This window comes from Sylvia atricapilla, chromosome 2, assembly GCF_009819655.1.
Source record: "Sylvia atricapilla isolate bSylAtr1 chromosome 2, bSylAtr1.pri, whole genome shotgun sequence".
Taxonomy (NCBI): domain Eukaryota; kingdom Metazoa; phylum Chordata; class Aves; order Passeriformes; family Sylviidae; genus Sylvia; species Sylvia atricapilla.
In genome coordinates, this window is record NC_089141.1 from 16,466,196 (window position 1) to 16,538,284 (window position 72,089).

Here is a 72,089-nt window from a genome sequence, read left to right on the forward strand (position 1 = left end):
AAGTGGCAGATAAGAACAAGACAGGGTCCAAATTAATGTGGAGGTGTAAACACATAAATGAGCATTCCACAATTCCTGTCTGGTGCAGCATAATGTCTAGCTCCAAATATTTACTTGTGTTTTCCTACTTGTGAATTTTTTGGTGCTCATTGGGTGACAGTGTGGAACAGGCGCCCCTCAGAAATATGAAAATGACTATAAACATTTGAAATCTGAAAAAAAGGAAGTGTAAAATATTCGCTTCAAAGACTTCACACTACTATTGAAATTAATGCTAAGGTTTATTCAGTTCTCAGTCATTATATTTGTCTTGTGTTGAGTAGTGATGATTATACGACACTGATGCATGAACTAATATTCTAATAGGTTTTTAATTGAACTCAGAAAAATACTTGTGGGGTCAAATTTTTTAATGAATGAACAGATTAAATGTCCCATGAAAGGTACCATATGTTTTTTTTTAAATCTGAAAATTAGTTGCAAAGTCAGAGTTAATTTAATTATATGGCCTCTCTGTCTTGGGATAATAAAGAAGACTGAGAATTATAATAGAGAATGAAACCTTTGATATTGAGAGACCTTTTAAAAAATAAATGTTTGGACAGCTGCTTTTCAATTACTCTACTCATATTTATGAGGATATTATTTTAAAGATAATGTATTTAGGTAATAACACAATAGTGACTGGTGGTGTGTCATCTTCTTTGCTGTATCTTCAGTATCACTCATGCACACATATTTTGCTCACAGTAAAGCAAAGATGCTCCTGTAAACACATTAGAAGCAAATATTTTGGGCCACTTACGTGGTTTCCTAGTTTTAAGAATACTGAACAGTTCTGACTGACTTTTACAGAACAACCTTGTAAGGAAACTTCTCCTTTTAACACACCTGCAGCTGTCGAAAAAATGGTTAAAGAAAAAATTATACTAAACTCTTGAATTTTACAGTCTTTCTTGGCCAACAATGTATTCTGGTAGTCCTTCTGGATCTCTATTTGATATATGGTCATAATTTTTGAAATTTTTAGATGTCTATTTTTTCCAATGCAGTGGTCACATATAATGTGATCACTACCAACATATCTCTTCTTTTTTTAGATCTAAATTCTTGACCTGCATCAGTTTTCTTCTTCTTCCTAGGTGAATGATAAATAAAGTCAAGTCTTTGATTCATTACATTTTTAAGCAAGGAAAACGCATAATCACGGATGATTGTGAGGTGCTTTATTGAGAGCTCTGGGAGTCGAGGTACAGACACAAATCCAACTCCGAGGAGGGTCCAAAAGGGGCCCCGTATTAGACCATTTCTTTACATAATTCTATGTTAAACATTAAACCTCCATTGTTCTATTGTATACACCCAAGCATGAATTTTGGTAAATATCTTCCTTTATGATTCTCACAATTCTAGTTTAAGATAATAATCATGTTCAGCTACCAACAATCATTACAATTATATCATCTATCTTATGATGATTAGGTATAGTTTTACCTGACCTAGTAGAAGATAGCTTTATTTCTAAAATACATAGCAAATCCTTCCTCCCCCTCCGATTACCCAGGCAAAGTCATACTTGATTTGGTTGGAACAATGAAAGCACATCCTGGTTGCAGTAGAGCTGAGGTTCTATTCCCCAGCTTTGTGGCCACAGAAGTTCTTAACCCTATCTTAACAATTTGAATACCTATGAATATCATGGACCAAAGTTTATCTTGTGGTTAGAAGACAAGATAGAACTTGTATAAGGAATTAAATGAGATTATCCACAGAGAGTTTTCTACACCAGTGAATATTCTGTTTTTAATGAAGCAGAGAAATTAGGAGTTTATTCAGTAGCGAAGTCAGTCACTGGTCAGAAATAAGGCTGGTTCTGATTGCATTTTTTCAGATGTAGTGTAGAAAACTTCCTTTAAGTGTAGATTTCTCTTAATTCTGGTCAAGTAACTTTCTTGAAGACGTACACTTAAGACGCTACGAAGTGACATCAACTTTCACGTTCTTCTGAAAGTGGTTAATTTATTTAACATGTCTGGAGAAAAGTAGCCTAAGAAATCTTCTTAATAATTGTTAAAGAAGTAAACATATGTGCTGGTGTTGCACATAAACCACTACAATATATAATGGTACAAAATGAATTGGTTAGACTTATTTAATGAGAAATCTATTTCAAAAATTTTTCATAAAAGTAGATGGAGAAAATGTAAAGTAAAATTTCACTGGTGAGCGAGATTAAGTTATTTTCTTTATTAACAACTTGATGAAATGTGTATCTTTTCAAATAGATTGGTCAGAATATTTAAGTATCCATTCTGACTTCTTATACCAAAATGAAACAATAGGAAGAGGCCAGAAGTTGTCATGCTTCAACACTTCCTGAATAGCAAGAAACCCTGGTTTGAAATAGTGAATACCCAGAGGAAACTGGAATAGATAACCTGAGTCATTAAACTCCATTGTTAAAAGTGATTTAATTATTTTCTTTCCTTATCGCCTCTATTTTCAGGGGCAGAGGTGTTTCTATAGACCTGTGATATTGTCTTGTACTAGACAATTTCCTCCTCAAACCTATTAGCTTTTCTTTTTCAAATGAGCAATTTTGAATACTTTCATTCACAAGTGTGCATAGTAGGGCGATAAAGTCAATCTTACTGATTATATTTGTGGTGAAATATTTCTTATTACTTGTCATATTATTAAATTATGCAGCACAAGGCTTTTATGACATAAAGGGAACCACATATACAAACAATTTTTGCTGGTCTGAATGACTGTGCTACTGAGCACTAAAAGTGTATTTTATGGGAGATAAAGTAATTGGAGTGCTCCTCTGTGCAAAATACTTTTGTTAGATAGGAAGCTCTTCTTTTTTTGCCTCCAAAAATTTCACTCTGAAGACAAGATTTGCAGACAGATTGATTAGCAGAGGAAAATGGTTTGGTTTTTATTTATGTGACCTAGGATGTAAATCATTCTCAACTACCGTTTGCCTGAATCTCAGTTCCTTGAAACCTACACTTGAAAAAACATTTAATACTATGCACATGAGAAGGTGAGGCTAAAAATTTCAAAACTTTTTTACATGGAGCTGGTTGGATGGAAACACATAGAAAATACTTTAAAAAGTAATAGCTTAAAAATGCGAATTTTGGCATGATTTATTGCCGGCAGAGTTAAGGAGAACGGAATAGTAGTAGGCTTGTGCCCTGAAGCAGAGGTGTGTCCAGCCAAGTTATGCCATGTGAGTGGAAAGCCTGGATCTCCTCTGGCCTGCAAAGGCAGGAGAAGATAAAAATCTGACCTCACTTCTTTGACCTTAGTCTTCTGTTGGGGGACTTGTCTTCAAGACTGCAGTGCTTGGTCTCACTCAGAGTGCCCAGTACCTCTGATGGACATTTGCTCTGTAAACACCTTTAACTTCTAAGATGTTTTTCTTTTTAAACCATAAGACTGGAATAAAAGTAATTTTTAGACAGTGGCTCTTTAATTCTGCCAGCCTTATAATGCTGTGAGTAATAACTGTGACCATTCTTACACTAAATGCAATCTTTAGTTCGATGTATGCCATTTGCAGCAGCTAGAAAGCAGAAAGTAGATTTAAATTGACCAAAAATAGCCAATTGAGGGTTTTACCTGTGAAAACTGTTTTTTGTTTTGGTTTTGTTTAGTTTTCTTTGTAATAGCTGAAATTTGAGAGAACTCTGGGCATATGTTTCTACCCCTGGGGGGGGCTCTGACATGCAATAAGAATGGAAGAATATTTAAATCTGGGTTAGAAGCAGGTAAAATGTGAGGAAGACATGAAAGAGTCAGTGGAGGAGAAGTGGAAAAAAGTTACTTTTATATTGACATACCTTGTGTCAATAATATCAAAGTGTTTGATATTGATATTATGTTACTATGAGAAACAAATGTTTGGGCTACTTATGATCTATTAATTTTATGCTAAATCTAATGTAAATAATCTTTAAATTCTAGTTTAAAAATTGAAAAAAAAAAAACCAAAAACAACCAAAATGTAATACTTAAGCATTTTTTTAACAAAAATTTTCATTCTCTTTTAATTTTGTCATTTATTACATCTGACTGTATCTGTTGATAACCATAAGGAGGATCATCCTTTATGATTAGTTATTCTAGTTGTACCTTCTTTATACTATTTGTTTTTGCTTTGCTTAAATTAGACTTTGTAATTCTTCAGATTATAGATCTCTGCAATTAAATCTGATAGATTCTGATAGGTTTTGTGTGGTTTTCTGTGTGTTTTTTAAGGATTCTACATAACACCAAGTGCTCTGCCTGTTACCGATCCTACTTGGAATAATGCATCCAATAAGAAAATCCCCAAACCATACTGTAACAATTAAAAAAAAAATAGACAAGTGATATTTTACATAATTGCTGAAGAAGGTGTCCTGGTGAAATTGTCAGGGTTGGAACAGTTTTGTTGCAGCCAATAATGAGGAAAGATGAGGGAAACTTATTCAAGTGGAACTTTCTTAGCTGAAAAACAAAATAAAACAAGCTGAGAGAGAACAAGGGGGAAAATTGTTATTCCTTGATAAGGGCATGTAATCTTGACTGAAGGACAAATAATGTTGAAAAAAAAAAACGACTTAGCACAGAAGTTGGGTTCTGATTTCTGGATTTTTGCCTGTAGAGAAGGTAAAGGAACTGATCTCTAACCAGTTACATGTATGAAGGCAGCTTGGCAGTAAATGGCTGATGGGGACAGTGCTGTTGTCATCTACTCTCTCACCCACTCCAAACTATAAGGAGACTATTGGACTGCTCATGCAGCAGCTCTCTTTGCCACCTTGGGCTCTTCTGGTATTATAGTGAGAATTTATTCAGAAGCTCCTCCATTTTTAGTGCCTGTTCCTGAAAATATGAACGTGCAAAAATTTCTACACAAGGCCTGTCCCACTGGAATGCTGTGCTTAAAGTGAATTACGTGCCTAGAGTTGTTCTTGTGAACAAAAATTCGTGAGTAGAAGGGATGTGGTGTTTTCCAAAGGGATATTCTGTACCCGAGGACATCACGCTCAGTATACAGAGCAGGGAAGAGAAGGAGGGAAGGGGAAGGATGTTGGGAGTGATGTTCTTTGTACTCCCAAATCACAGTTGTGTGGTTGAGCCCTGCTTTCCTATGGATGGCTGAACTGCTGCCTGCCCATGGGAAGTGGTGAATGAATTCCTTGTTTCACTTTGCTTGCTTGCCTTGCTTTTGTTTGACCCATTAAGCTGTCTTTATCTCAGCCTGTGGTTCTCACTTTTATTCTTCCAAGTCTTTCCCCCATCCCAACACGGAGGGAGCGAGTGAGTACCTGGCTGGTGCTGGGTTGCCAGCTGGGGTCAAACCACAACACTTCTTTTTTTCTTATTAAAAACCCCAAGCAGTTATGTTTTACGGAGGCGTTTCAGTTTCATGAGTCTATTAAAAAAAGCCAATGAAAACCGAGAAGTGACATTTCATAGGTCACCTGCATGACTGGAACATGGAAAAGCCATTGTGTGGATGTTTGCTGCCAGACCTAACAGGGGAACTAATAAGAGGAGCAGCTTTACCCTTTCTGTGTACAAACTGTTACTGGACTTACTCAGCTGGTGCATTTCATAAATATTTGCTGATAGCTTTAGGCAAATGCTACAGTAAGCATCACTTGCAAGCATTTTAAGTGGATGTTCTGGTGTCTGCACATCTCAAATCCTGTAATAAAGCCAAAATGTAGTGCATAGAAAATTGCTGTGTTCATAACTTTTATGCACCCCTTCCCTTTTATGTAACTTTGCTTCTGCAGCTCCAGGTTCACAAAGAACACATCAGAAGGTGCCTTTTTTGTGCTCTTCAGTTTGTACACATCTCTTTCAGGTTCTTAATCTCAGTCCTTGTTCAAGATTTTTGCAAAGCCTCCTTGTCTTCATATTACATTTTTTACTTCCTTTTGTTTCCTGCCCTATGGCCTTGTTCAATTATTGTTTCAAACTTCAGACATCAGCCTAATCTTATGCATACTCAGTTACTACTTCCTCCCCCTCAATTCTTTTATTTACCAGATCCATAGATCTCTTCTGAGTTAGCTTCTACTTTTCACACCAGCTACCAATCCTATTTTTCTTCTGATAGCTCCCACACAAATCCCCTTTTTATTTATTTACAACAGCCACTTTTGTCTCTTTATCACCCAAAGGACTGTGGGACATTTTGCAAAATTCAGCTTTTCCAAGTGAGGCTGTTATTCTCCCCTACATTAGGATATTAATTTCTCAAACGCCTTGGAGATGCAGATGATTTAATAAAATCCTCAGTAAGCAGAATACTGTTTTCTTTTTAATCCCATTTGTTGTGTTACTCCCAGGTAAAGTCATGTTGCATGTGAAGAAAGTAACAGCTTGACAGGTTTGAAGCAACTGGTATAAATACATTGCTTGTTTCTGCTATTCTGTATCATAACATACTGTATCGGCATTCAAATGGTATATTTTTATTATTTATTTTTTCTTTTGCTAACTGTGGAGGATTGCCAGTAGCAGCTCCATGTTTGCTGGCATTAGAAGGGACAGCTCTGCGGTGCTGGTAGGCTGAGGTAGCTTTCCTATGCATTTCCAATTAATCCCAGCAGGTTGTCTCTCTGTGGCAGGATGACACACAAAGCACACCGTGGAATTGTGATGCTTCCTCTTCTACAGATGGAAAAAAGGATCCTTGTGTCTGTACTTCAGATGCAGAGCCAGACAGAGCTTTCCTGCAGGCTTTTATCCATGTATATCTTGTGAACAATCTCAAGTGTAGGACACAATCTAGCAGGTGCTCTCTCCCAGCTGAAGATCCCATGACTTACATTGAAAATCAAAAAGAAAACTGTGCACACACTGGCAAAAGACTGAGATCCTAAGAGTTAAAGCAGATGAAATGACTACTTCTGAAGTTACCATAGCAGACTGGATTCTGTTCTGCTTGACACATCTATTATTGATATGCTTGCTGTGCAGATGTTATTCATATAAATACACAAATGAACTGTACTGAGGTAGCAGAATTGCTGGTACCTGTTTTACTTTGATGATGAATAAATGAAAGCACCGATTCCTGTTACTGCTAAAGAAGAGTTAAATGATGTACTCGTATTTGCAATTTCTTATAATTTCTGTAAATTATAAACTACCACAAAATGATTTTGGTCTTTTTTCAGACAGAGGGCTTATTAATCAACACTCCTAAACTATCAAAGTCACTAATGAATATTTTCCTACAACAGATTGTATTTCTTAGAGAGTGATAGTGTTATACAGGCATTTTGAATTTCAAATGAATAGCTGCACATCTTTGGGATCTGTTAATGCACACCAGCTCGGAGCCAAATAGCCACCAGCTATTCAGCTAGGGTGTGACATGTCTGAGTTCTCTTGTTTTCTCCTACAATCATATTTGCTGAAGTGAAAGCAGTTAACACAGCAAACATATTTTTATTAACGATTTTGTCATCTGTACTGAAACCTTTTGTATTGAAAGACATTAATGGTTTTCCTAGTCTTCATATGATGTTTAGAAAAATGTATATATTGCAGCTGTATAATTAAGAGAGCTTTATGTATTTATATTCTCCTGTATAAGAGTTAACCCTTTTCTTAGTATTTATTTGCCTGTGCTTTAGAAAAAGCTCATGTTTCCTCCCTAAATCTGCTAGTTTGCATAGAACATGTAATTGCCTCCTGGAAAAGAAAAAAAAAAAGCTACTTAATGTTTAACATATTGGCGTTCTGACAGATTTTTTTAAAAAATTTGTTAATTAAAAATGTTATTTCAGACATAATTAAAAATAACTTAAACCTTTCTCTACTATTAAAATATATGTACCTACTGTCCATGGCTAGAAAACAGTTATTGCTATGAATCACTGCACATTCATTACTGAAATGTGAGCCTGAGGTCTCATTTTGCAGTGAAGGTATAATAGGTGAGTGAGCTTGAGAGGTGAGAGCAGGATATTCCATTCCATAGGTGAACTCGAGGTGATAAGATAAATATTCTTGCTGGTAACAGCAGGAAATGCTCTTTGATGTGTTCTCTGGCAGCTCAGTACAAATGGGCCTAGCATGAATGTTGATGGAATTGAAAACTAACTAGAGGAGTCAGCCTCAAGAACAGAGCCTCTTACAATCCTGTTTTGGCAATAGAAGTATAGTGTTTTATAAATAAGGAAATACTTATATTACCAGTGTATACAATGAATAATTTTCAGAAAATGCTATTAAGATCTCTCAAGAAGAAATATTTATCTTTAAAGGCAAAAGTCATGGAGGTTTTTGAACAATGAAATTGTAATCTATCCAGAAGCTATTTTTTCAAAAGGTGTATTTTTTTCAGAGAGGACAGGAAATTAAGATTCACATTTCTCAGAAAAATCTGAAGATTTATTAAAACTATTAATATTTCATTAGTCCTTGGGGTAGAGCATTTAAAATGAACAGATACACAATCTTATTGATGTCAGCTTTGTGAAATGAGTTGGAAGACTTTGGTTTTTTAATATTGTAATATTGAACTTGTGTTCCTGTATACTTCCCTGGTATTTCACAACTTGCATTTAGTATCTCTGTATGCTGTGCTCACTCCAAGTAGATTTTCCAATATATGTAATATGTTGGGCAATATGTAATTCCTCCCCTCACAGACCAAGGAATTTTCCCCAACACCATGATATATGTGCTTCAGCCAAGAGAAAGACAAACTTTTTTTTTCTAAAATTGCTATATTAGATAATTGAAAATTTAGATGCCTTGTAGCTGAAAATATTCTTCAACCCCCAAAACATTGTGGCATTTAAATGTTTAAAAGGGATTTATAAGAAAGATATGATTGGGTGTTTGAGCAGGGCCTGCTGTAATAGGACAAGTTGTAATGTTTTCAGACTAATAGAGGACTGATTTAAAGTAGATATGAGGAAGAATTTTTTACAGTGAAGGTGAAAAAAACTGGCCCAGGTTGCCCAAGGAGGTGATAGATGACCTGTTCCTGGAAAAAATCAAGGTCAGGCTGGACATGGTTCTGAGGAACTGTCCCTGCTCATTTCAGGGTGTTGGATGAGGTGACCTTAAAAGATCTTTTCCAACCCCAAACATTCTGTGATTCCATCCAAATACAAATGCAGGCTTGTGTGAGAGCAATATACTTTACATCCCGAGTAGAATACATCATTTTTATTTATGTGTTTTCCTGGCTGCATAACCATACAAATGGAATGCCTTGGAATAATTTATTTGAAGGATAACATATATACTCTATTTTTAATTTATAAATGATCACATTGTGCAAATAGCAAAAAAGCAAGCCACTTGCAGTGAATATTGAACCTGGAAATAAAATAGATGGACTCATGTCCCTGGGGAGAAGTTTGGGTCCCATGAATGCACTACTGCTTGAGAATATTTTACTACAGATAGAAATTATCCTTGCCAGGGAAACATCACAAGATCAGAGTTTTTAGATTTTATAAAATTCCATATTGCAGGGAGGACCAAGAACATACTGATGTGAATTTCACTAGTTCTTGAAATAATCACTACTTCCAAACTGAAGTGTTTTAGAGAAGATTAAGAGGCTACTTCTGGTTGCCAAATGTGAGGCATCCTGAAGTACAAGTGCTAGTGACCTACACAGCAACAACAGCAAGCCTTGGGTTTAATGTTCACTTGGCAAAGAGGATTGTCATAGGGGGAATATGGTTCTGGATTTGAAATTGACAAGTGTTGGAGACAAATTGCCTTCATCAGCTAGAGGAGTAATTTTGATTCATTTATTTTCGTTTTCCCGTGGTTATGTGGATCACGTTTCAATTATAATGGCTGGAAGTACGATGGTTACTGGACAACAGAGGGTGTTCTACTTCACTACAGGATTTTTTGAGCTGGTATTTTGGCTCTAAAATGATTCATGCTGTTAAATAAACGCAGCCTACAACACCTATTCTGAAGAAAAATATTGAAATATGGAAACCAGTGATAACAAAGGGAAAAAGATTTAGCAGTCCTTTTTACTTCAGTAAGGGTTTCAGAACAGGTTACTACTTTTTTTCATTGAACAAGTAGAATTGGCTGGAGGAGAGAATGAGCAAATAAAAGTTTAGAGGCTTATCTAATAACAAACTCATGTGTCAGCAGTTCTGAATGATGACAGTTTTACACAGCTAGATATTTTAATTTAGCACTATTAATAGAGCCAATGTTATCCTGCTACAGAGAAGTTAGAGGAAAAAGCTTCCCTCTAGTAATTTGTCACAGTGCTTTGCCAGCAGCAATCTACTTAATTTTATCTTAATTTGTAGCCTTAATGAATGCCATGAAGTTTCTTTTTTTTTTATAGTAAGAAAGTATACAGTATATTCAAAAAAAAAAAAAAAAAAAAAAAAAAAAAAAAAAGAGTTTAAATGTGCATGATACTAAATTTATTTTATTGAAAAAAGATTTTGTTGAAAAATAAAGTATTATCCTAAATCTATGCTTTAAACAACTGCTCTAAGGAAAAACTAATGAGTTTGTAGTCTAAAGATTGGGTTTCATGTGCTGAATAAACTTTGGCCATGCGTCAATTGAGAAAAAAATTCAAATCATCTTCAAAATGTCAGGCGGAATAAAATCCAAATGATTACATTAAAAGAAACAAAACTGAGGTTTTTATATAACTAATAGTTTTAGTTTTACATGTATTTAATTGCACATCCTCATAAAAACAGGTTTTTAATATTGTTTTTAACTATGTGCCTTCTGTGATTTTATAAGACGTAAGTTTCTTTATGATATTTTAATATCTATTGGTTCAGAAAATATTTCTTTTACTGTTTTCTTATACTTTTTTAGGGGAGTGGAATGCAACAAAGTTGAGGTAAGCTAATGCCACTGAAATCAGTCCATGATGAGTTCCTCAGAATAAGAAAAATAGAAAGCATCAACAAGACTAACTTAGAGCTGTCTGTTATTTTCATCTATCAACACATACTCCAGAAAAAGGCATTGAGGCACCAGAATTTATTTGCAGGGAAACTAAAATTATTCTTCAGATTGATGTTTGCCATTTCCCGTTACTCTCCGATGAAGGAAAATATAGTTCCTTGCTATACAAAATCTGCAATATTCATTCCTAGTATAAATGGCTCCCAAATGATTATTTAAGCCAAACAAAGTTTCATTGTCACCAGGGAGTGTCAAGCAAGGTCTTGGGATTTACATAATAATTGGTTTGAAACAAGTGATATTCCATACAGAACTATGTATACAGAGAGTAATGAATATGGTAGCCACAGTGTGTGAGATCACTATCAGCACCATAATGAAAACTGAATATTTTTCAGTCTTTGGAGGTTTTCAAACATCCATAAAGCTAATGAGCTAATTTAGATAAGCATTAAACATGAATTTAATCACATTACTGGTAATTATTAGCAGACACACAATATGAAGGCCTTACATTTTCCCTCAAAATTGTAATTAACCATATAAAAAATAAATTGTTTGACCTAATGCACTGCATATAAATGACTCAACTGAAGAATTTTAAATTTTACAAAATGTTCCGCTTAGAGTCATTTTCCCTTATATAACTTTTAGCTGAAAGTTGAAGTGTGTTTTTTTGTTTTAAGAGCAAAATTTCATATGTCTGCAAATGTTACTGACGGAAATCCAAACCTATTTCCTAAACAAACACAGCAAAACTTTATCTGACCAATGGCCTCCTTCCTATGCTGGTCATGAGCTAGCAGGTAAGAACCTGCTGCCAGTAATCTCCCCAGCTCCTGGGAAATAATTAAAGTTAAATATGTGAGCCAAAGTCTTGAGTTTTGCAACAAAAACTGTGCTTAAAAAAGATTCGGAGTTTTGCTTGGCAAAGATGGACATGAATACCTGACTTGGTGTTCCCAAAAGCCTTGGGAGAGACACACACACACACAAAAAAAAGTCCCCCCTGGCTACCTACAGCTGCATCCCCAAAGCATTTCAGTGATAGAAAGCAATGGCTGGAGCATAAAAAGAAGCATATAATTTTTTTAAAAAAGGCTCTTGAAATAAACTTTCCAGCCCTAGAAAAGTGTGACCAGGCAAATACTTTTAGTTTGTCTGTGTTAAAGTAAAAGTAGCTCTTTCACAAAGATTTAAAGCTGGAGTATGTAGAGTTTGGCCCCTGAAGTTAAGGTTCTGGAAAGAAATGCTTAATGATCTAATTTCAAATAATGGAAGAGAACTGTTTTTTGAAAGCTGGTAAATGACTGTGACTCCTCAATTTCTCTCAGGCAGAAGGAGAGGGCTTTTTTTATTTAACAGAGTGGTGAACTCGTCTACTTTTTCATTTTTCAATGGACCATTGCTCAATAACACATCTTCCGTGCCTTTACTCATGTTACTCAGAAGTTACACTTTTTCAGCAATGTTGAGAAATAGAGATTTATTTGAAAAGAGATAAAAGGCCCTTTTTCCAATGGATTATCACTGATATAAAATTATTATCTTTTTAGAGGCTTATAGAAATCCATATTTTTCACTCCAAAATTGGCAGAGAAACCATTCTCTGTATAATAAATTTTCAGTAAAAAATGTTCAACCACCCCTCTGCCTAGCTATGCCAGCTGTGCTCTCTGTGTCTGTGATTAAGCTGAAGCCTTTTTTGGGCTCTTGCAGGTCAGCTCTCAACCTAGGCTGGAATGTGCTTTTGCACACAATGATGAGGGTAAAGGGGAATCAACCCAAATTTCCTGCCCAAGAAACGAATAACAAACTGAGCCATGCTGAAATTTCATGTGGACTTTCAATGAAAACTCCCTTCCAGCCCCCAAGCCCCACAATCTCTGGCATAGGAACAAGCAGAATTCCTCAGATGGAAGAATAGATAATGTGGAGATGCAGACATCAGCAATCACCAGGTGCGTCGGGCTATTCTGTTCTGTAAAATTCTCTTGCTCCTTACAGCTCTTCCTTCTTCCTGTCCTTCACCCAGCCCTTCCTCACTATACTTGAGAACACTTTTCTCTCCTTCTACCTTTCCCTTCCCCTGATGTAGTCATCATTTCCTCTTTTGTTGTTCTTCCAGCTGGGTAATCCTTCCTCAATAGAGCATTCCTGAAATATTGTGGAGCCATGATGACTGCTGCACTTGCATTCCTCCATTTATTTATGTTATACATCCTTCTCCTATGCTATGTTTATGTAAGTGGTTACAACAGTAGAACACACTATCTATAGACCAATTAGAATTTACTGTAATAAACACAGCTATGAATCATGACTTTCATTATTTCCTGCTCTAATAAACTGTTGAGATAATCCAGGACAATGACAAGGAAATGATCATTAATAACAAATATTTAGTAGTTACTAATTAATTAAAGCTACTCATTAATTTATTTGAAGGATAAAGGTTAAAGAAACAGGCCATTCATTTAATTTACTGTAAATGAAAACCAAACTATCTTCTCTTGGAATTAAAATTTTCATGAAATTTTACCTATTGCATTGAGGACCTTGTGGGTGGAAAGCTGCAGGTGTTTAATGAATAAACCTCCTCATTTAATTCTCAGTCAGAGCACTCAGAAGCTGTATAGTGTATGTGTGAAATTACATTGAGCAAATTTAAAAATGATACTCTCTTTTGCCCACTGACTTCGTGGAAAGAATGTTTCTTGTTATGTTTTTGTGCTTTGTCTAAATCAAACAGAGCTGTGATCTTATATCTTGTGTCTCACCTTGATGTCTCTTGGTTCTGTTGTGTTTAGCAAATATAACACAAAAATAGAAAATATCAACTTCTTCCAAGAATAGAAAATTGAACTGAGAAAGGGATTTTAACTTTTTTTTTTTATTATTGCCTCAGGCACAGCTCGAGTTAAGTGACTCCCATGTCTATGAAACTGACTTCTGCAGCCTGTGTACTGGAATTACCTCACACAGCTACTCCTGTCTTTTTTGTTGATGCCTTTCCCAGTCTCTTTTAGCAATACCTTAATTGTACCTAGACATTCTCCTCTTGTTGTTTCACTGTGTCAAATTTGAGTATGAGAAATTTCTAGCTGTTAAAGACTGGGGTTGAATTAACATATGGTGCTCTCTTACCTCTTTCAGAGTCTTCATCAAGAACCCAAAGCATTTCCTGTCCTGTGTTGACATACAAAATTTTCCCTAATTTTCCTGTATACTGGGGAAGCGTGAAATAGAAGGAGAACTTGTGGTGATAACTTGAGAAGGAGGTTATTAGAAAAAACTACCTTTAATAAGACCTCTGGAGTTTTCCCTGTTTATAACAGGGATTGTCTCTCATGGTGTGGAAGGGCTGCTTGCTGGTGCTGAGGAGGTTGTGGAGCTGCACAGCCACTTCCCAGGGTTGTGGTGGAAAATATCCTTTGGACAGAGCAGTTCATAGCCAGGCGCTTGGGCTCCACTGGCTGATTTATGCCTGGAAGTCTTCGTCTGGGCTTTTGAATCATGAAAACAAATTTGCTTGAGGTGTGTTAAATGTATTGATGCACTGAATCTGTATCTTTAGTAAAAGGTTGTTATTAAGGAATAGCCCTTCAGGATATTAATTTTAAGACAATTATTAATATTAATATGATATTAATACAGAGTAATATTAATACCGGATAATAATGTAATAGGAATCTAACTTCAGGAATATCATCCTAAATTAAGAAAACTATTTTTGAAACCAAAATAATCGAAACTTAACCACAATGGGTGTCAGCAGAACAAAAACTGAACTCTGTTAGTGTTTCTTTTTGTTATAAATTATTCCATGCCTGTGATGTCATGTTTCAAATTTTCCAGAGCCAAAAGTTTGATTTTTGTAAAATGCATTTTGAAGCTCATTTGTGTTTAGCATTTCTGAATTCAAAATTATCTTTTCAAGTTGAAAAATTTAGGTGTGGATTCATTCAAGCAGTACAATTCCAATATGCTTTTGGAACATGATTTTTTTAAATTCTTCATGGTGGGACTAGGGCATTCTCTTAGATCATGGCAGAAGAACCAGTGCACCTCCAAAGGAATTTGAGATTTTTTTTGGTTGAAATTACTTATTAAATTTTATGACTTGCAACTGTCATTTTTTAGCTTAGTCTTTTATAAACAAGGGACAAGTATATTCATCAATAATCTGTGCCAGAGCTACATTAATTTATATCTCATGATAGTCCAAAAACTTAAGGTAGACTTTCTTTTTTTTCCATAGGAGACATGTTTAAAAATGATAGCAATTCTTGTCTCAGTGAATGAGACTGGGTTAGAATAGATAGAAGAGATATTCTCTACACCATGCTTGCCATTCTCCTCTTCTTTATCTTTGCATTTTCAAATAAAGGAAAAAAACAAAATAAAACAAAACAAAACCTTAAACAGAGAAACCAAAACCAAAGTAATTTTGACCTATCTAGCCCCTCCAGTCAGTAGTTTCTTTTTTTTAAAAAAAACAAAAAAACCCAAAAAAACCCCCCAAAAAAAACCCACAGAAAAACCATAAAACACTGAATGAGTAAAAAATTATGTGCCTGTATGGCTGTGGAAGCAGAGGGTTCCAGTGGGATCTTGTTCATTCTGTGAGCTTTTGTGACCCCTGGATGAGCAGAACGCTGCACATGAATATGTACCAGCCAGGCAGATGTTACACTCACTGACCTTCACTCACTGAAACTGATAATCAGTTTGGCTGTCATTCATTGTCCTTTTGAGGCTTTCTGGCAGCAAACGAATGCCAAGGAGACATATTTGATCCTGTAGGTCCTGCCAGAAATTAGGCTTGGGCTTGGATATTTTGAAATGAGTCAAGTTTGACAACAAAGGGAAGGCTGCTGCAGTAACATGTGCAGGTGATGCACTTCTCAATCTGTTTGTATTCTCCAGACAGGGAGAGATCAGGGCCCTCTTCTGCCTTTCATTCTGCTGTGGATATCAAGGCCAAATACACAGTGATGTCAAAACACATAATTTATTTATTTATGCAGACAAACTGCAACTGAAGCTGCACCTATGTAACCTAATGAATGGGACATCAGTGTTTGAGTTAATAACAAGCAAAGAATTAATTACCAGCAGCAGAAGTCTCAGTTTGGTAATTTGGAAATTAGAATGGGGTGAGGACACACATTAAATATTAAGATAAACTCTTGGTTTTTAGACAGCATACTGTAGATGCCCACTGAATAAATAGTGTTTGATTAAAAAGCAAATTTTCTAAATTTTTAATTAGTTTTGGGTTTTAGTTGTTTTTTTAGCCCTCTAGTATTTCATTAATGGTTTTCAGAAATTCTGCAGAAAAAGATGAGGATTAGCAATACTGCACCTGCATGTGCCAAATAGAAGGAATGTGGCAACAGAAACATAATAATGTTTAAGAATCAGTACATAGGAGGATTTGTCAGGCGGCAGAAGCTGCAGTGGGATACAGGCCTGTGCTTCACAACCACCTAGAAACTCAGAAAAGGTAAATATGCTGAGTGTCCTTTTAAAGTGGAGTGAAAAAAGTACAGAGGGAAAAAAGAATAAAGACATTTAATTAATACTAATCAACAAAGATGATGTTGTTACATACTGGAATTTAGAGAACCCAGGGAAGCTCCTCAGGAACGTCAGCTTGATCTTTTTTCGGTCTGCAGTTTGAGTGTGCTGATCTATTCTTTTGTCACAGCTGTACTTGTCCAGAGGGCTGTGATGAACAGGGAAGAAACCTCAGATGAGCAACCTATCTGCTCAACCTCTATCTGCTCAAAGGAGAGGGATCAGGAACTGATCTTCCCTCAGGAGTATTAGGCTGATCCCTTGATTATTTTAGCCTTCAATTGCCTTTCCATTAGCAGTCATGTTCCACTAAAACACAGGTGTGAGGAAAAGATGCACAACCCTGTTTCTAAAACCGTTCAGCAAGCTCCCAAGTTAGTGGAAATCCTTTCTGGCTTTGGTGCCCAGCTGCCCTCTGAGTGTTCCAGGGCCTTTGGGGTGTTGTTGGCCTCGCTGTGTGAGGTTTACACCCCGGGGCTGGCGGTGACCTGGGCTCTCCATAGCACAGCTTACAGTTTCCGTGGGGGAACTGGAGCTTTTCCAGCACTCTGCAGCCATGGAAGTTTCTGTGCCATTTGCCCACTCAGGCTGTTTCTTGCTCCAGGGCTTTTAGCCCCTGTTTCCGTGTCACTGCTGAGTGCAGACGTGACCTGTGCTGCTTAAAAAGGTGCTCAGAAAGATGCAAGCAAATGGCTTTTAGACAAGGGTGGAATAGAATATCACTTGTATCCGTGAATATGTTTTTGACTTTGAGAATTTATATGATAACTAAAAAACAAATAAATAAAAAAACCCACCCCAAAACCTCACTGGAGATTTTTAAAATTTGTGTGGTAAATGTAAGGTATAAATTCGTGTATCAAAGATTTGGTTCATTAAAAGCTACTCCAGGGCATCTCCGAGATTCCAAGACCTGTGGTGCAAGCTGCGAAACCACAAAATTTGCAACAGAAATGACATAGCCGGACTGGAGATGGCCCCTTCATCAATGATGGGCCTCCACTTCATAGCTGCTCGACATCTGATGTCAATCTCGGTAGGGGATCCGGAGGATGATCAAATCAGCACCCCAAAGTCAAGATCCACGAAGACTATCAAGTCTTCTCACACTTACGGGAACCTCTGTCAAGACCTCGCTTGGAAATAAAGAGATACATCAATATTTGGACTTTCAATGGACTTAGCCTCAGGACAAATAAACCATATAAAAACCCTTACACCAGGATGTGTGGCTGAGGTTGGATGGTACCGTTGTTACTGTCACTCTGCCCACCCAGCATTCCATCAATGTTGTCCAATTTTATTGTGGCTTTTAATTGTGTTTTTTTTTTTTTTTTTTTAATTTGCTAAATAAATTCTGTGAATATAATAAATTCTATTTATTCTAAATAAATAAATATTTTGTATTGGCTTCTTATAATTTATAACATTTGTAATGATGTGTTGTTAATAATGAATGTATTTTCAGTATAAATGCATATCTATAATTTCACATGAGTGTAACCAAGCTAATTTTCTTTTTAACCTAGCAATCCCATTTAAGAAGTTCCGTTTCCCCATCGACTTTTCTGCTTTTCCAGTTTGTGTTCCTGCTGGAAAAATCTGCTGTCTTAATGGCAAATAAAATCTGATCAGCCGCAGAAAACCACCCCAGAGTGACACGCAAACATTGAATCCTTTGAATCCTATCTTGCCTGAGACGTTAATCCTAGCTTCAGAGTGAACGCTTTTTTAAATATAGAAGACAATTCAATCTCTGAAAAATCGTTATCCCAGGGATTTCTGCAACACAGGTTCTCCGTTCCAAAGGAAAAAGACAGGAAAACATTTCTGACTGTGCAGCTGAAAATTAGGAAGCGGGTAGGGTGATAAGAGGAGACTCCAAATTTGCAGTTTAGAGAATTCAAGAAAAATATGCCACTGTTTATTTTCCAGGTTATTTGGCTCAGGAAAAAAAAAATCCCTGTGTATGTTTATTTTCCACATATTATCATTTTCAGGGTGACATTTAGCGTTTGTCATGGATGTGTGCAGATGTTTGCTTTGTTTGGTTTATTTTGTCTAGAAAAAAAGCATTAGTTGGCTTGTACTTTACCAGACAATTGTTATTGTTGGGCTTACACATACAAGTAAATAAGGTATAAAGTGGCATAATGGCATCTATTCAGCCAATTCTTGTTTATTTGTTGAACCAACCACCATTAGTGCCTGTGAATGGGTCTCATTGTGCTGGTGTCAATGAAGTTGTGCTTAGTCCTGTGAGCTTGAGAACAGTTGGTTATGGGGCAGAAAAAGGCTAAATAATAGGACTTGAAACACTGTTCCACAATTACCAAAACACTGTTACTGTCATATTTGTTTTACTCTGGAGAGAGGGACTTTGTGTCCAAGCAGAGATGCCAGGCAGATATCCTCAAATCTGAATGTACAAGGCTGTTTCTGTATAGGGCAGTCTGAGTCTGGGAGATCTGTAGCCAACTCTGTGGTGTGCATGATGTGCTATTTCCAAATTCATGGTTCTGAGTCTTCATTGGACTGCACAGTCCAATGGTTTTTTAATACACCCAGGTCTCCAACAATGTAACTCCTTTATTTGTCCTCCCCCATTGCACAGATCCCAAATATTTTTAGTCTGCCAAAGTGGTATGAATATAGTCAGGAAGATTAAGCCTCAGGTCTTCTGATGAGGAATTATGATTAGGGAGATGGTATTTTTATTTCAATTATTATTTATTAGATGGACCCAAAATCACTGTCCAATAAACACGTGGCATTAATGCAGTGGTGCCCAACAGGGCCTTGGTAGATGAAAACCTGTTTTCTTGTTGGGGCCTTAGGGAGTGATGGGAAGGAGGAATTGGTTTGCTCGAGGTGCTGGAGACTGAGCCTCACAAGTCAAGTCATTCATCCTGCCTAGGCAGAAGGTGATCCTAGCCTTGGGACTCTCATAATTTCTTTTGCTTTCCCGTGGCCTGGCTGTCCCCTTGACACATGATCAGGGCAAAGAGAAGGGTTCAGAGCCTGCAGTTTTTGTGCCTAGTACTGTGCAGAAAATGTAAACCACTGCACTGAAAACAAAAGGGATGAGATGGTAGGGAACTATACTCTGGAGTGCTTCCTCCTTTCTCTGCTGGACTGAAGAATATCACTGGCATGTACATTTTCCTGTTATCACTGGTATGCTGGTCATACTTAAATTTATCATAATCCACTGAAATAATTTTTTTTTTCATTACCAATCATGTATGACAAGAATCAAAGGACTCTAAGAGGGAATCTGGAAAGGATATCACTTTCAAAAGACAAAGAGGAAGGCTACAGAAGGAAATGTAAACAGTGCTGGTTCACAGAACACCTCACCTGGTATTACTAATGAAAAATATCAATACACCAGGAATGGTAATTTAGTACATTGGTATGGGAACCAATGTCTTTTGTTTCAGCACAAATCATGTTCTGGACACAGCAGAAACCTGTGGGAAGGTGAAAAAGCTTCTATTTCCTGGCATCTTTGGGATTTAGTAGAAAATAGTGTTGAGGACAAGATAGGAGTGCAGTCACCACAACAGACCAGTATCACAACAACCTAGAAAAAGGCTAACTTCAGTAGCTGTTTAAAGAGAAGATTGTAGTCATGTGAACCTAAAGGGATCAATTATTTTTTGTCAACTATTTTGGTTTCTCAGCCTAAAGGCACCTGCTGAACTATTCCCAGTCTCATTTCAATCCAGAAAATTCACAAAGTGGTTCATGTTAGATTATGGGGACCTTCATGGTTATCATTTTTATGTTATTACCCCTCTGCTCACTGGATTTCAGCGCTTTGACCAGTGGACTGATTTTCCTTATAGCCACAGGTGGTTGCTGTTTGACAGGCAGACGAAGTAAATAGGCATGAGAGTAAAATATTCCTTTGTTTTTGATGAGTCAGGCCAATATCATGTAGGTAGGCACTGCTCTGTAATCCTTCTAACTGTGTTAGGATGGGGAGAGGGTTCTGTGTATAATGGCACATAGGAATCTTGCAACTTTCTTTCCTGGGCTGTCTTGTTGAGGATTTGATCAGCAAATCTGAGCTTACAATGACATTTCACTGTTACCTTTTCAATTAAGGTGGTAAGCACTGCCATCACAGAGCACTGTGAAATTTTGAGGGGTTAGTCTGGAAAAATCCCATCTGGCAAAGATGCACCTGATCCTGCATATCAATAGGAGTTTTGAGCAGGGATCAATAGTGCACTGAAATGCTACATAATTATTGTGTGCCTGTGCCTGTATCTACTTGCTTGCATTCACAATGCAAAAAAAAAAAAAAATAAAACACTAAGAGAAAAGAAAAAAAACCCAACCAAACAAAACAACAGTTCAGGTCACCAGAATATAGCTCCTAATATTGTGTTAAACTAGTTACCTAGGCAGTGTAAATGCTTTTATGAAATATTTCTGTATTATGAAGAGAGAAATCTAATAAATCAATACTGATTTTGAAATTGATTGAATACTTTGGATTAAGGACTATTGCATGGCATTTGTGGCGACTCTTGACGTGACATCTGGTGGGTGAATTCTCCTGGGGTAATTCTCTGGGATTAGAAACCTGGTTTTCCATAAAGGAATTGTTACTGACCTATTGATGCGATGTGACATCGCTTCCTTCTTTGGCAGCTTAGGCAGTGGCAGATAGAGTTGGTCCCATCAGCCCTTACACTGATCTGTTGCCAGGTAAACAAGAAAAAGAATCAAATAGAGAATGGGCTGACTGCCTCTCCCCTCAAAACAAAACAAAGAAATTCATGGTGTTGTCATCTTTTTCTCATTGTTTATCAACTGAAGTGAGGCTAAAGCTGTACTTTTTGTCACTACCTTTAGTTTCATTAAAAATAATGAAGCTACCAACGAAATGGTTTTGCTTTATTGATACATTACCTAGTTAAAGACCAACTCTTAATATTCAATACTTAAAATAAATTATTTGGTTATTGCAAATAGTTAAAAGAAAGCTCCATTGCCAGACACCTTTTTATACAGTTTTTTCATTTCTGTGTCTTGAACAGTTTGGCTGGATCAGGTTTAGCTGGTCAATTAAGATAAATAATGGTTTGTTAAGCACTTGTGTTGAAAAGGAAAAGCAAACATGTTATTCCTAAGGGCATGGGGGAAAACAGGTGTTGATTTTTTCTTTATTGTTTCATCCATTTTGGAACCTAGTGGTTTTCAAGCCATAGCTTCAGATTAGGACCTTTGAGAGAGCTCTTGTAACAAAGACTGCATCTCCCATCAGCCCAAAATTAATAGGGTAAAGCACACTTTGGGGCTGGCTTTAGAAGCTCATCTTCTGCCCATGGAAAGCTTGATAGTGGGGCAGACACCCAAGAATTTTCAAAACTTTGGTCACGCAGGAGAAATCCTAGAGCAGCCTGGAGTTCTGGCCACCAGATCTGGAAGAAATATTTTGGTTCTCTTTGGTAGCTTGAATTTGTTGATCTCTGTTTCCAAGGACAATTTGCATTAATTGTAATTTCACCAGCTAGTGAAAACAAAGGCTTTATTTTTAAGGGAAACATTTTAAACCATTCTATTTCTTAAAATTGGCAGATATTATTTTAAAAGAATAGAATTTGCGTTATTCTGTAGGCATAAAATTACAACAGATTACTACAGCAAGAAAAAAGTAGGTGAGGCTTTCAAACCGATGCCTTCAGATATTTTCCTAAAATTCCTACTATTCCCAAAATACTAGTTTACCATCTGTGTAAATCAACACTGTAAATTTGTATCAATAACTTACCCTCAGCAGGGTAAATGCAGTTGGGTAACTCTCAGCAATGTGATATGTGGAAAAAAGCATGAATATAGACCTAAAAGAGATATTTTCACAGACAAAATTACTTGGTGGTTTCTTACTGATGCTTTCCCAGATTGAGATAAATTAAGGTCAGGAACGACTGTATATCAAAAAAAAAGAAAAAAAAAGGTCAGAAGAGGACACAGAAAATCTCATGAAGAAATAAGCAGCAAGAGTATTGTAGAAGCATTCAAAAATACATATGGAATGCATGTATTGAGTTTTAAGGATAAGTTTCTGGATATTTGAAGTGGATGTTAATGATCAAATTATTTTTGATACTGAGCACTAAAAAAAGCTAAAGACATTTCTGTGTTACATTCGAGTATCTGAAATAATGATTGATCGTGACTAAATCAATCTGCACTGGAAATATGTTTCATTTTATTTGTACCTGTCTTAGATTCTGCTGTTGCCATCAAGTTCTGTTGCTTCTCCCAGCATCTGAAAGAGGCAGATATTTATTTCTTCCACATCTTTGTTATGAACCAAAAGATGAAAATAACTGAAAATGCTAATGGTTTTATCATTGAGTTTTTCTACAGTATGTGACATGAGAGGCTTTTTGGTGAGCTGTGTGAAGATCAAGGCACAGATACACAGTGATCCATCTAGGCTCAGGCTTAATTTCTGAATAAGTCCCAAGCTTTGATTATTTTCCACACCATTGTAGTCTTTCTGTTATGTATCTATAATGACAACTCCCTATTCTGCCTTCTGAAGAAATCTTGCATGCTCTCTACACTGCAAATCTCACTTAGATCTGTAAGAGAAACTGGCTGATAGACATATTTGTTCAATTTGTTCAATGTATCCCATGGTATAATTTTTTTTATTGTTTCCAGCTCCAGAACTACTATGGTTAATTTTGTCTCCCTTGATTTCCAAAAAATTTATGTCTTTTTTGAAAAAAGGAAATAAACCCAAATGACAAAAACATTCTTATTATTTAAGTTCAAATATTATGACTAGGCTGTTAACTTTGGTTACTGCTAGTGAGAGTAACACCATCCATCTACCCTTCCTCTGCATTGAATTAATAGCCAGGTTTTTTATTCATCTTAGCTGATTTTTTTTTCACTTTTCTCCGTGTGTCTATCACTTCAGGAAAATTAATGAGTCAACATTGCACCAGTTCTAGAGAACTGATAAATGAGAAAAATCAGTCAGCTTGTTCAGCTTGTGTCTTTGCATTAAATCAATCTCGAAATAATTTATCCTTCCCATGAGCTGTGCAGATACACAGATCTCATTTATGCAGCTTCTGTGCAACTTTCTTCACAGCTTTCATTTGATTTGCTTATCCATGTGCTTCTGCTACTAATGTTGGATACTGAGCTTAATAGGATGGATGGCAAGCCTTCGTGGTGGTTCAAATACTCTGAGTAAATCAGATCATTAAAATACAGCTTAACCTAATGTATCACCCTGGAGTGTAAAAGAAATCCTTTTCTATATTAAAATGAACAGAATTGTGGCTTTTTAGCATCTTCCACAGACTGGAAAATAACTAATAAAGTATGTGGAAAAATGGTATGAAACACTATGTTTGACTTTTAATTCCCTAAACCTCAGGTTTTACTTCTCTGTCCATGTCTTCCTTTGGGATTTCGTTTGAGGGAGAGGACATTTCTTTGTGTTTTGCTTGCACGGTGCCCTGACACATGGTTGGGTGCTCCTTGTTGCAAAGGCAGGCTCAGTTTTTTCATCAGATACATCATTAAAAATGGTTTATCATGCAGTCTAATGGTTTATTCCAGTCTAATCATGTTTATATATGCCAAGACCTCAGCCATGGATCTAAATGTATTAAAGAATGAAACAGAAATTTCTGTGTTTTGTAAGGCACATTTTAATATTATTGCTTTGTCTAACAGGTGAGATTGTCTCAAGGTTCATTTGTGCCTGGACAGCAATCATCTCTCTGGGCACTGCAGGACTGCTGTGGCCCTGGAGCTCAACTCCCTCTACACCTGGTGGGAGGCTCCTGTTAGGGGTTAGGGGTTAGGGGTTAGGGTTAGGGGGGTTAGGGTTAGGGGGTTAGGGTTATGGTTAGGGGGTTAGGGTTAGGGGGTTTAGGGGTTAGGGTTAGGGTTTAGGGGTTTGGGTTAGGGTTAGGATTAGGGTTAGGCGTTAGGGTTATGGTTAGGGTTATTGTTAGGGGTTAGGGTTAGGGTTACGGTTAAGGTTAGGGTTAGGGGGCTAGGGTTAGGGTTAGGGTTTAGGGGTTAAGGTTACAGTTAAGGTTAGGGTTAGGGGTTAGGGTTAGGGGTGGGTTTAGGGGTTAAGGTTACAGTTAAGGTTAGGGTTAGGGGTTAGGGTTAGGGTTTAGGGGTTAAGGTTACAGTTAAGGTTAGGGTTAGGGGTTAGGGTTAGGGGTGGGTTTAGGGGTTAAGGTTACAGTTAAGGTTAGGGTTAGGGGTTAGGGTTAGGGGTAGGTTTAGGGGTTAGTGTTAAGAGTAGGGTTAGGGGTTAGGGTTAGGGTTTGTTAGACACAAAACCTATTGCCCATGTGGCTGATGACATCCCAAAGTCAGCCAGAGAGGACTTAAGTATCACCTCTGCAGAACAAAACACATCTTTCTAATTTCTGGTGGAAGAAAGGGCTGAGGGCTCATTTTGACCACCAAGGCTGAGTTTGGACTTGCATGCAAGAACTCACAGAAGCATCTTTTTAGGGTCCTGATTCTTCACTCAGGGTCTAGACTTCAGTCTGTGCATGTTTTACTGGCTTCTGTTTTTATTTTATTTTAGTGTGCATGTAGAGTGACTGGTGCCTGGCAGGTCCCTGGGATCCAGCAGGGCTATGTCTCCAAACCTGGGAATGAAGAAGCATCTCCAGGCTGACTTAAATGTCAGAGGCTTGTTCAAGGGAGGACTTACTGGAAGAACAGAGGTAAGAATGTGGTCTGCTAACATCTCACCACATCAGGGACCTGGTAATTCTAGGAAAAAATGCCTAGATGGCATTGGATGGTTAGGATGATTAGGACATGGATAATTAGAACACTGCTAAATGTGTTTTTCATGCATAAAATAATGACTCCCTCCAAAGATCTTAAAGATATAAATCAACACTAGCAGCAGGTATTTCAAACCAGTTCTGTTGCCTATCCCACTGATCTTTGCCATTTGATGCGGTTCCTGTTCAGCCTTGCTCTGTGGCTGTGTTTGCCTTATCTCTGCTCAGGGCTTTAATCCCCTAATAACAAACTGAGCTCATACCAGTGCTCAAACGCTGCTGTGATGTGCAGCCACTTTATCAGTGTGAGAAGTGCCTCACTCCCTGACCCTGGGGCCAGGCTCTGGAGCTGCCCTACAGGGCAGGACACATGCCACCAACACACAGGTCACACACAGCACCAGGCACCACCCCTGAGATTTCCAGCAGAGCAAATAGAAGTGTCCATGTGAAGGAAAGAAGAAGGGCTGGAGCTGCTGTTTCACAGGTTCCAGCATTAGTACTTCTGCTTGAAAGGTTATCATATGTTTTATACACATTAAATGATTGGGCTAGCTGATGAGTAATTTTATCACTTTTAGTGCTAAAATTTTAGTAATTTTACCCTTTCTTTAAATTACTAAAATTTTAGTAATTTTAGTAATTTGAAGAAAGGGTAGCTTAAAAAAATCAAAGCAGAAAAGATCAATGCTTGCAGATTTATTAAGCCTCAAATAACTAAATGTAAACATAAGCATGAAGAATTAAGGAAAAGCTTCAGAAAAAACCCAGAGAGATACAAAGTCGGTGCTTCGTCTGCCACCATGGCTTCCTCCAGGCCTGCCAACTTGACTCTAAACCAACATCAGGGCTCAAAAACATTTATAAATCTAGGATGTGAATTATTGCTTTCTCTAAAAGCTGAAGAAAATATCAAGTCAGAATAGAATTCAAAGGCTTAAATATTAAATTTGTTAGTAGTGAGACAAGAAAAAAACAAACCTGAACAAATGATCTGGGAAAGTACTTGATTTCTTTTTTTAAAATTCTTTTTCATAAAATACAATACAAGATTTTAAAAATACAGAAGTGCTGCTTGGAAGGTGTTCATCAGGTTCTCTTTAGCAAGAATATTTCCAGAAAGAATTTCATGGTGTGATCCAATTAGCCTTTCTGTAGCTTCGAAACTCCTCACCAAACCAGCTCCATAAGTTCATGTGCATTGAGCAGTTCAAGTGAAAATCTGTCAGTGGAACTGAATTAAAACCATAGAGCCAAGGTCTCTCCTAGTATAAATCATGTACATTGCTATAATAAAACAACATACAACAGAAGCAATTCTTCACATCGCTGAGTTTTTGGCATGGGAGTTGGTCCCAGAATCCAAATCTTACTGTTCCAGCTTCCATATTTCATAATGTGTCAGAAAACCTAAACGACAATATGCTGTAATAATTTTGTGACATTTGAGAATAGAATAAGTGTGACGTGGGATCTAAAGAAAGCTAAAACAAGTTGGGATTTATCTTATTTTTCTTTTTTAATGGTCTTGGTCATGGTATAAAAAGGCATTTTCTCATGTGTAAAATGAAGCGGAGGTATTGTACCACGTCTTGATTTTACCAGTTGAAGCCTCTTTCTTTTTTCCAAAGTCATAAAGTATATGTCAAGCACTCTGAGCAACTCCTTTATGCCTTGCTGGCAGTGCTGCAATTAGTATCACACTGTGTCATATTCGAAGCTCAGTGACTGTTAAATGTGCTATGCCTGCATCACACTAACTACTATATCAGTCATTTTAGATGACCCCCTTGAAAATTGCTGCCAAAAGTTTATATGTCAGAAAGCACTTTCAAAATGCTTATGAAGTGAAGAATTTTCACAGCTCTTTACCTACTTAAATAGTAAAAACTGTCAGTCAACGAAATCAGGCTCGACAGTTTATACTCCAAGATTCGCTATTCAAAGATTTGCTTGAAAAATTATTCCTATCATCTGTCAGCAAGTGGCTCCTGTCAGTTGCTCACTTTTATGTTGTGATGACCACTGTAAGTTTCTACAAAAGACCTGCCAGAACCCTTGGTAACGTTTTTATATGAGGTGAGCCAGGAACATCTACAATCAGAAGCGTCTTCAGTCCCAAGTGATTTAAAAAAAATATGATCCAGGTATAAGGCACCAGAGATTTGTTTACAGAGCAGTTAATGACTGATAAAACTTTTAGAGAAAGGAGATGAGGAGTCTTTTACATTTGCAGAATTGGAACTGTAAACTTATCTCATACATCTACTGCCAAGGGTGAGCTTTGATTTATGACTGAGTCTCTCTTTAATTATTTTAATTTCCTGGAAAAAATATACAGGTGGGACTTAAGTAATATGGCTGAAGTCCAAGCCTAAACTCACAATATCCATAGGCTAGATTTTAGTCTTTGTTTTATAAAAGCTGCAGAGCCATCAGCATAGTGCTAAGAGTCAATATCTGCAATGAACTTCCATTAATTTAAAGTTACTCACACTTTTATTTGTAAATTAAAGACTGTTACAATGAATTACAAAACTGCAATAAGACTTTGTGTGCCCTGTTGCCAACCTGTACCACAACTTTTTACTTCCTTTCCTCTTAGCTCTGAGGAGTTCCCTTTTTGCTCAGCCTGAGCAGGTGGGAGATCATTGGGGATTATTCAGAAAGCAAACTTATCAGTTCTGAAGGCTGTCAACAGGACCTACCCAACAGACCTGCTCAAGGCATAATAAATGTCTGTCCCGATGACTGGTTTCTTCACAAAACAAAGTCATAGACAAATTACACTATGGTCATCTGTCTTTTATATAGCAGAAGACAGGTTCAGTGCTCCCTTCATTCTCAAAGGATTTAATTTCCTTTTTTTGTTTTCCATGAAATGATTCTAGGTCAAGTGCAGGACTTTGTGTCCTGTCCCAGGAAGAGGGAAATTCAAACAGCAAAGGATAATATCTGTATCCTTGTCTTTGATTCCTGCTATGTTTTATATGAAATTCTCATTAGATGGAAAAAAATAATGATGGGACTGAATAATGACTGCAACCTACCATCTATGTGTTAACTATGGAGATTTTTATAGCTCTGTTTTGGGCGCTGCATCATTTTCCTACTCGGCCAACTGTCACTGAAAAAGAACTAAATGAGTTTTTTTCCTCATTTAAAGCTGTTTTTTTTCTCCTATGAAGTGGGTTTTGTAGACCCAGGAGGATTAGTCAGCCAGCAGATCATTCTGTCTAGTGCTGCCCTGCCTCCTGCAGGAAGGAGATGCAACTTCCCCACCAAATCCATCCCCACCAAATGCCCAGTGGTAGTCAGGAATTTGCATGCAAAGGATAAACTGTATCACAGAGCTGCCTCTTAATAAGGTTTGTCTATATGGTCTTTATAAACATCTGTGTGTTTCCAAATGTATTTAGGTGTGTAAATATTTATGGCTGTAACAACTTAGGTATAAAAATATACCTATATATAACACTTATATATAAAAATATATGTATTAACATATATAGTATATAGTATATGATACAATGTTATATATTATATATTACATATTACATACTTACATACATACATATACATACATATGCATATATATATATATGTTATGTTAAATGAATGCATAAACCATGCATTAAAGTGTCAGTGGCAACATCATCACTGAATTTCATGGGCATTCAACCAGTCACTTCCCAATGAAGTTTTGAGGTTCTCTGCTGGGTACTGAGGATTCTGGGAATCAGATTGCCTTGGACTGAAGCAGAGACAGAAGCATTTCCAACAGTCTGTTCTTGTTTTTCTGTAGTCTGGTGAGGAGCCTTTTTGCTGTCTGGCCTGGTCACTTGAAACACCAAGCCTTTGGAGGGTGTTTAACTTTTAACCTCTAAACTCCTTTTTTCCCTGCCCTGTCTCAGCCTGTTGCTATCAGAAATACTCTAAAGCAAATGCAAAGGACCTCTCTGGGTGAGATTCCTCTATCCTGTAGAGGAATTGCTGCAGGAACGGAGCCATATTTTAATCGTATGGCATGAGAATAGGTTGTATCTAATATTCAGTTTAGACACATCTTCCTTGGTGTCATAAATGAGTAAAAGGAAAGTGAAAGTATGATTTAGTCAGGAACAAATACATTGCAAGAGAGTGGCTGCTTTTAAATCTCTTTTACCTATGTAACACAAATCTAAAATAAAGAACAGCTAAATAGAGACTCTAAGAGAGATGAGAGTAGGATCTCCTATTGGCAGGGACAATACTGCTTGGGATTTGGTCAAATTTATTGCTGAATCCAAATTTTTAGTTTGACTGTTACGAGTTCTGTGTTCTTTTTATTATTGTTTTGTAGAGTTTTTCATCCCAAAGAATCTCAGAAACCATCACAGAAGGCCCGTGAGCATGGAATTTACTACAAAGCTTTCGGGGTTTATGTTGCCTGTCAAGAACACAAAACAAGTCGGACTAGAATGTCAAATCTTAACAAAACTGGACTCCTTAACCACTTGTTGTGTTATTTACTATTGCTGGAGTGATTAGCCTGCCTGAAATCATTTTACAATTTGTAGATGCTTTTCAAAGAATTATGTTATATTCCAAGTGCACAATAGAAATATGCAATACTTTGTGTACTGCCCAAAGTACATAAAATGATGATAATTTCAGAATGAAAAACATCACCAACCCTAATCTTCAGGCTAGAGCAGACTTGTTTGAGAAAATGTCTTACTAAGCTGACAAAAGAAGGTAAGGGGTGTTGAAGAAGAATTTTGCTATGAGTAGCATAGGCTGTTCTGACATGTAATTTTTTTCTTGATGAAATGTAATAAAGCAAATAAGCAAGCCTCAAATGGGCTGGGCTAATATATAAAAAGGACCTCTAATATTATTTAAGGTGGTTCTTCATCAACAGAAATACCATCTAAAGATTTATTTATCTATTGCATTGCATTTCTGGCTATGGGACTACTCTTATCTTTGTTTCTATTTTGATCATATCCCAGAGGGGATAAGTTCTGGGTTGTCACTGACCCTGACAGACAGTGCAATTCCACTTGTAATTCCTATAGTTATTTGCTATGTCAAATTCCTGGATCAATTTAAAATGTCCCTGCTGGTTTTGGAGTTCATGGCTGGTGGAGAAAATGATGACCAGGCAGGTGTCTCAAACTATTGTTTCATGGTGGGAACAAAATTTGCTGTCAACGGGTCGTTTGCATAACCAAAATATCTACATTTGTGATTTAACTTGGATCTGTCCACACCCTGCTGTGGAATTTAGGAATTTGTTGGGGTTTTTTTATAAACTGTAGGAGTGATGAGTGATCTTTATCTGAGTTCGATTTTTCAAGGAATTTCTGAACAGTTTTTGCTGTCCAGAGAAGGATTTGCTTTTCAAAACAGTTTGAAATCCTTTGCCTTCTCCTTTTCTCAATGCCTCTCCTCTTTGACAACCTGGTCTGGTGAGTTCAAGCAGGGGTCAGCCCTTGTGTTGCCTCTCAAGTGTTGCTGGATGAGAAGTCATCTGAAGGTGTTGCATTCTTCTCCACTCACAGGAGCCAGCCCTTTGTTAGGTTAATGCTTTATATTCACTTACATTCAGCACTCGTAATACTTTTGCCTTATTGCAAAATGCTTCTTGAACCAACGTGTTTATCTACTGCTTTTTGCAAGCACTGTCAAACCTTGTGTTCTGGGTTGAGCTGCCTCAACTGCCTATTGTAGTTTAGATTTTTAGCTCCAGGATTGCCTTCTGTCCCAAGAACTTTCTGCCTCCTAGCAATGTTAGCAGGAGAAAAAGTCTTGTTTTACCTCAAACACTCTGTGGCTGAGAGTTTCCTCTGACTCTCTTGTAATGCTGGTAATCTGTGGCAGAGTTGAAAGATGCTAACTACTATAGCATAGTTTGTTAGAATTATCTGTTAATCCCCAAACGTCAGAAGCCTTATACAGGATTAAAAATAAAAATTATATCTATATCTATATCAATATATCTGTGGTCTGTTTCAGATCTAACAGTCAGGCTGAATTCTCTACTGAGTGCTGTACTATTCTTTCCTGTAAAAATCCCTGTATACTACTTCAAAATAAATAAATCAGTCTACTTCTAAAGGTTGTCAGTCTATATTTTATTTAGGATCATATTCTTTTGGCCATATCTTATACCTGAGGCAACATTCAAGATCTTTGCCTATCAGAAAGCACATCCTTTGTCAGTGCTCCTTTAATGGTGTAATCCTTGCAAGGTGCAACTGCCCCAGTTGGACTGGGGGTGTGGACTGGAGCTGAAGGGAGAACATCCTTCTAAAAATCACCTTTCAATTACTGGAGTCCCTAAACACAGCTTGTCTCTGGTTGGTGCCACCCTTAGCTGTAGAGTTATCTTTTTGTCCCCTCAGATCTCCATGGCTGCTAAAATTCCAGCCTTGCTACTCTATTTCCTTTATGCCTTGGCAAAAGTTAAATCAATGTTTTGCTAAAAATGTTTAAATTAAGTGAACAAATTAGTTATTGCCTGATGACTTCAGTCAGCTGTTTGTTTAGTTGCTGTCTTGTCACAGAAAAGGTTAAATATATTTGTGTGGAGCTGGCAATTTGGTTTCTGACTTATCTTGGTGCAGTGTTTTAATTTCCCCCATCTGTGGTTCTCCATATCTTGGTACCTCTTGGAGAAAAAAATCCTGGTGGGTTTTGTGTTTTTCATTTTTATCCCCCATTATTTTGGGGTTTTCTTATTTTTTCCTCCCTATTTACCTCCCTGCTTTTTCATTTTCTTTTTTATTATTATTACTAGTTGTTGTAATTCCTTTTTTTTTTTTTTTTTTTTTTTTTTGTCTTCTCCAGAACTTGAAGGATGTCAGATTTTGTCAGAGGAAAATATGGAATGCTCTATACTTACCAGGGAAAAGTACTCTTTTATACTGTCCATCTCAGCAACAGGCAGAACAATTCCTGTAATTGCTTTTTTTTTTCTTTTAGCTTACCTTTGTTAAAGGTAACATCCAGCCATATCAGCACAGTGCTTAGTCCTCCCTGTGCTTCCCATAGAAACCATAATATTTTTTTTGATGTTTTGTCTTGGAGGAAGGTGCTTCTTCCCTAAGGCCAAAGGAAACAATTCCACATTGCTGGCTGGAGAATTCATGAATTGAAATCATCAGTAGTTGAGACCTGAGTGAATTCAAATCCCTTAACACAGGACCAGGTTAACTGATTGATGTGATATTATTGCTCCATGTACTTCATAAGGCAATTTAGTATTGTGCTCCCCCAAATGGAACGTTAAAAATATATATTTAAATTGATCATAAACCTAAGAAAGAGTTTTGCTAAGTGCTTAGCCAGCTCAGCTATTGCTTGTGATCCTTGCTTCATGCAATAGCTCAAATTTCATTAGAAGCTGCTTTTCATTCAAGTTAAATAATCCCTTAAAATCCTTATAAAATCAGAAGACACTCATGCTTGAATTGTTTTTCTTCTGCTAAAGCACACATTGCACAAATGAAGCTGACTTTCAGATTATGATTTGCACGGTACTATATAATATAAATACATCTGAAATTTATAGCATGCCACGAGCTGTTTAATACGCAACAGTCAAACTGCCGTGTTTCCATAGCAAGTTGTAATAACTAAGGATTTAATACAGAATCTGATATCTGGACAGTTATTAACATTGTTTTCCCTAGTATTTTACTGCCTGCTTGTAAACACTAGTTTATTGAAATGTATCTACATGGTCATATAAACTGTGAAAAAGACCACATTGTTTTCTTTGCCAGAGGTACTGCAGATGTACTGAAAAAGTCTGGGCCATGAACTTAAACATCCAATCCTATATACACAAAAAAGTAAAATCCCTTCCTACCACACCATTTTGACCTTGTATAGCTCTTCAGGCTTTTGACAAACAGCCAGAGGAAGTTGCTGCTCTGGAGATCTGGTTTGTTTGAGTTAGGTTTTTAAACTCTGTAATTCCCTTTAAAGAACTAGGCGCTCCTTCCCTTCCCCCTTTATAATCTGTAAAAAAGGAGGAAGGACACTTCAATGTACAGTGTTATTTTTACTGCTGGGTCTTGTGCCAACAGAAATGCAAGGTTTAATTTTATTAGACTGTAGAGATTAAAAATACCATAAGAATCTCAGTAAATGCTTATGAGTCAATATATTTATGTTTCAAAGTAAGTATCCCCTCTGATCTTATTTAAGTATATTTTAAAACTTGTCCTGTCACTCTTTGTCACCTTAGATAAAGATTTTAGGCAAGACTTTAACAGCTGTACAAAACAAAACCAACCAACCAAAAAAGAAAAACAAAAAACAAACCAAAACAAAAAAACATAGGAAAACTGTTGCCTAGGTGTTGAAGCCAGTGAAGTTTAATACTAGCTGGCACAAGAAACTGCAGGTCGCCCAATAGATTCAAAAATTAGGATAGGATGTAAAGAATTTATCTCCATTTACCTAATTGAGCAAAGACTAGTTGAATTTTCAGAGTTGAATTATCTTCCTCCACAATGCTGGGTTTTTTTGGGAAATAAATCTGTTTTGTTAATAAGGAAGAGGAAAAGTGAAGAGAATTAGCGGCTGTTTTGGTAGGGAGGATGTCATAATTTATGCAGCCAGCTCAGCAGGATTAAGTCAGAATTTGTACAAATAAAAGTAGCTTTCATGTGGCTTTTCTGTGCAGACCTTCATTTTCTAAGGCTGGGTCTATATTTCAAGACCTAAAGTCTACCAGAGCTTCCTCTTTAATCCATGGCACGTGTGTCCCTGCTCTCCAGCCAGTATTCTTTGGCTGGATCTGATGTTTCTGAGCCCCTTTATGGAGGTTTTTCTCACTTTGTTCGCAAAGGTAAGTACCTGGCAATTGGAACCAGGTTCTAACTCGGTGAAAGATCCTTCCTTGTTGCTTATTCTCTATAAAATTTGCTCTAATAGGAGAATTTTCTAATTGAATTAGGTTTCCAGTTAACCTGAAACTGCACAGCTGCTTCATATATATATATATGTTTCTCTTAGAGTTTTAGATACTTTATTGTTACAACTTATTTGATGGGGTTTTAGATCTAGACATAAACATATCAGAGATATGGCAGAGAAGGCACCATCCATCTCTGGCCTCTTCTGAAAAGTTCAGACATTCATGGGCACTGTTGGTATTTTGGATAAATTGAACCTTGGAGAGAAAAAATGTTGCATAACATAGAAGTAAAAAGTAGAATATTACCTTAATAAAAGAAAAAAGAAGAACTACTAGACTTCTCATTATTTTCATAGACTTCCCACACCAAACATCAAGTGGAGGTCTGTTTTTGTTTGTTTCTGTGTGTGTTAATGTCTTTTAGATGAAAAGGAAATTCCAAAAAAATATTTACTGGTCTTATTTTTTTTTTTTTTAATTCTTCTACATTCTCAAAATACAGCTTTCAGTATTGGAAAATACATGTAAAAAAGATCAAAGAATTACCTGTGGAAGAAGAATGTTTTATTTTTAGCATTATGGAACTTAACTATTCTTTAAAATACCTTTTTTTAAAAAAAATAGTACAAATAGAATTTTTCTACATTTACAGGTAGAATAGACATTTGTTTGCTGTCTATCTGCCACCAGTCTATTTTACTACTAGGTTTGAATCACCTACTTGTACATGAAAAGAGTGATTTTTCTGATTCAAGCTGTGTCTTTTTTTAACTCTGGTGACTGTATCTATCACTATTTTTGAGTTTACACTAAATACAGATACCAGAGGGACTGTACCTAAAAGACTAAAAATGATGCAACGAAGACACAGAGCACAACATTCACTAGTCAATAGCCCTGTTTGTCTTTTAGCCTTTAGAACAACGTTTTAAAAATTCTAACAAGGTCTAAAAGGGCTTCAGCAATTCTGTTTGGTTGTGGTTTTATTTTGAGTAAAGCATAAAAAGTGCCAGATAGCAACGTTTGCATGAAACATAAGAAGGCAGGATGTGACTCTTTTTAGTGAAGATTTTTTCCTTCTAGTTTCTTCTCCTTGGCTAAATAGATCAGCTGGTATGTATATATATTAAATATATATATATATATATATATATTTATTATGTGGCAGGAGATACATTTCAAGACCAGATATTTATTCTCTATATTCCATCATGATGTGGGGTATCCCAAGCACATATAAAAGAACTCAGAGAGGCTTTGAGCAAAATGCAAGTAATTTAGTACTCCTCAGTTGCTCTCCAGCACTGCAGCTCATTTCATTTCACTCTCAGATGCCCAATCTGCGAATGTACAGCCAAAACCATATTGGGTTTTTTTGGGGATTTTGGGTTCTTTTTGCCGAGACTGCTCTTGCTCCAACAGAATTGTAAGAACAGTGGCCAAAGTTCTGACGGCTCTATCACATCTTTTAACACAGAGTTCAATGTTGCAAACCTTGGTTTTGCCAGCCTGAGGCATGATTGAATGGTCATGCTATTTTAAAATGACTGAACTAGCACTTAAATGAATGTAGCCTAATACCTGAGATATGTTTTCTGACATCCTAGACTTAGGGTAAAATCCTAAGTAAATCCTGTGCTTTTAGGAGGCTGGTTTGATGTCATCATCTGGCATAAATGGGCTAATCTGTATCTCTAAATTAAAATTCCAGGTATGCTGGTGTTTTCTTCTGCTCACGTATATTTAAGTCAGAGAAGTAATGGTAGGGATTTCATTAACATAAGTGACAATGACACATGAAGAATTAGAGCTTGCTGTCAAGGTAAAGACAGTACTGCAGGGAGAAATCTTTTTCGAACCTACCTGTAAAGGATTAATGTTTAAAAACCTACCCTAATTATCTTCACTCTGGACTTGTTTTTCAGATCAGCATCTTATTTTAAAATATACAGGCATGCATAAAAAATAAATCCAAGTAAAATATGCAAAATACCTATTATTACAGCTCATTAGTGCTTGATGCTCATTCTAAATACAGAAGTCACCATCAACCTGCCTCTGAGATCCAAAAGGAGTTTGGACAGGAAAGAGAGAAAGTAGAAACACAGTAGTCTGTGAAAGACTCAGCATCTCCTTGATCAGTCCTGTGGACCATCATTTACACTTCAAACCTGAGAGCTTAAAACCTTAACACATGAGGAATTCTCTGTTTCGTGCTGCTTCACCATGGGTGCAAAATTTGCAAAACCCTCACGGGAGCTGTGGTCAGATCAGACCACTTGTTCCTGAGCTGTCCGTTGGAAACACCCCAATCCTGTGTGGAAATTATATATTCTTGCTCTGTGCAGTGCACATGATCCCAAGAAATGGCAAAGTGGCCACAGCAGGTTTGCCTTTGTTCAAGCCCCAGCCCTTGAATCACTTCCTATTGCTCATTCTCAGCCTTGAGCCTTGTCATCAGGTACAAAGGAAGCCAGCATATTTCTTGACTTACAAATTCATCTGTAGCTTTTAGGGAGTAAAATGGTAACTAGCAAAACAAGACCTTTAAAACTACTGTGCAAATGTGCTGACATGAAAAAGTCACTTGCAGTTTTTTTTTCTTTCTAGCCTAGTTATTGTTTGAAAGCTCTTGTAATTGTTAAAAATGGTACTACACTAATTATTGTTTTTTGCTTTAAGACCAAGGCTTCTCTTGACTTTGTCACTGTGTCTAAAAAAGTTGGATCTTGCTGGCTGATGTTTTCTTCACTGTCAAGAAAGTCTAACCTTCAAGAGAGAAGGTTAAACTTAGCACAGGTGAATATATATAAATTTTCTGTGGAGGAATATAAACCTTGAAGAGAGCACTCCTCAGCTTTCTAAGGAGCAAATGTGTAAAAACAACCCTCCCAAAACAATGAAATCCTCATTCACCTATGCTAGCATGGACTTTTGAGTTATCTTGGAAGCATATGACAAAATAAGGGGTCTAAATTTCCACTTGTGTTCTATTTACATTGAGCATAATCAAGTGAACTAATGTATGAAAATGAAAAAGATACATAAGTCTAGGCCAGTCAAGCCAAAAAAGTAGACCTGAGTTTTATGCGTCTGCACTTGTAATTTTCTTTTTCATGTTGCGATTTTCAAGATGAAAAAACTGTTGTATGACATGAAATTAATTATCCCCATAGACTTAACTGCATTAGCACTCCAAAGTTTGCCTCTCTGTATAGAAATATAATAAATTATCAAGGCATCACTGCTTGCTTGAGCTACCTTTTTTCTAATAATCTACAAAATAATTCAGTAAAATAAATATTATAAAGTATTTTGATCTCTCTAATATATGTATTACATTATACTTTTTTTCCAGGCTGTTCTTGTTGTCTTTTGGCTTAATATTTTCTTGAAGGTTGAAAGAACAAGAAAAACCATACTGTAAATCTGTTGGCTCTTACTTGATAAATTATAAAAAACTTTTGTTCTTTTGATCTTGAGACAACATAACCTAAAAGCCTTTTCCTTTTTGGCTGGAATCCCAGACTCCAAATGTCATTCAAAGGATGCATTTTCATGATAAATTATTTGATACTCTACATCCTTGTATAAATTTATATTTTTTGTATTTTGTTTGTTATATTGATGCTTACCATGAACTTTCTCATATTCAATTTCAATTGTTTAATTAGGTCTATACAAGACTGGATATTTTAAATATAATTTAGAAGGTTTTTTTTTCCAAAACTGAATACCAGATCTTAGAGAAGGTGAAATTTAAAGTGGAGACAAATCAATCTTTCTGTATTTTTTGATTAAACCAAATAATTTTGAAATAAACATGTGCTACTATACTATATTTAAGAAGAGAGACAGATATTTGAAAGAAAGAAGGGAAGAACAGTAAGGAATTAGTATTAGAAAAACTCTTGCTCAAGATTACTTGGGTAGAGACACACAACCCAAAACCAGATTTTAATTTCCTTTTCTCTTTATGCCTTATTATCCATCTAATTGTCTTTTTCAACAGAAATTTTACAGTTGAAGGTAAATCAAATTTTTTCCACAATAGTGGAACACATACTGTGGCTAAATAGTGAAGATTCATGGTGGTATATATAAATGTTTTTTAAATCCTTGACATCCAGTGTGTCATTACATGTAAGTCAAGAAAATATTTGACTTCAGTCAACTTTAATTTAATGGGAAGAGTAGGAAATTGATTTACTACAAATTGTTTTAATATTACTGCATAATACAGCCTTGGAAAATTGTCATGAAAATTTACCAGTATGGATGCAATTATTTATTTCTTTGTCTTTTTTTCTCAGTAATCAATCATGTAATAATTTTATTTTCACTGCATTGCATAATATTATTCACTTCAGTAAGTTGAATGAATAAAAATTTGCTAGACTGCTATACTATAAATACATATTTCCATTTACTTGTCTTTTGTAAATAAATTGTGTGTTGTAGCTCTGTAGCTTTCTTGTGTTGGGGATGTAATCAACATTGAAATTGAAATAGAATGCAGGGGGTTTACATAAAAATGTCAATCATAAATGGCACAATTTTTTAAAATTTGTTTATTTATTTAATTTTAGGAACCTTACAGGTATAAGATTAATGTTAACCATATGATACAACATGTAACACTTCTTTGGTTTATATTGTACAGAAATATTTGTATTACAGATTTGTAGCATTTTTCTCATTAATTAAATGATGGTATTTAAGCTCCAGGTCCTATCAGTGATGCACTGCTAGTGAGTCACTCACCCCTCTCTATGGATGCTTTCACTGGAGGTTGAGACTAACAGGTTGAGACTAACTGCATTTCATCCAGAGAGGGATTGACAATGATTTCCCTGGTGTAAGAATTTAAATTAAGAATATCAACCTATCTCTTTTCCCACTGTTTTATCTATTTGGACATTGGCCTCATGATTCAAACTGGATGTCAAAGCAGTGGTGTTTTGTAGAAGGTTTTGGGTTCTGCACCAAGCACAATTTGAAATGGAAGAGGTTTGTTGCAAAGCTCAACCATTATCAAGCTCTTCTGTGCACTTGGATGGTTCAGCTCTGTGATGCCCTGGAGTGGCACTGCAAAGAATCAGAAACTTAGAAAATTAGGTCTGTATTCATTCCTTCTGTGTCTTTATCCAGTAATGATGATATTACTGCATTTTTGAAAGAATTCTGTATCTCACAAAAATTAACATGAAAATCCAGCTTAATGCCAAACAACCTTTTTTTAATTAATTCCTCATTTGATGGTGTAGAGCTGGTTGAGATGCTGGAGAGGGATTTTTTTTGTGGGAAGTGGGAAGTTCTGTCAGTGACAGGGCATTGAGGTGGGTGAGAAACTTCTAGTTTCTTAAAAGAGAGAAGACTGAAAGTAGGGAAACTGAGGTGGAGGAAAGAGAGGGCAATTTTCAACAAAGTACTTAGTGGTCCTGGAGTTCATGAGAATGTTCCGGGTTGTTGAAATCAGTAATGAAAATCAAATCATTGTAAGTAATACAGTCTGTAAGGCAACAAGCTAGTTTTACTATTAAAGACGAAGGAAAAGAAAAGCAACAAAACCAACCTCCTATTTGCACAAACAGAAAATGTTTTTATTGTGGAATAAAAGTCAATGACTGAGAAAATAATGAAGGCATCTATATGAAAGTTTATGACAACAGTTGCATATGCCAAAGGGTGAAACATTTTTCCATGTTCAGGTGAGTGATGCCAGAACTGAATATTAACTTTTGATCAGGGATATATTGTATAATTTTCTTTCTGGCATCGTTGATTTAAATGTATGAATTGAGCTATGCAAGAGTGGGAAGCAGATAAACTATCATTAGATTCATTCTAGTAACACCAGCTGCAGTGAATACCAAACAGGTTTATACTTAGCAGGGGAAAGTGAATGTAGCTGCAGAGAGATTTGAACATCATTAACAGCTTGTCCAGGGGCTGAGATTAGAGCAGCCTCCCGTCAGTTGATGGGTTTCACTCACAAAGTGTTCTGCTTAACATTAAGATAATCACTGTTTATGAAAAGACAAAAATCAAAAATATATACAATAAATCAGATTGCCCTATAGGATACTGGGTCCATGCCTGGTCATATATAGAATTTATTACTTCCTTCCTCAACACACACGACTGAACTTTCAACAGATCCGGCATTTAAACCTAAAATTCAGAGTGTGCTGTTGCCAAATAGTGTTCTGCTGCTGTGGAAAGCCTTTCAGCTTGTGATGCAAAATATAAAACCTATTTTAAATTTCCCACAAAACAAACAAACAAACAAACAAACAAACAAGATTTCCCAGAATTTGCAGCCAGGGTGGAACACCTATGTATTTTTCAGTATGAATCAGTGTACTGTAACACATTGGTTGCTATGTAATTTCTACCATTTTTTGTTGTGTTTTGAGGCTTTTGGGGTTAGTTTCTTTTAGGCTTTGGTCACAGCTTACAGCATTGAGTGGTTTGGGTTCAGGGTAACCTCTCTGTTTTAATGTTTCCAATGTGTGGCTGCAGGACAGTGTCACTGTCCCTTCACTGATGAACAATTGTGTAGCTCAGAGTGGAGCATGGTCTGGTTTTCATCCCAGCTTCATGAGAGGGAGTTGTTCTGGACTAGAATATTAGGTGAGTGCCACCCATTAGGAGCTGCATTGAGCAGTGCAAAGCTGGCTGAAATAGTTGCAGATCCTGACCTAGTGAAAATTTGAGGCCAAGACATTCAGAAAAAAAAATGAAAGTTTGAGCTTAAACACAAGTGATTTCTTTATGATTTAAATGTCTGACTAATGTTCTTTCCTCCATATCAGCTTCGAGTTCCACTGATTTAGAAAGAAGCTGAAGGTGTGAATTTCTTTGTGTGATTTTCCCAAGTGATTACAGCGTTGGAGAATATGTGGGTATTTTCTCATAGGAAAGCAAACCCCAATCTTCCTGGGTGTTTCTTCAGCTGCAGGAGAAGTAGACTGAATTTGAGTTTTCAGGGGCTGTGATTAAACAGTTACTGACTTCACTGATCTGATACCTGGCAGAAAAAAAAATAAAAATAGTTCCACCTTTGACTCCATTGGATAGTGGAACCAGAGGTTAAATATTGTCAGGGTGGTAGAAAAATTCAAGTAACTCAGAGTTTGCTCAGATATCAGTCAACACAGAAACTAGAAATCTGCTCTCAGAAATGTGTTCTAGCCCCTTATATCACATGGATCTCCTGCAGTGGTTCTGCTGAATGCTGTGACAACTAAACCAGTTTTAAGAATTCTATTTATCAAGCAAAACACCTTGTAAACACATAACAGAGATGGACAGAAATTAAATTATCATCTCAGCTACTTCATAAAACTGGGATAATACAAACTGTTGTCCATAGAGGATAAATTTTTTTCATAAAGAAAACAATTGGATGCCTCTGTCATCATAATCTTAATAACTTTCTGGACCCTGTCCTTTGCTTCATTGACTGATTGCTACTATTGGAACGGCACACTAAATATATCATGTAGTATTTTTCTGTTTTGCTTCTCTAGAGGCCTATGGAAATTAAAAATTATGTAGGACAAAAATGCTATTATCTCTGAAAAGATCAAAGAAAAATGTGTTTAAAAGTGAGTTTTCTCTATGCATTAGTTCTGGGCATAATCTTGAGAAATTTTATATGGCAAGAAGAGGAAAGTGGCAAGCATTTAGTGTAGAATTCAGATAAAACTTATTTGGCTTCCTGTTTGCATTATATAGGTGAAATTGAAAAAGAAGATTGTTCAGTTATTTTTGGTGTTCCAGGATATAAATAAAATAGCTTGTCCCTGGCCTTTAAGAGTTTGAAGGGTTGTAAACGTCAGGCTTCATTTCCAAGCATGGTGGAAACTCTCAGCTGTTCCAGCAGATACACATCATCACACACACATCTGGGATATTTTTGAGAGGAGTTGGTGCTTAATTGGAGCTGTTCTGGAACTGTTGAATCTTTGGATCACAAAAATTTCCTTTAAAGCAGAGTGAGCTGGAAATTTTCATGAGAATAAAAGATGTTGCACTTACAATAACAGTAATTATGGTTCTTCTTGTATCTCTGAAAGCCCATTAAGAACTGTTTTCATCAAACCTCATAGTCTTGCTGTGGCATAAATAACAAATATATCAAATAATATATAAATTTGATATTTCTTTCACCCTTCTAGGAAAACCAGGTACAGAGGAATAACAAAGATAAGTGTGAGTGCCATGCTCAATCTCTGACGGAGACAAGAATGTAAAAATCTTGTCTTATCTCCGTAAAAGTGAGTGGAGTTGCTTGTTCTCCAGTGCTAAATTTAACATTGAAAACACTGATGAAGCAAGTGTTTGGTGCCTTGGAAAAGGACTCAGCTGAAGAATGATCAGAGCAGCAATCTTACTTCCATATTTACCTGTGGCCAAACAGAAAGTGAACTGGTGACTCAAGTTAAAGTTAGGGTCCCTTTGAGAGGTTGGACCAAGCTACAACACATCCACACTGATGCAGTGATAAATGTCGTACTGACGTTTATTGTTTCTGCGTTTATATTTATTCCTTTACAACTGTATGGACATTACAAGGCACACAACAAATGTACACATTTGCCGCCTTAAGGTGGCTACTGTATTAGCACAATACATCTACATGTGAACACCCGTTAGTACCCGAAATACCTTAAGAGAGAGAGGTGAATTTTTTGCTGCGCCCCAACCTGAATTTCCACTGCGCCACAAAGGCCCACAGGTGCCGCAGACCCAAGGAGCCCACAGGCCAAAGGGCCCAGTCTGGAATTGCTCACACCTCACTCCAAATACAAATCATGTCCTCCATCTCTTAGAAACCCTGCTACATCAATTAGATTAAAAATTACTTGTAGGCTGCTTTCTATCTCATTTTCTGAGCGTTTTGCATGTTGGCTGTATGAATGCAGGCAGGGACCATGGTCAATGTGTCTGTCCAAGCCGAGGCTGGTGAGGAGTGCTGTCCCTCAGGGTTCCTTGATGTCCTTATCAATGACATAGTGACATCCAGTGCACCCTCAGCAAGCTTGTAGGTTGACCCCAAGCTGAGAAGTGCGGTTGGCACAAGAGAAGGAAGGGATTTCATGATTTCCCATGTGCAGGGCATTATCAGTAGCAAAGCTCTGGTAGATACAAAGCTCCACCGCTGCATGTCCCTAGCTGTGGCCAGTGACAAGGCTGAGAACGTGTTACTGAATACACATTTTCCTGAACAACTGGACTGCAGAACTTCTACCACAGCAATGACTACCCACACAGTCAAACCCCAAAGATTAACCATGCTTTCCAAAGATAATTTTGGAAAAATTACTAGTGGCACTAGAAATTATGACATGAATTATTTGAGCCATGAATGCAGGACCCAACACTTTTATGTTGCACCACTGAATCTGCAGAAAGGAAACAAGAAAAAGGCAGTGGGAGGACATGTTCCAGAGCTGACATTTATCATGATGATAAGTTACAAGCTTCACCTCCATCACATCTCAGAGCAGCCTCTTCTTGTTGTGGTCATCTATAGATACTGGACAACATTAGCATTCAGGAAGACAAATGTAGTGAAATTGGTTTTTAATGTGATGATTTTCTGTATTGCGAATTTTTGCTGTTGTTGTCCCATCACCTGAGAACTGTCTGGGGTGTATATGACAAGGCTGCACAGGTTTGCCTCTTGGAAACAGAGTACAAAGTCTATTAAGACTGTCAGTTGCAAATTAAATCCCTGTAAAAGCATCATTGAAAATAGCTAAACTTTATGATAGAAAATCTAAGTGATTTCTCCATTAGAAAAGGATAAAAAACTGACAAGAACGATCTAACTGGCAAGGTTAGAACATAGTAAAGCAGGCTTTCCTCATTAAAATAAAATAACAACAACAAAAATCCTGCAAATTAACCAGCATAAATGATTTCTGGAATCTCTTTTCTCTGCTGGCAGATGATAGTGGTTACACTAATTATAGTTATATTTTCTGCAGAAGTTTACGAATAATGCATGAAATTAAAATATTGTTTCAGGTTTTGTTTGTCAGATGTTAAAATTACAGAGACAAAGACTTTATGTGAACTTTTTGAGAGCAGTAATCTCAGGAAATGGGCAATCCAAGTTCAGCATTGTTTTGGCATTACATTCCCTTTGCAGTAAAATGCTGAACAGATGTATCTGATAGCAGTTGTAACCTATTCAGAAGGAAGCTTGCCAGTGCTAACCTACCACTGGTAGAAAGCAATAAAATGTCTCTGGAACCTGTTCACTACATATGGTTTGCCCGAGGTTACTGTCTTGCCTTTCTTACAATGTTACCCAATAAATCACAGAAAATATGGATTCATTTTGAACTTGAATGCAATAAGACAGGGGAAAAAAGAAAGAACAAACAAAAAAACCCCCAAAGAGCAGACTTGAAGACTGTTAGATATTTTCCTTTCAGATGTGAAATCAGCTATTTATAAGACTAAACTATTTTAAAATCCCTAAAATACTGCCACTAAAACTTCTATTCTTGCTTAATATACTTATTTTCTTTTCAGACAGAAATGCTATTGCAGCCTACACTTACACAACATCTGCTGTGTTAATTATCAATATATTACTAAGCTCTCAATTTCCTTACTCAAACATAATTCTTTGAAGCATTACAAGAAACAATGGATTTAGGAGTATATCACTTGGGGATTTGATGTACTGTTCAACTTAGATTCCTTCATTCTGGCCAGATGGAGTTCATAAGAAGTTGTGGGGGAGGAAGTCTCTAAACTGTTGCCAAAAAATCTTTACTGCACATGCAAGATTTGCAAAAAAATGGTGAAAGAGCAGGTTATCCAACCAGCCAGCAGCCTGTGGGGAGAAAGAGCATAGGTTTTATATATAAATCAGTAATAGCCTTAATGCAAAATCAAAGGTAGCTCTGTTTCAGACGGGGGAAAGCCTGTTCACATATACTGCAGTTTCTATTTGAAATGAGCCATTTACTTAATCTATGCCCATATCAGTTTCCACAAAGGTAGTACTTAGATAAAGAGTTGGATTCTTCCTATGATATGCATCAAAGAATAGGACTTTGAAAGATAAAACCAGAAGAGGTAAACAGACAAAAATTCTGCGCATTGGATTTTTAATTACTTACATTTGGAGGAGGGAGGGGGGGAAAAGTACATTTTCAGTCAGCTAAGGTGGGCTTTGTATCATCTGCATCTGAGCCTGGCACCTTGACCTGCCTTTAAGAAAAAAGAGATGAGCTGCCACAAGCTGCTCACTTCATTGTTCTCCTAATTTATTCCTTCATTTATTCTGCTCCTGATCCTCTTGTGAGAGTGTGAATTGTGCTGGAATTCAGCAGCCAGGCCCAGGCCAAATGGTGTGTATGTCCATTTGGGTAATGAGGTGATTTACAGAGAGGCTTGTCTTTGGCTCTAGGTGTGCTTGGGGTAGCTGAACCTTGGACCACCTTGTTAAACTTGCCTCCTTTTTAGACACACCTCGTGTGGAGGAGTCCTTTGGATGTGCAGGGATTTGATATGAATAAATTTGCCTTAAGGTCAAAGAGATTTTTTTATTTTTTTCCTCAGGAAAGATATTAATTTATTGCACCATGTAGTAGGACACTGTTTAAAATATGTATAACATTCTTTAGGCATTCAGAAAATGTTTATTTAAAAAGGATTGACTGTATAAATAAATTTAAGGAAAATATGAATTTATCAAATGCTACAATTAAGGTTCCTTTGCTTTTCTTGGCAGGTCTTTCTGAGGATCAAAATTTTTACTCTTTTGGAACAATGGGCCTCATTCCTAGGGGTCATAAATCAAATCAAAGTAGCCTGAGGGATCTGTACCAGAAAATGATCTGCACCAACAGGTAAAATTATTCCCAAAGGAAGATTCTTGGTGTAATTCCAATGAATTCACTGAATAAATGTGTCCCTTTAATCATATATTAAATAATCCTACTTCCTCACATGCAATGCCACTGGCTTGCAGAAAGAGATTTGTAATATGCTATTTCCTATCTATTCACTGTCTGAATTGAAACTAATAACATCCCTTCAGCCGATTTCTTTCTCTTACACAGACAATATCATTACTTTTTTTACTTTATACTATTTTTACAGTGGAAAGTAAATATTTTGACAGTAAATAAAGATTAGGTTGCCTCAGTACACTTAAAATCTTTACGAGATTTTATTAGAAAATATATATACCTGTACCAAAGAGTTGTAAATGTAGTCTGTAGTGTGGCTCAACAAGGTTATATCCTTTATCTTTCAAATTATCGTTTCTGGATGTTAACCTAATATCTACAAAGAGATGGGAAAACTATAAGCCTTTGGAAAAAAATAGGACGTTAAGATATATGTTAAGAATTAATTTGGTCATTTCTAGTTCTCTGAAAGAAATAGAATATATTATAAACACATTCTTGAATTTTTGTAGGACTTAAAACTGGTGATGTTGTTTAGAAACAAGTTCCTTCTACTTCTGCAGCTTTGAATTGTTGCAACAGTAATAATTTTTCCTTGAAAGTTATGATCTTATATATATAAAGAAACTGAGGCCCAAGCAGAGCATTTACAGTCATATGTCAAACTCTACAGAGACATTTACTATCAGCTATTTGTCGTGCATAAAAAAAAAAAAAAAAAAATTATAATATGAGGTAGATCTACAGATGCTATAAATAATAATTATGATAAAGAAAAATGATTTCTCCCACAAAAATAGATTTTGCTGTTTTCTCCTAGAGATTAATTTTGATCACAAGTAGTTTATAAATGAAATACTTGTGTTTGAAAACAGAAAACATTTGCTTTCACTTTTTAGTAGAAAACTAAGATTTACTACTAACTTTTATTGAAGAAAACATGGTAAATGTCAAATGCAAGACATGGACAACAACTCCTCCAAGTTTTTTTCAAAACTATTTTCAAAATGTTCTGATTTTACTTTTGATTCCCATTTCAATAAAAAAGTAATATATGATTAAACTCACCCCATTTTTAAGGAACATGAAGGCTGCAACACAACAGCAGACAGGAAATTTAAAGTTAAGGCTATAACTCCGGTTTTAAGTCATGTCATGGAAAAACAGAGACCATTATAGATAGAGTGTCAGCCTTAAGTTTCAATTTCCTGGCTTTTGTCAGTTTATGTCATGACATTAATTGTGTTTAGCATAACTTTTGGATTGAATTTCCTTGTCTGTTCTTCTGTAACTTATTGTTGCTGCTGTTACAGAGGAAAATAAGTTTCATTACAACTAAAAATTTATGTGTTATTTACCAGAACGATTTTTTTTCTTTTTAAAGTTATGCTGGTTTTGACTGGGAATTAGTTACTTTTCCTCAGAGTGGCTGCTATGGGGCTATATTTTTAAATTTGTGCTGGAAGCAGTGTTGAAAACTCTGAGATGTTTTATATTTTAATGAGCAGAACTCGCACAGCCAAGGCCTTTTGAGCCTTTTAAGCCACCCACCAGTGAATGGACTGCGGGTGCACAAAGAGTTGGGAGGGACAGTCAGACAGCTGGCCCCAAAAGACCCAAGAATAGCCCATAATGTGCTCAGCAATAAAAGCTGGTGAAGAAGAAAGAGGAGGGGATGCTGGCAGTAATGACATCTGCCTGTCTAAACTCACTGTTGTATGTGATGCAGCCCCACTTTCCTGGGGGTGTCTGAACCCCTGCTTGCTGCTGGGAAGCTCTGAATGAACCCTTTGCTCTGCCTCACTTGCCTGTGCAGATTTTGCTTTACCTGTTAGCCTGTCTTTGTATCAACCCATGACTTTTCTGACTTCTACACACCCAATTCCCTCTCCCATCCCTCTGTGGGGAAGTCAGTGAGCATCTGCATGAGTGAGCTGCCACAAAAACCCACAACATTATTCTCAAAGCTATGACACGTAACTTGGAAAGCCTGTGTTTATATTTCTCATATTGCTAATTTAGAATTGCTATGATGATTTTGCTTTGCCTATTTATAGAAGACAGAGATCTATGTAATTCTACAAAATTCATTTGCATAATTAAAAAAGTCACTAAAACTATTTGAATAATACAGAAATTTTCAACCTACCACAATTTTAAGGACATAATAGTTATTCCAGATCAAGAAAATGATAGTTTCTTAGGTGTTGTGAAAGTTTATAATGAGTGAGCCACACTCTGCCACATAGAATTTAAGGGTAGCAGCCAACACGGTTGATACTGTTGTATACCACGACACAAAGACTCTGACTTCAGAAGGCTGAAGTGACTCCTTTATTCTTGGAATGTGTCTCCCTTATATACTATTCTACAAGACCAATTCAATTGGTGAAATAAAGCCCAACCTCTTCAATCACATTGGTCAGACCAGAGGGACAGCAAGAAGTCATCCCTCCTAGGGAAAAAATGTAAACAGATTTGCAGTTATAAAACATGTCTCTTGTTTACAAAAAACTCCCTGGGAAAGGAATTTCAGAAACCAAAACATGTCAAGCACAAACCAGGGCTACACACAGTCTCATTACAAAAGATAGAAAATTGTACCAAGAGAGGAGTCTGGCCTTGAAGTATGTGCTGCTATCCGTGTCGATGTTGAATGTACAGAAGCAAATTGTTGTCTTGTGAATTGGTGTTAATAGAGGAAAATACTTCCACACTGCTGACATAATTGCATCCTCGATGGTGTTTAATTCTCTGTTCACTTCCATATTTCAATGGAAAAAGGAATCATTAATTTTAGAGTGCTTTTCATTACAAAAATATAGACGCACTTATTTATGTCTTTATTTAAATTATGCAGTACATAAGGATATTTGATTAAGAACAATTGATTTTTACCCAAAGAGAAAGTCCCTAGGTGCTGGGCATGAATCTAATCTCACTCTTTGAAGTGTTATATCTACCTTGGATCTGAAATCTTGCATCACAATATCCTTGGAAACCTGAACGCAACACACTGACTTTCAAAGCACTTATTCCCAGCATCTTCCCTGCAGGATCTTCAGGAACTTATGTTTGGTGTGACTGATGAGAAGCCTTCAGATCTGAATTTTAACAGTGAAATTAGAATAGGAATCTTTTATGTGTGCAAACAAATAAATTTCCAAACAATAAAAATTGTTAACAGGCTTTTCAGTTCAGTATTTTGTGACAACTAAGTGGGACTTTTCTACTTTAGTTACTGGAGGTGGACAGGCCAAGGTAAGATTCCTTGAAGTACAACAGATCTTGGATCGTTGGATTTGGCTGAAGATTTTGCTTCCCGCTGAATATTCGTGCCTGGTTTTGCTCCCCCTGTTCAACATGAAAATCCATCAAGTCTCGCTGGCTTGCAAATAAGTAAAATGTATATGACCAGCTTTTTCGCTGATAATACAGGTTTTTAAAATAACAGACAATTCGGGTACAATCTGTATGAACTTTAAGACATAAAAGCTGTGATTTTGTAGCTTGCAATCCGTTAAACAAGCAAAAAGTCCCTTCCAACTGTGTGCACAGGTTTCCTAGAAAATCAGGAACAAATATGTAAAAACGGTAAAAGTAAATTACTTAAATGACTCTAGTTAGTCCAAGTTTGAATTTTTCCTCACACAGCTGGCAAAAAACCCCACAGAGTAAACTGTAGTTGCAGATAATGGAAGCAATCTTTTTTCTGTGAGGGGTCAGGCAGCTTAACTGGTCTCAATACTACTAAATACCTTTTAGCATATATGTTTTTTGTGTCTAAAGCATTACTGAGTTTCAAAAAAGTTTTGTCTACCTTAAATTAGTGTTTGCTTTTTGAAAATGTCCTGTGATTTAACTTAACTCCAGGTTAGTGAAATAGTTTGGAATGATACATAAGCTTAAGATCCCCACTATATTGACTATTAGGATATGGATAAATGACCACTTAAGTCAAAGGAAGTCTTTCTGTAGAACACAGTGTGCTTTAGCCCACATTCCAAATTAATTTTTTGTGTGCTGTTTTTCCCTACTTTTTGCGTGCACCAGTGTAACTTGATGTCACAGTTTTAAGCTGAGTTTTTTACTGGTTTATTGTTGTTTTACCTTCTCACATACATTGACATTTAGATCAATTTCCTTGGATCTGCAGCATTTTTATTTCTGATTGCCTTTTAAGTGGTCCCAGGAATATAAGATATTCATAAGAAAATGCATGACTTTTATAGGGAATAAAAACTTGACTGTTAAGTTTATGTGAATGTATCATTACATAATTTTTTTTCTTTCTTTTTTTTTTTTTTTTTTTTTTTAATAACTGATAATAAAGCTCTCTGATGATCTGTTAAAGTACTGATGTGGAAAACTACTTGTTAGTCACAACTATACAGTACTTTCTAGAGAGCTATTCACTGAAACAGCCATTTTCTATACTTTATCTGCTCATTTTGAATGTTGCCTTTTTTTCAGTAACCTAGGACCTATATGCTCAAATATTAAACATTCCTCTATAAATGTTTTAGAATGTGACCTCATATGTTCTAGACTAAAATGCTTATTTTATTTTACAGTTTCTTTTTATTATCAAGATAACCCATGGCTCAAAAGAGGAAGCTGTGCCAGCTGACTGTTCTATTTTATGTCACCAGCCTTTCCCCTTATTAGTCTTTTAAAATTCCTTATTTATTTGCAGCAGGACTGAGCTCCTGCAGTAAAAGCTGCAGCTGTTTCTGTTTTTCCTTTCTCCATTTGCCTTCTGCTGACTATGTCCCAAATACAGCCAACAATGGTCTGTCTACCCGGGGAACCAACATCAAAAGTCTCTTTTGTTTTGGTACATTCCTCCCTTGCTGCCCCAACAGCAGCAGCTTTTATGGCATTTGTTGCACGTCAGCAGCAGTTGTGAGGGAGACTGTAGGCCATAATCTGTCATTAATTCTTCTGACCAGAAGCTCTCTGGGATGGCTCCAGCCTCCAGTGCCAGCAGCACCAGCTGGCCCAGCATCCCTGTGGGAGGGTGTCTGCCCTTTTTCCACTTCTTTTATAGAGCTGCTGTTGGGCCAAGAGCTCCTGAGGAGTCCCAAGCTGTCCTGCTGCATTGACTGGAAGAGAGAGGTGTTGGGTGTCACTGGTCATTTTCTGGCACAGAACCCTGCAGTCATGACTGTGACTACACACCCCAAGGTGTAGTTTGTCACTGGGGACACACCAGCCCCTGGTGTCTGTTGGTGGATGTGCTGCTGTTCATCAGGTTCTGGGTAGAATCTAGGAATTATTATGGTTGGAAAAAACCTCCAAGATCACCAAGCTCAGCCTTTGACCAAGCACCAATATATCAACTAAACACCAAGTGCTACACTGAGTCATTTCTCCAATACTTCCAAGGATAATGAATCCACCACCTCCCTAGGCAGCCTATCACACTTCTTGACTTGGTGGACTGCAGGTAAATTCCTGATATAAACAAGAGAACAAGAAACAGACCTGGGTTCACTGCTCAGGAGGGACCACCCAGTGGTTGCTGTTCTTCTGTAGAGTGATACCTGTTTCATAGTGACAACAAAAAGGAACTTCTAAAGCCTGGCTTCCCTTTGATGACCTAAGAATGAATTATTAAAACAACACTTTGTGAACCATATATTCTGTCTCACACGTATATTGTCTCAAGATGATCAGCCTTTTTGTACTGTGACATGAGAAAGAGAAGCCACTTTGATTTCAGAGAAAATACAAATTACAAAAAAAAAACCAACCAAAACCCAAAAACAAACAACAACAACAACAACAAAACAAAAAACCCCAAAAAACAAAAACAAACAAACAAACAAACAAACAAAAAAAAAAAAAAAAGAAAAAAAGAACAAGCTAGCACTCTTTGTTGCATAGACAGGAGTTTCAAGGAGTTCCAAGAGACAAAATAAGCTGTTTTCCACTGATGCAACCTTGATGTGGCCAATAAATGGCTTTACCATCACACCCTCTGCTTTTAGTTTAAGTCCAGACCACAACAAAGCACCACCCTACCACACACTCTGCATTGGTCTGGGGGAAAAAATTAAGAGGGTAAAAGTGTAGAAACCCCTAGGCTGTTAGAGACAGTTTAACAGGAAAAGCAAAGGCTATGCAAAAGCAAAGCAAAACAAAGATTTCATTCACCAGTCCTTGTGGGCAGACAGTAGTTCAGACATTCATCTTTGTATGCTGAGCATGATGCCACATGATATGGAATATCCCTTTCCTCAGTTTACATAATAAAATGCACTTCATCTACTGAAACGTCTGATTGTAGAGGGCAACTGAAACTGAGAAAATATTGCATTCTTGGTTTATGGAGAAATCAGGTGAAAACAAACTCCTGTTGACTTCAAAAATATGACTTATGATTCATCACTGTGACAAATCCTGTGTAAAAAAAGCCTTGTCTTCGTTGTTCTGAAGCCCAGTGACCTACTCCAAGCTGAAAATTTAAATTTTAACAGGTAGATATTAGGCAAAACAAAATATTTGATAGCTTTTGTACATTAAAATGAAGAAAATGCTTTGCATACTCCTCATTTGAGTACTCATTTTGATGGTGTTAGTATTGTTACATTTTCAGGAGTCTTCCAATGAAAAACACTAAGTATTGTCTTTAAAAAATTCTGTGCTATATTACTGTTTTTTTTTAAATGAACCTGCATTTATGACATGTAGCAATGATGATATATTCTTTTATTTATTCCAGGCTTCAGAATTTGCTAATGCCTGTGAATCATTTGTTATCTCTTAATAATATCTCTCTTATCTGTCTTAATGTTTAATTGCACCATTGCTCAGCTGTATAACCTTGATCAATCTAAATTGATTGTGAAATTTCCCATATCCCTTATGGAGAGGGCTCCAATGTATCCCTCTTTCAATTGAGAGATCTTTAGGTGGTGTGTTCATTATTCGATATTTACCAGAGGATTGGTACCTAGAAACCAATCATATGAACCTGTGATGGTTAATAATTTGGTAAAAAACTACTTAGATTCATAACCTTTGGTCAGTTCACATAATAAAATGTACTTCATCTACTGAAATGTCCAATTCTAGATGGTAGAAATTACAATATTGTGTGTACACATTCTGTAAGAAACTTGCACTTAAATGTAGATGAAAATCAGTGCATAAAGAAGCACCTGTATGTAAGAGTTTATGTGCTATTTTCCTTCAAAGAGTTTTTTTTAAAAGGACAATTTCTTTGCAGATGTTCTGTGTGTGATTTTAATGTGAGGAGCACAATGGACTAGTGTCTTTCTAAGAAAAAGAAAAGGGTATGGGTAATATTTGATTATAAACATGGGAAGTTTTCACTTTGTGAGTTGCTTTTACAATTTTATGACACATTTTGATGGAAAAAATCTAGAATCTTTGCCAAAGTAAACCAGCCAATCTTTATTTTCACTGAACTTGCTCCATTTCACAGGGCTCAGACTCACTGTGGAGAAGTCTGCATAATCTGCAGAATAAAGCATCACAAATTCCCATTTGCCACCTAGACTTGGGCTGTGATAAATTTATAGTGGAATATGATTTTGTCTGCTATTTTTTACCATGAAAGTAATGAGTCAAAATCTGGTTCAATTCTAAAACTGGGTTACTTTGATTTCCGATGGTATTTTTTTTTTGTATTTTTTTACTGGTGAGCATGTTAAGCTTTGCAAATAAATTCAAAAAGGTCTTTCCTGCAAGCTTTAGTTTTCAGCTTCAGCACATTTTGTATTTTTTTCTTATAAAATAGGTGTCATTGCAGTAAATATCTCAGTATATTTCTCTTAAATCATTATGTTTTTTCCTTATGACATGGGATTTGCAGTATGGCCACATTTTCCTTTTAAAAATGTAAAATAGAAATGAAAGAACTTGAAAAAAGTTATGTCATGAAAGCATGTAATAATGCACCTTTTTAGAATTATTTTTAAAAGTTACCTCAAACCACTGCTATTTTCACAAGCACTACCAGTATGATTGTCTTGCATGAGCTGACTGAAGACTGTTTTTTCAGTTTTCTAAGCAGGAAAGAACTGAGATTTGCAAAAGGGAAAGGGACTGCAGAGCAGTACTGTATATTAAAGGAAGGTAAGTAGCCCTACTACATAAAGCTGAAAGGTGGGTGTCGTGGTTTGACATTCGTCAAATTTCGTTTATCAGCTGGGAGATAGGACTTTGGGAGAAAAAGGCAAAACAGGCACAACTTAAAAGTAAAAACAGATAGATTCTATTAAACACACTAAAGAAAGAAAAAAAAAAAAAAAAAAAAGAGACCTGCTGAGACATTCAAACACCTCCCCCTCCCCCCCCACCCCGCCCCCCAGTTGTTTACTTTTTCACACATTACAGAGAGAAAACTATGATTTTCAGTCAGTTGCCACCATTTAAACATGATCCTACATCACCCTGGGAGAGGAGCCTCTCTAGGGTTATGGGGAACACGCCACAAGAAAAAAAATCGAGTGGCTTTCAGAGATCTGAATCACCCGGAATTTCTGCAGATTCTGTGCAGTCTCACCCATGTAACAGTTTTCCATGCTGTTCATGGGCTTCCACATGTTTGGGGTATCATTTTAAGAATGCTTTTCTAGTACAGAACAGGGATTTTCTTCCATCTCTAAATTCACTTCTCTCTCAAAAAAAAATTAGAAACCTCCTTGTTCTTTCCCAGGAGCCAGGGACATATTCTAATCAAAATTCTTAATTAAAACCCATGTATATCAATACACACAACCCTTTGGCTAGAACTTGCATTTCCCCAAGCAGCATTAGGATATTACAAAACCAGTCCATTTCCCCATAATTCACATCTACAGAAGTCTGGTCAGAAATGTCCACTTCCTCCATCTCATCTTCTAAATAGTCTTTCTCGGTTCTTTCACTGACTTGGTCTCAGTGCTCTCTCTCTCTACATTTCAAATGTCTTCCATGGAGGAGGGAAAAGGGTTAAAGTCTTTGCTCAGAGTTTTTCTTCTTCAGTGGACTCAAGGCCACAGATGATGGTCAGGAGAAAGGAAGGGAAAAAGCAGGCTCAGGAACGCTGACGGATGAAATCTCCTCCACCCCTGGTCAGACTTCAAGTGACCCAAACCTGGATCAGCTCCTTGGGGCTCTGGAGAAGAGTTCTTAAAAGTCTCTCGCCCTTCGGCCCAGCGGCTCTGACAGCCAAGGCCCAGCGCACGGCCACCGTGTCCTGGCGCAGGGCCAGACTCTGGTCTGCAGTCCTCCTCCTCCTCTGCCATCGGAGGGGCCGGGAGGGGACAGAGGGGACACGGCCAGCCTCAATCGCTCTCCCACAGGCAGGGCCCACCCCCGAGGCCAGCAGGTCTGTCCCCGAGGGACCAGCCTGACCCCGACTCACAAGAGATGTTACCTTCTCCATGACCGGAAAAGGAAGGGGCAGAGTCACCTAAAAACTTGTGATTTAAGGCTGTGTTTCCAGAGGTGTAGAAACACTCCCATTCATCAGCCAACCTGTCAATCACAACCCATGCTAAAACATCACAGTGGGAAAGGATGTTACACTGGGAACCTTGCTCTGCCAAAAGAGAACACTTTGTTGGCGAAGATAAGAATTCATTGTAAGTGTAATTAAAGTCATAACAGACTGATAAAAAAAATTACAGACAGTTACTGTCAGGCCAGTTGCAGTCACACTAAAGCCTGCAGCCAAATTATCTAATTAATGCAGAGAAACCTCTTTGATAACAAAGCTTAAATTTTTGTGCAAAGATTTGCTAATCGCCACCCTTTTCTTCTGTGACCCCCCTGGAACTCCCCTTCTGTCCCCCAAGGTTCAGCTGGACAGGGCAGGGGCGGTTTCAGGAGATGCCTGACAGTGGAGTGGCTGCCACCACAGCCCAGGCACTTCTGGATGAGCTTTTGCAAGTCCTGTGGCCCTGTGCCATCAGGGAATAAAATAAAGGGCTGGGTGGTGTGTTTTATCTTCTTTTTTGCAGGGTTGGGATTAAATGAGTGAGACGGTATTTTGTGTTTGGACTCAGATGTTTATCAATTCTTATCTATATTACAGTCTCACAAACCCTGAGTTCTACAGCACTTCTAACAAACTAAAAATGGAGCCCTATCCCTTTCTCTACAAGGCCTTTTAAGGATGAACTGTCCAATTAAGAAGTGACACCTAATTTTTTTTTTTACTTTTAATCCAATAACCAACCACCCATGACCCACAATGGGGACTTTTCTATCCAATTACAAAATACCACCAAGAGCCATGAAGAAGAAGGTGAAAAAGGACTAGCCTCCACCCTAAAACCTCCATCTTGCCTTATATATATATATTACTGTATTCTAAAGCCTTAAACTCTTAAGTTTTCCACCATGTGATATTACACACTTCTATTCAAACTACACACCCATAATCCCAGTTCTGTCACTTAATTTTGGAAGCCTTCTCCATAGTCTCAGGTCAAATGTAGAGTTTTCTTGTGGGTCAGTGCCTGTCAGCACAGAAAGTCTCAAATTCTCAGTGACAGGGGTTCCAAGAGCTGTGTTCTTTCATTAGGAAGTGCAAAACATTGCAGCTACTGGGCTACAAGAAGCCTTCAAATTCTCCCTTTTTGTACTGACAGGGTGGAGGTCAGATGGCAGGGGCCTTTGCTGTGGCATTTCTAGAAGAGTTTCAATTTAGAGAAAAAGGGAATTGTAATGATTTTTTGCTCATCCCTAACTGGTATCCTTTCCCTCCTTTGAAGACTCTCATTTCATTCATGTATTTGGCACAGAAATCAATCCGGTAGGGTTGCAGCAAGGCTCCATAATCAGCTGCTACAAACCAGATTGAGCCTGGCATCAGAGGAGAAGGGGAATTTCACTGCTGTGTGCAATTTAACGGGAGGCTCCAAGATGCTCAAATATTACTTGTCTAGCTCTGGTGCCCATTTTCTCTCACCCTTCCTGTATTATACTCTAGCAGCCAATATGAAGTCATACAATGGAAAAAAATACCAACTTTATTATATAACTCTTATTTTTTCTACTTTTTTTTTTCTTCTGGATTTTGATTAAACCAGTGCGGAATTTAACGACAGCAAACACCCATGTTTGCTTTTTCCCTCCCTCCTGTTAATTATAACATGTATATGTTTTAAATTTCGTTAGTGGTGAGTAGGTTTGATCTGCAGCCTGGTAACAACTTTTAGAACCCACAGGTTCAAATAAGAATCTGTGTTTTGTGTGAAAAAGTGTGTCACTCTTCTAGCTTGACTACTGTAGCTGGAATTTTACAATAAGACCCTCCAAGCAGCAGTGAGCACCAGCAATAATACTAGACTGAAATTCTTTCTACTTATTGGTTCTTTACATAAAGATGAAAGATGAGAATTGATGACCACAGTGTAACAATGTGTGGTTTTCAAATTCTCAATAGTGTTCTGTACAACTGGAATCAACGTTTAAGTGAGGGAGGAATGTATAAATATTCTCATATATAACTTTGGAGTTGGGAAAAAAACCCACTGGCTCATTTAATTTGGCTGATAACCACATACAGAAAAAATCTACCATAGCTTTTTGTTAGGAGAGCAGGTTCTTTTAATAATGGGTAATATTGGTTACTGGAAAGGCTGATGATGTTGAATGGCTGAAACTTATAAGTACATAAATACAACCTAAGAACAATTTCATGCATCTAATCCAAATGTGTAATTCAGAAAATACAAGAAACAGGCCTGTGGAGTAAATTATAGTAGTCCCAAGAAATAAGATAATGTCCTTAATGGGGCAATCTTCACTTACTCTATCCTCACTGCTGATGAGTTAGCAAGGCTGGTATTTGGAAAAAAAAATCAGGTTTTTCCTGGCTTTCAAGTCTCCAGAAAATTCAAAATAGTTTAATTGCTGTGTTACATAATCAGTGAAATCAAAGTGAGATTGGTGCTACCCTGATCTTGAAGTGTTTTTTGTTAGAAGCACATTGGGGGAAGAGATCCAAGGTACAAATTATCTTATCCTGCATTTTTGTTTGCTACAAGAGAGAGTTATTTGAAGCACTAAGAAACTCGAAGATTTGCAAAATTTCTCTTGTACACAAACATTTTTACGACCATTTTGGCTTTTTTTGTTTGTTTTAGTTGGTGTTTTTCATTTTTGTTTGTTTGTTTGCTTTAATTGGTGTTTTTGTTAATTTTTTTTGTTTGTTTTTCTCTGTGTTTTGCGTTTTGTTTGGTTTTTTTTTTTTTTTTTTAATGTTTTGTTTAGTTTTAAGTGAGTCATTGTAGATTCCTTAAATATTTCATACAAAAGAGACCTGAGCTGGGAAGACCAGTGACACTCACAGAGCTGCTCTGGTAAGAGGAGATATTTGTATGAGTGACCAAATGTCTAGAGCATAGAAAATTTCTGCCACAGCAGATGACAATCCAAGGCTTACAGAAGTCACAAAGGAAAAGTTAATTGTGCCAAATGAATTCTTTGTAATGAATCTAGATCTTTTGCTTTGCACTCTCTCTCTCTCTTAAAAAAAAAACCCAAAAAAGCTAAATGCCTTTTACAGCAACTGTTTTGGCACTATTACATCTTCTCTTCACCCCTTAGGAGAGCTTTTACCTTTAATTTTGGTGTATCCTGCTGTGGCCATGCTATTACTTAGCTATGACAAGAGTTTTAAAATTACGAACATGTGGGGCTGGGGTTGCTGCATTTTGCTTTACCCTTTCAAAGTGGCTTGTTGATGTTAATCTACAGCACCCCTGCTGAGCTATTTTTTCTTATTCTTTCTTTTTTTTGTTGTTGCATTTTGCATGTGGAGCCTGAGTGATTAATATTTCATCAGTTCTTTAGTGCAGAATGTCACAGGGATGCGTTGCATTTGGCTTTTCTGGAGCTCTGTTGCCACTGAATTGTGACTAATAGGTGGAACTGGACCTCTAATGGCTTCATGGGATCATCATCAAATAGAAACAAACAACTGTTTGCTGCATCATTAATCTGTAAGAAGTTCATTAAAGATTTTCATCTGCATTTTAATGTTACCTTCCCTACAGTTTGTCATAAATTATTCTGATAATGTATACCCCTGACTTAATCCAACGTTTAATGTCAAATTCAATGTACAGTAACACAGTTTCATCAGTAAAGTGGTCTGCTGCAAAAAAAAAGGGTTACAAAATTTTATGAAAAACAACGCTTATTTGTATATTTTGACTAGAGATGACATAAGGAAATGTATTTCAAATTTTTACAATTTTAAAACTCCTAAATAAAAAAATGTATGTGTGTAGACACATGTATATACATAAATTCCAGATGCTAGCAACACAACCACCTCATTTAGAAAATATATTTGTTCTCATAAGTTAAATTGGATTAATTTTTCATGTTTAGCTTTAAATCATCTTGTGTTTGTATTAAAAAACATCAGGAAGAAACAACATATTTTTCCCCGATGTTTTTTTATTGCAAACACAGGATGATTATATGATGGACCAACTTCAATTTCATTTCTTTCTAAAATGAATGCATGCTTTACAGTTGCTGGTATGTGATTCCTGAGATCAGCTTTTTCACATGCACATCAGACTGCAGACTTGGGGTAGCCTTGCAAAATAGTGACAATGGTGATGGTGGGTGGCAACCCAGGGAGAGACCAGGATGCCAGGATTACATGAGAGAAAAACAGGACTTAAAAGTGAGGGGATATAATCAGCTTAGCTAAATCTGCAAGAAACTCAGGTTGGAGGGCTCTTTGGTTATATTTCTATCAGATAACCTTTTGAGCTGGAGTATAAGTGGATAATCCATGTAAGTGCTCTTATCAGAAGGCTTTGACTCTATGGAGTGATCTCAGGAGGATACAATTCTACCAAAACCCAGTTAGCACTGGCTTTTTAAGTTGTAAGTAAAAATAATTAATTTTCTTGTTTGACCCTCTTTTGGTATTTTTTGAATAACAGGCTTGTGCCCTGGCTTAGCTGGGAAAGACACACAGATAAACAAGTCAGACTGTTCTCATATAAAGTACTGAGCACAAATATATGGAAGGGATGTAGAAATATAAAGAGTATTGAAAAATGAAGAGCAAAAAATATTATGAGTCCCATCTCTGAACTTTAATTTGATACTAGAAAAAAGCTAAGGATTCATTACAATTTCTGCTCCGATCTATCAAGCAGAATGAAGTCAATTCTTTTGATTATTCTTTCACTGAAGCCATTTCTAGTGCAGATAAATTTTCCTCCAAAATTCTCATAGGAAAAATATATTGTGGGGAATGAAGATGGAATTGTGTCACTGCCCTATTGGACTTGAAGGCAAGCAGAGCCCTGTCCCTGATGATTTTGGGTGATTATTGCATGGTTGCCTGGTCTCTTCTTCCCAGTGCATCTACCTTTGACCATGTATTGTACTACTGGAGGGAAAACCTGGCATTCTGTGTTGACATTTGAATGATTTTTTCTTCTTATAGGTTCTATAATATTTCTTAGTATTTTTGTCTTTTTCATTTTTTTTTTTAAATCTATCAAAGAAAATCGGGAAATTACCTGATGATTTTGGCTTGCAAATGCAGTAATTCCAAGGACTTTCACTCTTGGGTGTGGTGCAAATTTTGAAAATGTGACCATTATAAAAAGAAACCAGTAAACCAGGGGAAGTGACATGAAAACTGCCATGATGCTTAAGGAGAGGGGAACAGTTTCTCATTTTTACAATGTTTAGAGCTGTGGCTATGTATTGTAGCACAGTGTCTTTGCTTCCATATTCTCAAAGATGCATCTGCAGCCACAGAGATGAAAAGAGGAGTACTGGAAGGAGTGCAAAACTCAAACCATGAGTGCTCCAGCTGTCAGGCTGTTGGGTGTTCAGCAGTGTAGAAGTCTGGTCTGTCCCTCAGGAGGGGGGACAGACATCCTATCCCAGAGCTGCAAGGGCATCAAACTCAGTCTCTGAGGCAACTCTGAGTTAAGGGGCTACAAACCACGATTATGAAAGTGTTTTATAGTTTAAAAAACAAATAAAGAAAAGCTCCAAACAGGAAATCTCCAGAATGTCCATGCAGGAATGACAAATCTTCTTGGCTAGGGAAGCTTCCATGAGGTGTAAGATTAAGGTTTAACTCATCTCTCTGAATCATATGCAGAGCAGCAGGTAGTTTCTAGCCTTCCTGTTCAGCAGTCTTGGTTTGCTTCAATGATGAAGAAGAATATAAAAATTCTTAATTTTTCTCTTTTTATGGGATGCAGAAAAATAAAAAAAGAAAAAGAGCAAAAGCTAGGCATGAATGGCAAGGCAACTCTTTCCTGCAACCTTCTTTGCTTTTGGGAGGTGAATCTGGATGAACTGAGGAAATATAGGCAGCTTGCAGCCCCTTCCCTTGGTGAGGTTCACTGTGAATAGGCAGATAATGCATTTCCCTGGGGAGCTCCTTACCTGATACCTGCCCCACTAACATGGATTTGAGCGTTGCCAGAGGCCTGCCTGTGGCTCTTGGCATGATGGTTCTGTGCAGAGGCTGCTAAAACTGCTCAAAACTTTGTGCAGTGCTGCTAAAACTGCCTTTGGGACTGCTGGCCACAGGCACAGGCCATGGCAGTGGTAAGCTTCCTTTCCCGTTTCAACTGGAAATACTCCTTTTCTCTGGCACAGCCACAGCCATAAAATCTCATTTCCATTCAGCATTTGGTCTGCTGCACAGCACCAGTTAAAGTCAATCACAGTGGAGATTTTAGTTGGAGGAGCTGCATGCAGCCAGTGTATTGAAACAACTACTGCATTTCATTACAGCAAGACAAATCTAATCTCATGTGATGTACTCTGCCATCACTCTGCTGTGCTACAACTGAGATGAAGCTTCAGATCTGTATTGCTCCTGAGCTGGGCTTAATCTGGAGTGCTCCTATAAATGTGTGTAAAACTCCATCTCTCATTACTGGTTCCTGGGCTTTCTCTAAACAAATATAGTGGATTAAAATGCAAGTTCATTAGGTTAAAGTGCTAATTATCTTTAAAACTCTTAGTGTTAGAGTCAGATGTCAAGATTTGATTAGCACTGCAGGGAGGCTCTGTAAGAAGCAAAATGGAAATAGCCATTATCCTACTATAGTCAAAAATGCTATAAATATGTAAATAAGGACACAAATATAGGTCTAGCTACATATGCAATATTTCTTAACTCTCAAATGAAATAATTAGCATAAGTTATTTTGATGCATCCCTATCTCTGATCCCTAATTATATCAATGCTACATTATTTAATATTTGATGACAAGCTGTCATAATCACATTCCTTTCTGTCTTGTTTATTGCCTTCTTACTTATTAAAGTGCCCTTTAGTTGTGTGTAGAGGAAAAATTAATATCATTTATTACTGACCCCTAATGCACCAAGATTTAGAGTTTTGAGACTCTCCCACAAGGTGTTGTAAGGATGAATTTTAGCTTAAGAAGAGTCCTCAAAAATGATTAATGAGCTACCACCCATGGAAGAAAGGAAAATACTGTGTCCTACCATAAGAAAACACAATTATGTTAAAGCTGCCAGGGATCTATATTTTCACCTTCCTTGTTTCATGGGCTTTCTTTGTTACTCAAAAGAATTGGTGTATAGGAAAGAGAGCAGAAGCTGCTTTCCATGTGAGAAAGACCTGTAATCAATGTCCTGTAAATGTTTATTTACCAGGTGTGTACAGGAAGAAATGGGCTTTGATGGTTTTCCGAGCTTTAATTGCAATTCTGTCCCTCCAGTGAGAAAAAAAGTGTGGTGCAAACTACCAAAATCCACATTCAGTTTCACTATGCTCTTAATGTTTCTTGAAAGGAAAAAGAACCCAGCTACTTAATGGCAGCAAACAGGACGTGTAAATTGAAAATTATCATTAGATTACTCTTGAGCTTGCACCTCGTGATTTTACCTGGCCATTCTTAGCTTCAAGATGGCAGTGTGTAAGCCAGCAGCTATAATACTTATTTCTTAGGGCTTTTTTTTTTTTTTTTTTTTAACCTGTTTTGTTTTGAGCTTTGTTTGTGGTTTGTTTTGTTTGTTTTACAATTCCGTTTGTTTTGCATTTTTCTCATACGAGGATTTGATTCTTACAGTGTGTTTATTTTCTCGTAAGAGCTTTCAACCCCTTTTTTAATCCAGGATGAAAACCTGCCACATAACAGTGCACTGGCAGTTTCCTGTGAACAAGAGAAATCCCAGATGTGTGAGTAGTTGTGGTTTACAAAGGCTCGGGCAATGCTAACCAAGCATGCCTTGCTAGATGTGGCAATGCCTGTTGCAAGCTGTAGTTTGTGCCAGGCAGTGCTGCATAAGAAGTTGAAACATCTCATTCCTTCTGTTTGGATGCCCAGCATTACACAATATTCATGATGGGCTGCTCCACTGAGGCTGAGATATTTAATTTTGCAGCTTGCTGCAGGATTTTGAGACCTGCTAACAGGTGAGTTCAGGCAGGTAGCAGCTTTCCAGTCTCTTCCAGTCCTAAGCATGACAGCTTTGCTGTAGGAATATTTCACTTGCATCTCTCTCTTTTGTGACATGATAATGGAGATTTTTTTTTACATGGCATCAAAACGGTTCTGTAAATAGCTAAGGTAAAATCCTGCCCCAGGGAAGTAAGTAGCAGTGCTGTTGGAGGGAATTACAGTCAAATGCAAGTATCTGGGCAGGTGGTCTCCAGGGAAAAGAAATCAGAAGGCAGAGATGGACTTGATCAAGCCCACCTGCATCCACACATGAGTTCCTCCAGAAAGGGAGAAGAATCATCCACTGGTTTTAGCAGAGGGGTGTTTAGGTTCTTTGGATAATGATGGCTCCATATAGCAAACATACTGAAAGTAAAAAATCCTCCTGCTGTGTTTCCTTTCTTTTCTAACCTTACAATACTATATTTCTGTGACTAAGAAAAGGAAAAAACAAACAACAAACCTGTGTCTGGGAAAAAAAATCTAACCGAAAGCAGAGACTTGCAAGTTAAAAGTATCATCAACACCTTTTAGTTTGTGCTTCCTCAAAGCATATTTGAATTATTTTGAAAGGTAACCTTGAAGATGTGAAATGACATCCTGTGTTGCTCTTGTCTGATTTATCCTCAACAGTTTTCAACGCTTGTAACTTTGGACTTCAGTTTCTGCTTTGAGACCCCGAATCCTCAAGTTCTGTCTCTGCACTGCTGACTGCCCTGAATTTTCTCACTAATCCTAAAGTGTGTGATACCTTCATACTGCTGGCAAATGCATTAACCCTTGGGTTTCTGTGGATGTTTATCATTTCGCTCTACCCTGCTCACTGGGAGAAAGGGAATATCAGAAATGCACAAGCAGTGAGAGGTTAACTGGCTTCCAGGACAGATGTTCATGTTGCTCTAATTTTGACAAAAGTACATTGGCTTCCTGTGAAGCAAAGGATTGATTTTTTAAACATAGTATTTGCAGACCAAGCACTATGTGGCTCAAGTCCAGCTCTCTTGAAAGACTTATTAACAGCCCCTCACATTCTCTTTGTTCTTTGGAACAATCATCAGCTGCTTCAGACACCTACTGTAGCTTCCTGGGGTTCCTATGGCAGCATTCTATTAATGGTTGCTTCTTTTATCTGTTGAACACTTATTGACTTTATTATTTCATGGTTTTAGAATATTTTAAAATGAAATTCATTAAGTAATTGTAGAATTAATGATGTTTTTCTATAAACAGTATTTGCTTGCAATTTCTTACATTATGCTTTTCTATTTACAATCAATAGATTTTGTTTTCTAGCTCCAGAAACCTACTTTGAAGAAATCTTTTTCAGACCATTTTTTTTAATGGGTATGGCTCCTATTATTGTTGTTTTTATTTTGGTTTATGCTGTTTTATTTATTTTTTATTTTCTTTATAATCACTAAGTTATTTATGAAAAGGTTTATAAAATTATCAGACTTCAGTGGTACATCTACCGCCTTACTCTGACACTGACTCTTTTACAGGCAATAATACAGGAAAAAATATCAGGAACCTGTTTTTATGGGTTACAGCAGCCCCTCACAAGTAAAGCTTGGGCCAGTGTAGAGTGGCTGACACTTTCCCTGGCCACAGATCAGGTTACACACCTCAAACAGGAGGATCAGGGACATTGAGAAACTATTCTAGAGATGAGACTGAAACCAGACTTGTTTTTAACAAGCCATTGAGTGCCATAGGAACACACCATCTCTATTTATATATAATTTCTATATAATCTGCGTGCAGAAGTATGTAAAGGACCTAGAAGTTTATTTTCACCATGAACACTCCTGTGTGTTTACCCTCAACACTTAAATAGTTTATGAGCTAACTTTATTAGAGCGATGAATTTGCAGGCATGAAAGAAAAGCTCTAAGCCTTAGAATCAGAAATTTCTCTGTATTTGCATATTTGGCCTATATTGCTTTTTTTTCTAATTATAAGTTTATTTATTTATGTAGAAGGAATTCCCTTTGCCCTTAATCTTTTGTGTGCTCAATGTGTACATTCATCATCAGCTGCAACAATGTAAACACAGAATTAGTCTGTTTAGCTTTCTAGTTCCATTTCCAAAACACATATTTTTCAGTAAATATTTAATACACCATTGTCCAGAGCTAATTCTGTAATTGAGTAAATACTATTTAAAGAAGTTTCTGATCTCAGATAAAAACTGAGGCAAGACCTAATGACAAAACAAAACATTCTTCTGCCACTAATTTCATGACTTTTTTTGTTTGTACAATAATGTTCTAAAATTAATGTAATGTTTAAATTGCATTCACTCCGTATTACTTGCAACATATTTTAGGCAAATTGCCTGTAGTTTACAGATGCTGAGAATCAGTCTTGGTGAAAGAGTCACCTATAGGGAAATGTAGGGAACATCAATTTCTATTCTCTTTCACAAATCCAGTGTTATTATCCAGTCTTTCAAAAAGACCCTCCAAGAGACAATGATCTTCTCTTGAAGAAAGAAGTAATGACAACTTTTCAGAGCAACTTAACACGGTTTTCCAAATAGGTTTTCTTAGGATGTTTGCAGCCGTACAGTATTTTTATAGCATTCTTTTTCTTTTCTTTCTCTTTGATTTCCATGCATAGAATTGTAGAACATAAAGAAGTGCCTGTGAAACTCAAACCCATCAGGACTGTCTGTTGGATAGAGCTGCTTGTCTTTTTCCAAAATTTCAGTGATCATTTCAGAAAGGAAGTAATTCTCAGTGTGATTTCTTCTTTCTCTTTTTTCTTCTCATTTTTGTTGCAGAAAGTTACTTTTCTTCTTTATAATCAGCAAAAATGATCCTATTTTATCACAATTTAGATGTTCTAATGCCCTGCAGCAGACTCGGTCTGCTGTGTTACATTTGACATCCTGGAGTCATAGCTCAAATTCAAACTTTTGTCTTTGTTCAAGAAGGCAGAAAAACCTGCTGGCATAAATTGACTGAACCTTACTGCCTGGATAAAAATGTCACTCCTTTAAAACTGAGTAACACTAGTGTGCAGAATTCCACCTTGATGGACTGTAATTGAACAAAATGTTCCTAAGGATGCCTGGCTTTCTTATCAGTTTTATTGTTTTTCATCTCCTAGTGCATTATGAAATGCTGTGTGTGATTCAGATCATTTATTCAGACTGCTGTGAGAATGGTCTTTCAAAGCAGGTTTTGAGATATTTAATCTTATTATTTTACACTAAATATATGAAAGCTTGGAAATAAACAGTAAGAGAGGCACAGATGAATGACACAGATGTTTTACATATCAGAGCCATTACACTTACACTGGAATGGGAATAGAGGAGGAAAAAGCCAGGTATGATTCAGCCTATAAGCAATTTTTGTGGTTAATCATTAGGAAAAATAGACAGCCATAATTTTCATACCACTGTTGTTAGCCATTCTTCTCTTGGGGTAAATTACAAAGGAAATTTAACTCCTCTAAAGTATGATGGGGTTATGGCACTTTTTCCCCTACCGTCTAATGAGGCTCTCTAAAAATCATAATTCTGGGGAATGCTAGAATATGCATAAAGCACATATAAGTATGTATTTACAGTAAAATTAAAGAAGGCAAAAGAGAGATTGATTCATACAGTAAAAGCCTGAGCTTTGGCTGAGAAAATGCTTCTGCTGCTCATGTAGTGGCCACAACTCAGCCAAAAATGATCACCTGCAGGAAACCACTCTCTATAAGTTCTCAAAGAAGCAGAACATTTTGTGCCCTGCAGCTTTTCTTTTTCATGAGAAAGAGCCCTTTCGTGAAGCATAGATCATTTTTGTGTGTTAAAACCTGTTAAAGGTAAGATATCCCCCAACATCCCAGTGCTGGGCACTGAAAGCTTTACTCAGGTGCTGGCTGAGGGCTGCAGCACCTGATATTAAAGGTGTCTGAAGCTGGGGATGAAGCAGTTTAAGAGGTTTAGTCCAGGCAGATCCAGGATGGGTCAGTTTATCTTCAGGCCTTGGGCACCTTCAGTGACATCTGCTGCTCACAGCTGGAAACAGGTTCCCAGGGAGTGGAAATAAATCCTTGGTCAGGGTCGCTGTTCATGATCAAAGAACTGGTTTGCATATATGGCCTAGCCATGCATCCTCCATGAACTGAGAAATTAAAATACAAATGTTTTTAAATAATTCTGCAGTTTACCGTCTCTCATGGACACCTGAGCGAAAACTGACCCAGCCTTCTCCACAGCTATACCACATCCCACATTGCCCTTTAAAATGAGACCACGACTAAGAAAATGTGCTGGCTGTGTTTATGCCCACACAGAGTTCATATGTGTAAAGCCTTTATCAGATTTTGTGAGTTTGGACTATTTGCTCAGGAAATTAGAAGTTTTCTTCATCTAGAATTGCCTTGCCCTTTTTCTCATTTCAAAGTATTCCAGCAAGCAGGGGACAAGGGAGGCTGGAGGGATGGGGCAGAAAGAGATCTATCAATTCCAAAACATTTTCCAGCCAGTGCACAGCATACTTGTGGGGAAAGGAGTTTTGGAAGTGGCTGTAAAACACCCTCTTTGCTCTGGTTAATGAAAAACTTGCCCACTGCCACCACTATACCATGAAACACCTTTCTTACATAAGCTCAAGTCTAAGTGTTGCATACTGATTCCTTAGGAGGAAGTATGATTTCTCCCAATAAATATTTTCTAGTGAATAATTATAGTGGATCCTGAAGAGTTCCGTAAGCTTTGGGTTTTACTTTTAATTAACTAGTGTGAGACAAATGTGAATCCACAGGCAGTTAATAGCATAACTCTTTTTGACTCTCAAGATTCAAAGAAACATTATAAAATAAATTCAACGTGCCAAACAGCAAAGTTTCCTTCAGCCGATATCACTGTGAAGAAATAGGAAATCTAAAATCTTCTAAATGAAAATTCATGAATGTTCAAGTATTCCATATTTATACATATATTTACAGATCTATACAGGGATGTATATAGATTGAGGAAAATATGGATCCTTAGCTCATACATTTTATATATCTCATATGAATTTCATTGTGCAGTGTTCAGCTCAGAATTCTTAGGTGTCTGCATCCAGTGGAGACATTTGAAGGAGCAACAGCACTTCAATCTAATACTTTAAGGACAGAATTCTTGTAGGTAACATAAACTTTTCTGATATTAAAACAGAAAGCTTCCAGGATGAAGAGATGTTGCAAAAAATTACTCCAAATTAGGAGAAAATAAAATGCATTCTAATGTCCCATGAGATTTGTTGGTTTCATACTACAGTAGGAAGGTGGAGTGGCATCAGAGTATAGAAATATATAATAAGAAAACAAGAAAAATTTTGGAGAACTAATTTAAATTTTAATCTCTTGGGAGCACAATACATTGGAAATCATATGTGATTATAAGAATTATCATGATATGAGACATATGGCATGAACAAGGCTCATAGAAGTAGCACATAGACATTTCCAAGTTCAGGGAAAGCTTCAGCAGCAGCAGAATACAGAGTGGTAGAAAAACCCCTTGTACTTAAAAGAACAAGATTAGTGTTCCTTTCTACAGTTTAAGAAGGCAGAAAAAAGAAGCAGAGAGGTAGAAAACAGCACAGGACTGAGGGGTTTGTCCCCAAAACCTTCTGAGGTCACTGGTATTGTTTTGCCCAGCATTTAGAGACCTTCATCAGAAATCCCAGACTGAATTGAAGCCCTGGCAGCAACGGGAGGTTGTTTCCCCTGACAGAATTAATGTTATGGAAGCTGTACTGAGTGAGCTATTTCCAGCATAAATAGAGCCTTCTTTGTTCTTTTAGGCAGGAGACAAAAGAGATATCACTTGCAACACCATGTGCAATTCTTATTGCTTGTGCTCTGAGATTGAGTGCAACAGAGTGATTGAGGAAGTGGGAGCCTTGCTTATGAGGACAAAGAAAGGGCCTGGCAAAATAAAAAAATGTTTAAGTGTAGAAGAGACAAGCATGGAACAGGGGGAAATCCTCTCAGATAACAAAAGACAAATAGGGAAACCTCAGCATATATGAATTTATGAATGAAATTAAAAGCAGCTTTCAAATTCTCAGAGGGATGAAAGAGTAAATATAGGTGCTGGGAATTTAGCTGGTTGCAATATTGGACTGTAGAATAAAATGTTGATGACAGGAGAAGGTCAATTTCAGCCTGTTACCCATTTTCTTGGCAGTTTGAACTTGTATCAGACTACTTCAGGTAAATGCTTTGGAAATCAGTCTTGGAGCAAAAATGTCTGTGTTTGCCTTCCCAAAAGCTGAAATGCATCTTTATGTTTAAGTGTGTAGACTTTATCCCTTTCATGTAAACAGATCAATACACTAAACATAGTTAATGGACTCTTATAAATGTATTTTCTTTGCATGGAACACAAGCAGGTTCTGTAAGCAGATTTTCAAGTTATTTTCTGGATATTTAAAAGCTTAAAGGCTATTTTAAGTAGAATTATCATTCTTCAAAACAACCTGTGTTCAAATGTAAACTTAGAGTAAATCCTATTCTCATACCTTATTAGTAGTAAAAATTCAGATCACTAAGACCTTTTTGGACATTTCTTTCTGCAGACAAGCTAATTGAATAATATAACTGCTTTGTCTTCCAATCTTGTTAATTCTGCCCTATATTTGTGGTTTTTGAAATGCTGGTGATTACAGTGGTTACAAATTAATTTATGCTTTGCAATGAATTTTATTCACAGGGAATTGCAATGGTAAATGTATTACTGATGCACTGTCTTTCTATAAGGCTCTTCATTCAACCTCCAATTATGTAGCCACATTTTTTAAATGGGTGAATGTATTTTCAATTATTAATATTAAAGTGATGGGTATGGGAGAAAAGGAATATTGCTATTGCATATTTGTTTATACAAGTGGAAGGTCAGGCCTTCATTATCACTATATTCTCTTTGGGAATTTGACAGAGGTTATGTTGCTAGCAAGATAATTAACATTACAAAAAGATTTATGTATTTTTAGGCTGATTTTCTACTGGCAATTTATTTTCATACCCTTGGAAAATACTTGTTGCTTAGGCCTTTTTTTTTTTTTTTATACCAAGATAAAATGGAAAAATAGTAAATTCATTTGATTAATAAGTCGGGACTGTAAAAAATTCAGTTTACTGACAACTGTGCAAAAAGTCATAGCTGAAACTCTGATTTTGGACACCTTAAATGTGTAGTGGGAGCAGAACAGCAAATTTAATTTTTCCCTGTAGCAATCTTAGTTCTCCAGACTTATGGTCTTCTCCAGGTGTTGTTCTCCTTGCACAGCTTTATGCCTTGGTTTGCTTTGCATTCTTGGGCTGTATTTCCGTGGTGTTTGTTGTTCTGCTCGAGCTAACAAACACCTGACAGCTGTACAGGAGGAACTGCAGCCCTCTGCAGTGCCCAGGAACAGATCTCATGGTGCACATCCATCAAAGTGGCACCTGGAGAACCCTGGAAAGGATTCTGTGTCTTAATGAAACTTTGACAGCCCTGCAAGTGCCTGCAGAGGCTTGTCCCTGAGTGGAACATGAGGAAAGTTAACAGATTGGTTCCCTTCCTAATTTATCATTTGTCAGGCCTTCAGGTACCTGTACTTTAATCCTGAATTTTTCATTGTTGGGTATTCTGGACCTAATTTTCACACTGTGTTGTGGCAAAACAAGAATAAATCATTGCTGGAAGCAGAAAATTTTTTGCAGAAATAATGGAAAGAGTGCCTTTTTTTTTTTTTTTTTTAGCAGCTACAGCTATTTAATATTTTTTTAATTTTCTAAGTAAATGAGCTAGATTGAGTAAAATCAAGTAAATTGGTTACTGATCTTCGTCTGCTACTGTGTTATATATCTATTCTATCTGCAATTTCAGATTGTTTCAATTCTTTAAAAAAGGTCTTCTTACTTTTTATTTGTATGAAATACCTTGGAAAGGTACAAAAGTTCTGAGAAGAGCCAAAAATCTCTAGTCTAGCAAAAGGACTGAGTCTTTCAAGCTAAAAAGTAAAATCATTGTCAGTAACCATTTTTTCTCCCCCAATAAACTATAGGAAACTTCTAAAAGAAAATCTAGACCATACTCATTTACATCACTTTCCAAAGGTAAGAATAGATGCCATTATTTAAGGTAAAAGTTAAAAAGATATTAAGTTTCAATAACAAAAAACCCTAAGGTAGTATATTTGTTATTCATGTAAAATTATCAGTGTTCTTTTATTCTCACTAACAGCCACATTAGATTTAAACCTGAATTTAGGAAAAAAAGGAAGCAAACACCCTTAATAGGCCATGTGCTTTATTGAGCATTTAAATAAACAAATAAAATTTATAATTGTTGTTCCTGCTATGGCTTTTTATTGGGGTCCTTTAAATGGCTGTAAAGCTGCCCAGATACCTACTATGGTTCAGTGTTTTAATCTCAAGCCTAGACTTTTCTGGTGTTAGTGGTGTTTTTTTC